The 62,530-nt window shown below is 35.6% G+C and overlaps 2 protein-coding genes and 1 pseudogene across 7 annotated transcripts; all 3 read right to left on the reverse strand.

Annotated features, from left to right (window-relative positions):
* Positions 1-11,211: 11,211 nt before the first annotated feature.
* Positions 11,212-17,789, reverse strand: LOC100373563 (beta-1,3-galactosyltransferase 1-like). 4 transcript variants are annotated; one of them, XM_006815991.2, is made up of 2 exons: positions 17,628-17,789; positions 11,212-12,786 (listed from the first exon to the last, which is right to left on the reverse strand). In XM_006815991.2, exon 2 carries the CDS (start codon positions 12,762-12,764, stop codon positions 11,805-11,807), a length of 960 nt encoding a protein of 319 aa, XP_006816054.1. In that variant the 5' UTR covers positions 12,765-12,786; positions 17,628-17,789; the 3' UTR covers positions 11,212-11,804. The 4 variants fall into 4 exon arrangements, with proteins under 4 accessions (XP_006816054.1, XP_085356126.1, XP_085356008.1 ...); XM_085500000.1 differs by lacking the exon at positions 17,628-17,789 and adding an exon at positions 15,003-15,089; XM_085499882.1 differs by lacking the exon at positions 17,628-17,789 and adding an exon at positions 14,999-15,089.
* A 4,323-nt stretch (positions 17,790-22,112) lies between these two features.
* LOC144350832 (1-aminocyclopropane-1-carboxylate synthase-like protein 1) lies at positions 22,113-25,629 on the reverse strand (annotated as a pseudogene).
* Positions 25,630-37,327: 11,698 nt separating this feature from the next.
* On the reverse strand, positions 37,328-59,216 carry LOC102809616 (uncharacterized). Of its 3 annotated transcripts, XM_085498683.1 has the most exons (3): positions 59,061-59,183; positions 50,734-50,793; positions 37,328-40,037 (listed from the first exon to the last, which is right to left on the reverse strand). In XM_085498683.1, exon 3 carries the CDS (start codon positions 39,956-39,958, stop codon positions 38,822-38,824), a length of 1,137 nt encoding a protein of 378 aa, XP_085354809.1. In that variant the 5' UTR covers positions 39,959-40,037; positions 50,734-50,793; positions 59,061-59,183; the 3' UTR covers positions 37,328-38,821. The 3 variants fall into 3 exon arrangements, with proteins under 3 accessions (XP_085354809.1, XP_085354807.1, XP_085354808.1); XM_085498681.1 differs by lacking the exon at positions 50,734-50,793 and having other exon boundaries at positions 59,132-59,216; XM_085498682.1 differs by lacking the exon at positions 50,734-50,793.
* Positions 59,217-62,530: the final 3,314 nt, after the last annotated feature.

Below are 62,530 nucleotides of genomic sequence, written 5' to 3' on the forward strand. Positions count from 1 at the left end.
TATCACTCCTGTATTAAGTAATGTCAGTGACTAGTAGTACTGATATATAAACCATTACATCATACCAGTATATCACTCCTGTATTGGGTAATGTCAGTGACTAGTAGTACTGATATATAAACCATTACATCATACCAGTATATCACTTCTGTATTGGCTAATGTCAGTGACTAGTAGTACTGATATATAAACCATTACATCATACCAGTATATCACTCCTGTATTGGGTAATGTCAGTGACTAGTAGTACTGATATATAAACCATTACATCATACCAGTATATCACTCCTGTATTGGGTAATGTCAGTGACTAGTAGTACTGATATATAAACCATTACATCATACCAGTATATCACTCCTGTATTGGGTAATGTCAGTGACTAGTAGTACTGATATATAAACCATTACATCATACCAGTATATCACTCATGTATTAAGTAATGTCAGTGACTAATAGTACTGATATATAAACCATTACATCATACCAGTATATCACTCCTGTATTAAGTAATGTCAGTGACTAGTAGTACTGATATATAAACGATTACATCATACCAGTATATCACTCCTGTATTGGGTAATGTCAGTGACTAGTAGTACTGATATATAAACCATTACATCATACCAATATATCACTCCTGTATTGGGTAATGTCAGTGACTAGTAGTACTGATATATAAACCATTACATCATACCAGTATATCACTCCTGTATTAAGTAATGTCAGTGACTAGTAGTACTGATATATAAACCATTACATCATACCAGTATATCACTCCTGTATTGGGTAATGTCAGTGACTAGTAGTACTGATATATAAACCATTACATCATACCAGTATATCACTTCTGTATTGGGTAATGTCAGTGACTAGTAGTACTGATATATAAACCATTACATCATACCAGTATATCACTCCTGTATTGGGTAATGTCAGTGACTAGTAGTACTGATATATAAACCATTACATCATACCAGTATATCACTCCTGTATTGGGTAATGTCAGTGACTAGTAGTACTGATATATAAACCATTACATCATACCAGTATATCACTCCTGTATTGGGTAATGTCAGTGACTAGTAGTACTGATATATAAACCATTACATCATACCAGTATATCACTCCTGTATTAAGTAATGTCAGTGACTAGTAGTACTGATATATAAACCATTACATCATACCAGTATATCACTCCTGTATTGGGTAATATTAGTGACTAGTAGTACTGATATATAAACCATTACATCATATATATCAGTATATCACTCCTGTATTGGGTAATGTCAGTGACTAGTAGTACTGATATATATAAACCATTACATCATACCAGTATATCACTCCTGTATTGGGTAATGTCAATGACTAGTAGTACTGATATATAAACCATTACATCATACCAGTATATCACTCCTGTATTGGGTAATGTCGGTGACTGGTAGTATTGATATATAAACCATTACATCATACCAGTATATCACTCCTGTATTGGGTAATGTCAGTGACTAGTAGTATTGATATATAAACCATTACATCATACCAGTATATCACTCCTGTATTAAGTAATGTCAGTGACTAGTAGTATTGATATATAAACCATTACATCATACCAGTATATCACTCCTGTATTAAGTAATGTCAGTGACTAGTAGTACTGATATATAAACCATTACATCATACCAGTATATCACTCCTGTATTGGGTAATGTCAGTGACTAGTAGTACTGATATATAAACCATTACATCATACCAGTATATCACTTCTGTATTGGGTAATGTCAGTGACTAGTAGTACTGATATATAAACCATTACATCATACCAGTATATCACTCCTGTATTGGGTAATGTCAGTGACTAGTAGTACTGATATATAAACCATTACATCATACCAGTATATCACTCCTGTATTGGGTAATGTCAGTGACTAGTAGTACTGATATATAAACCATTACATCATACCAGTATATCACTCCTGTATTGGGTAATGTCAGTGACTAGTAGTACTGATATATAAACCATTACATCATACCAGTATATCACTCATGTATTAAGTAATGTCAGTGACTAATAGTACTGATATATAAACCATTACATCATACCAGTATATCACTCCTGTATTAAGTAATGTCAGTGACTAGTAGTACTGATATATAAACGATTACATCATACCAGTATATCACTCCTGTATTGGGTAATGTCAGTGACTAGTAGTACTGATATATAAACCATTACATCATACCAATATATCACTCCTGTAATGGGTAATGTCAGTGACTAGTAGTACTGATATATAAACGATTACATCATACCAGTATATCACTCCTGTATTAAGTAATGTCAGTGACTAGTAGTACTGATATATAAACCATTACATCATACCAGTATATCACTCCTGTATTGGGTAATGTCAGTGACTAGTAGTACTGATATATAAACCATTACATCATACCAGTATATCACTTCTGTATTGGGTAATGTCAGTGACTAGTAGTACTGATATATAAACCATTACATCATACCAGTATATCACTCCTGTATTGGGTAATGTCAGTGACTAGTAGTACTGATATATAAACCATTACATCATACCAGTATATCACTCCTGTATTGGGTAATGTCAGTGACTAGTAGTACTGATATATAAACCATTACATCATACCAGTATATCACTCCTGTATTGGGTAATGTCAGTGACTAGTAGTACTGATATATAAACCATTACATCATACCAGTATATCACTCCTGTATTAAGTAATGTCAGTGACTAGTAGTACTGATATATAAACCATTACATCATACCAGTATATCACTCCTGTATTGGGTAATATTAGTGACTAGTAGTACTGATATATAAACCATTACATCATATATATCAGTATATCACTCCTGTATTGGGTAATGTCAGTGACTAGTAGTACTGATATATATAAACCATTACATCATACCAGTATATCACTCCTGTATTGGGTAATGTCAATGACTAGTAGTACTGATATATAAACCATTACATCATACCAGTATATCACTCCTGTATTGGGTAATGTCGGTGACTGGTAGTATTGATATATAAACCATTACATCATACCAGTATATCACTCCTGTATTGGGTAATGTCAGTGACTAGTAGTATTGATATATAAACCATTACATCATACCAGTATATCACTCCTGTATTAAGTAATGTCAGTGACTAGTAGTATTGATATATAAACCATTACATCATACCAGTATATCACTCCTGTATTAAGTAATGTCAGTGACTAGTAGTACTGATATATAAACCATTACATCATACCAGTATATCACTCCTGTATTGGGTAATGTCAGTGACTAGTAGTACTGATATATAAACCATTACATCATACCAGTATATCACTTCTGTATTGGGTAATGTCAGTGACTAGTAGTACTGATATATAAACCATTACATCATACCAGTATATCACTCCTGTATTGGGTAATGTCAGTGACTAGTAGTACTGATATATAAACCATTACATCATACCAGTATATCACTCCTGTATTGGGTAATGTCAGTGACTAGTAGTACTGATATATAAACCATTACATCATACCAGTATATCACTCCTGTATTGGGTAATGTCAGTGACTAGTAGTACTGATATATAAACCATTACATCATACCAGTATATCACTCATGTATTAAGTAATGTCAGTGACTAATAGTACTGATATATAAACCATTACATCATACCAGTATATCACTCCTGTATTAAGTAATGTCAGTGACTAGTAGTACTGATATATAAACGATTACATCATACCAGTATATCACTCCTGTATTGGGTAATGTCAGTGACTAGTAGTACTGATATATAAACCATTACATCATACCAATATATCACTCCTGTAATGGGTAATGTCAGTGACTAGTAGTACTGATATATAAACGATTACATCATACCAGTATATCACTCCTGTATTAAGTAATGTCAGTGACTAGTAGTACTGATATATAAACCATTACATCATACCAGTATATCACTCCTGTATTGGGTAATGTCAGTGACTAGTAGTACTGATATATAAACCATTACATCATACCAGTATATCACTTCTGTATTGGGTAATGTCAGTGACTAGTAGTACTGATATATAAACCATTACATCATACCAGTATATCACTCCTGTATTGGGTAATGTCAGTGACTAGTAGTACTGATATATAAACCATTACATCATACCAGTATATCACTCCTGTATTGGGTAATGTCAGTGACTAGTAGTACTGATATATAAACCATTACATCATACCAGTATATCACTCCTGTATTGGGTAATGTCAGTGACTAGTAGTACTGATATATAAACCATTACATCATACCAGTATATCACTCCTGTATTAAGTAATGTCAGTGACTAATAGTACTGATATATAAACCATTACATCATACCAGTATATCACTCCTGTATTAAGTAATGTCAGTGACTAGTAGTACTGATATATAAACGATTACATCATACCAGTATATCACTCCTGTATTGGGTAATGTCAGTGACTAGTAGTACTGATATATAAACCATTACATCATACCAATATATCACTCCTGTATTGGGTAATGTCAGTGACTAGTAGTACTGATATATAAACCATTACATCATACCAGTATATCACTCCTGTATTGGGTAATGTCAGTGACTAGTAGTACTGATATATAAACCATTACATCATACCAGTATATCACTCCTGTATTGGGTAATGTCAGTGATTAGTAGTACTGATATATAAACCATTACATCATACCAATATATCACTCCTCTATTGGGTAATGTCAGTGACTAGTAGTACTGATATATAAACCATTACATCATACCAGTATATCACTCCTGTATTGGGTAATGTCAGTGACTAGTAGTACTGATATATAAACCATTACATCATACCAATATATCACTCCTGTATTAAGTAATGTCAGCGACTAGTAGTACTGATATATAAACCATTACATCATACCAGTATATCACTCCTGTATTAAGTAATGTCAGTGACTAGTAGTACTGATATATAAACCATTACATCATACCAGTATATCACTCCTGTATTGGGTAATGTCAGTGACTAGTAGTACTGATATATAAACCATTACATCATACCAGTATATCACTCCTGTATTGGGTAATGTCAGTGACTAATAGTACTGATATACAAACCATTACATCATACCAATATATCACTCCTGTATTGGGTAACGTCAGTGACTAGTAGTACTGATATATAAACCATTACATCATACCAGTATATCACTCCTGTATTGGGTAATGTCAGTGACTAGTAGTACTGATATATAAACGATTACATCATACCAGTATATCACTCCTGTATTAAGTAATGTCAGTGACTAGTAGTACTGATATATAAACCATTACATCATACCAGTATATCACTCCTGTATTAAGTAATGTCAGTGACTAGTAGTACTGATATATAAACGATTACATCATACCAGTATATCACTCCTGTATTGGGTAATGTCAGTGACTAGTAGTACTGATATATAAACGATTACATCATACCAGTATATCACTCCTGTATTGGGTAATGTCAGTGACTAATAGTACTGATATACAAACCATTACATCATACCAATATATCACTCCTGTATTGGGTAACGTCAGTGACTAGTAGTACTGATATATAAACCATTACATCATACCAGTATATCACTCCTGTATTGGGTAATGTCAGTGACTAGTAGTACTGATATATAAACGATTACATCATACCAGTATATCACTCCTGTATTAAGTAATGTCAGTGACTAGTAGTACTGATATATAAACCATTACATCATACCAGTATATCACTCCTGTATTAAGTAATGTCAGTGACTAGTAGTACTGATATATAAACGATTACATCATACCAGTATATCACTCCTGTATTGGGTAATGTCAGTGACTAGTAGTACTGATATATAAACCATTACATCATACCAGTATATCACTCCTGTATTGGGTAATGTCAGTGACTAATAGTACTGATATACAAACCATTACATCATACCAATATATCACTCCTGTATTGGGTAACGTCAGTGACTAGTAGTACTGATATATAAACCATTACATCATACCAGTATATCACTCCTGTATTGGGTAATGTCAGTGACTAGTAGTACTGATATATAAACGATTACATCATACCAGTATATCACTCCTGTATTAAGTAATGTCAGTGACTAGTAGTACTGATATATAAACCATTACATCATACCAGTATATCACTCCTGTATTAAGTAATGTCAGTGACTAGTAGTACTGATATATAAACGATTACATCATACCAGTATATCACTCCTGTATTGGGTAATGTCAGTGACTAGTAGTACTGATATATAAACGATTACATCATACCAGTATATCACTCCTGTATTAAGTAATGTCAGTGACTAGTAGTACTGATATATAAACCATTACATCATACCAGTATATCACTCCTGTATTAAGTAATGTCAGTGACTAGTAGTACTGATATATAAACCATTACATCATACCAGTATATTGCTTCTGTATTGGGTAATGTCAGTGATTAGTAGTACTGATATATAAACCATTACATCATATCAGTACATCACTCCTGTATTGGGTAATGTCAGTGACTAGTAGTACTGATATATAAACCATTACATTATACCAGTATATCACTCCTGTATTGGGTAATGTCAGTGATTAGTAGTACTGATATATAAACCATTACATCATACCAGTATATCACTCCTGTATTGGGTAATATCAGTGACTAGTAGTACTGATATATAAACCATTACATCATATCAGTATATTACTCCTGTATTGGGCATTATCAGTGACTAGTAGTACTGATATATAAACCATTACATCATATCAGTATATCACTCCTGTATTGGGTAATGTCAGTGACTAGTAGTACTGATATATAAACCATTACATTATACCAATATATCACTCCTGTATTGGGTAATGTCAGTGACTAGTAGTACTGATATATAAACCATTACATCATATCAGTACATCACTCCTGTATTGGGTAATGTCAGTGGCTAGTAGTACTGATATATAAACCATTACATCATATCAGTATATCACTCCTGTATTGGGTAATGTCAGTGAGTAGTAGTACTGATATATAAACCATTACATCATACCAGTATATCACTCCTGTATTGGGTAATATCAGTGACCAGTAGTACTGATATATAAACCATTACATCATACCAGTATATCACTCCTGTATTGGGTAATGTCAGTGACTAGTAGTACTGATATATAAACCATTACATCATATCAGTATATCACTCCTGTATTGGGTAATATCAGTGATTAGTAGTACTGATATATAAACCATTACATCATACCAGTATATCACTCCTGTATTGGGTAATGTCAGTGATTAGTAGTACTGATATATAAACCATTACATCATACCAGTATATCACTCCTGTATTGGGTAATGTCAGTGACTAGTAGCACTGATATATAAACCATTACATCATACCGGTATATCACTCCTGTATTGGGTAATGTCAGTGACTAATAGTACTGATATATAAACCATTACATCATACCAGTATATCACTTCTGTATTGGGTAATGTCAGTGACTAGTAGTACTGATATATAAACCATTACATCATACCAGTATATCACTCCTGTATTGGGTAATGTCAGTGACTAGTAGTACTGATATATAAACCATTACATCATACCAGTATATCACTCCTGTATTGGGTAATGTCAGTGACTAGTAGTACTGATATATAAACCATTACATCATACCAGTATATCACTCCTGTATTGGGTAATGTCAGTGACTAGTAGTACTGATATATAAACCATTACATCATACCAGTATATCACTCCTGTATTAAGTAATGTCAGTGACTAATAGTACTGATATATAAACCATTACATCATACCAGTATATCACTCCTGTATTAAGTAATGTCAGTGACTAATAGTACTGATATATAAACCATTACATCATACCAGTATATCACTCCTGTATTAAGTAATGTCAGTGACTAGTAGTACTGATATATAAACGATTACATCATACCAGTATATCACTCCTGTATTGGGTAATGTCAGTGACTAGTAGTACTGATATATAAACCATTACATCATACCAATATATCACTCCTGTATTGGGTAATGTCAGTGACTAGTAGTACTGATATATAAACGATTACATCATACCAGTATATCACTCCTGTATTGGGTAATGTCAGTGACTAGTAGTACTGATATATAAACCATTACATCATACCAGTATATCACTCCTGTATTGGGTAATGTCAGTGACTAGTAGTACTGATATATAAACCATTACATCATACCAGTATATCACTCCTGTATTGGGTAATGTCAGTGACTAGTAGTACTGATATATAAACCATTACATCATACCAGTATATCACTCCTGTATTGGGTAATGTCAGTGACTAGTAGTACTGATATATAAACCATTACATCATACCAATATATCACTCCTGTATTAAGTAATGTCAGTGACTAGTAGTACTGATATATAAACCATTACATCATACCAGTATATCACTCCTGTATTAAGTAATGTCAGTGACTAGTAGTACTGATATATAAACCATTACATCATACCAGTATATCACTCCTGTATTGGGTAATGTCAGTGACTAATAGTACTGATATACAAACCATTACATCATACCAATATATCACTCCTGTATTGGGTAATGTCAGTGACTAGTAGTACTGATATATAAACCATTACATCATACCAGTATATCACTCCTGTATTGGGTAATGTCAGTGACTAGTAGTACTGATATATAAACGATTACATCATACCAGTATATCACTCCTGTATTAAGTAATGTCAGTGACTAGTAGTACTGATATATAAACCATTACATCATACCAGTATATCACTCCTGTATTAAGTAATGTCAGTGACTAGTAGTACTGATATATAAACCATTACATCATACCAGTATATCACTCCTGTATTGGGTAATGTCAGTGACTAGTAGTACTGATATATAAACCATTACATCATACCAGTATATCACTCCTGTATTGGGTAATGTCAGTGATTAGTAGTACTGATATATAAACCATTACATCATACCAGTATATCACTCCTGTATTGGGTAATGTCAGTGACTAGTAGTACTGATATATAAACCATTACATTATACCAGTATATCACTCCTGTATTGGGTAATGTCAGTGATTAGTAGTACTGATATATAAACCATTACATCATACCAGTATATCACTCCTGTATTGGGTAATATCAGTGACTAGTAGTACTGATATATAAACCATTACATCATATCAGTATATTACTCCTGTATTGGGTATTATCAGTGACTAGTAGTACTGATATATAAACCATTACATCATATCAGTATATCACTCCTGTATTGGGTAATGTCATTGACTAGTAGTACTGATATATAAACCATTACATTATACCAATATATCACTCCTGTATTGGGTAATGTCAGTGACTAGTAGTACTGATATATAAACCATTACATCATACCAGTATATCACTCCTGTATTAAGTAATGTCAGTGACTAGTAGTACTGATATATAAACCATTACATCATACCAGTATATCACTCCTGTATTGGGTAATGTCAGTGACTAATAGTACTGATATATAAACCATTACATCATACCAGTATATCACTCCTGTATTGGGTAATGTCAGTGACTAGTAGTACTGATATATAAACCATTACATCATACCAGTATATCACTCCTGTATTAAGTAATGTCAGTGACTAGTAGTACTGATATATAAACGATTACATCATACCAGTATATCACTCCTGTATTAAGTAATGTCAGTGACTAGTAGTACTGATATATAAACCATTACATCATACCAGTATATCACTCCTGTATTAAGTAATGTCAGTGACTAGTAGTACTGATATATAAACCATTACATCATACCAGTATATTGCTTCTGTATTGGGTAATGTCAGTGACTAGTAGTACTGATATATAAACCATTACATCATACCAGTATATCACTCCTGTATTGGGTAATGTCAGTGATTAGTAGTACTGATATATAAACCATTACATCATATCAGTACATCACTCCTGTATTGGGTAATGTCAGTGACTAGTAGTACTGATATATAAACCATTACATTATACCAGTATATCACTCCTGTATTGGGTAATGTCAGTGATTAGTAGTACTGATATATAAACCATTACATCATACCAGTATATCACTCCTGTATTGGGTAATATCAGTGACTAGTAGTACTGATATATAAACCATTACATCATATCAGTATATTACTCCTGTATTGGGTATTATCAGTGACTAGTAGTACTGATATATAAACCATTACATCATATCAGTATATCACTCCTGTATTGGGTAATGTCAGTGACTAGTAGTACTGATATATAAACCATTACATTATACCAATATATCACTCCTGTATTGGGTAATGTCAGTGACTAGTAGTACTGATATATAAACCATTACATCATATCAGTACATCACTCCTGTATTGGGTAATGTCAGTGACTAGTAGTACTGATATATAAACCATTACATCATATCAGTATATCACTCCTGTATTGGGTAATGTCAGTGAGTAGTAGTACTGATATATAAACCATTACATCATACCAGTATATCACTCCTGTATTGGGTAATATCAGTGACTAGTAGTACTGATATATAAACCATTACATCATACCAGTATATCACTCCTGTATTGGGTAATGTCAGTGACTAGTAGCACTGATATATAAACCATTACATCATACCGGTATATCACTCCTGTATTGGGTAATGTCAGTGATTAGTAGTACCGATATATAAACCATTACATCATACCAGTATATCACTCCTGTATTGGGCAATGTCAGTGACATAAAATTAGGACACCTAGATTACATTGTTAGAGTCCAAAGATGAATTTTCCGAATCGGCCTAAAATGTATATGTATATATCAGATTATACAAATTCCCACCTCCAAAAAGCGTCCGCCTTTATCGAAGTTTTGAAGTCACTATGACCTTTGCAGGCTAAACCTTTGTATTGTTATGTTCGATTTCTTGCATATTGTGTAATCTCGCAGTGAACGGAAAATGGTCTAGTCATAGGACATGTGTATTCGGGGAGTTTGTTCCTTCATTCAACAACTACCAGTTTGTGTACAGCAAATAACAAGAGTAAAAACAGGTGGGGATGTTGTATTATGTCTTTATTTCATCAGACTTGTTATCAAAAAGCACCAATAATAATGTTTTTTTCCATGTAATTAAACCTGACACGGAAGGCGTTTGTTACTGCTTTTTCGCCGACAGATTCACTCACAAACAGCGTCTATGTGAATCCGTTGGTGCTGCAACTCACATAAAAAAAAATGAAAAGTACATTGCATACGAAGTCATTCACACTAATCAGTGTGGAATTCACCAAAATTATATGAACACGACGACAGAACGTCCATGGTAACACTTTGTAACAATGTTGTTACCCGTATTTATTTTCCAGTCTGTAAAGCGTGGGAGATTTGCCACCCCAGTAAAAATTGTAACGGTTCCACATAACGTATCTAAACGTAAATTGAATAACACCTATAACACGTGAAAAAGTTAACTAAACAAGAAAATCCGGGTTTCAAAATGTTAGTGGATTTGTTTGTTGTAAATTTAAGTTTTTACAATAGAGCATGTAAAGCTTCACACAGTGATTCACGAAATTGGACAAATTAGTACTGACATGTTTTCCTTTACCCTTGGTCGCCCACTCCTATGAGCGATATATACCAATAAGGTCAACACACTTTGTTCACGTCCAACATGTCTTCCCACACTCGGTGAACGTACTCTTGAACCACGTGATGCCCGACAAATAGCTTCTTCATCTCGCAGCCAGTCCGACCAGTCTTCGCAGCAAAGTTTACTTGAAATCTTTCATCATACCTTGGCGTCAAATTTATTTTTCGAAGACAAATGCCGATGTAGACGTCTTCGAATCTATAGAACATGGTGTGTTTTGCAGTCGCGTAAAGTTGTTGCACTACGTCCATTGACAGAAGATACGTACCCAGCATATAGGGTGGGTATTTCGAGTACGGATATTCCTTTCTTGAGACGTGCCATTTTCTTAAACGAAAACGAATCGGGGAAGTGTAGGCGACTTCTCCGGTAACGAAACCTTTTGAGGGCGCTGTTCGGAGAAATTTGGCGACTGCGCGAATGTTCACCATCATGTCGCTGTCCATTTTTAGAAAGTATTTAGATTTGCGACAATATTGAGATGTCCACTGAAGACAAGCGACAGTTTTAAGAGTAAGATTATCATAACTATCTATAAAATCGACCAATATAATGTCACCATATTTTTTATTTTCATTTACCAAGTCATCATTAAGTTGTCTGTCATCATTGCTTCTACCGAGAACGAACAATGTCACTATTTCTTGCCCGTCCACTTGTTTTTCGCTTGCCCAGCTTTCACGAATTTCCGTGCGCATCGCCCTCTCTGTTGGTTTACTGTGAACGAGTATGACGAGAAGCACGTCGCCATTAGCACCCTCACAACGATGCGACTGACTGATTAAAAAGTCGAAGTTGGCATGCTGCGCTGGTTGACTGGTGTTAACATACCAAGATGACGTAGCAATGATGGCTTCCTCGTCAGGAATGATAGAATATAGAGAAATTAAACATAATAGCACGCATGCTGCTGGGAAATACTTAGTCACGGCGACTACAGTGGATTTCCCTACCATTTTATGTTGATCTTCCCATGTACTGTAAAAAAAAAAAAAAAATCAAAAGCATGTCAAATTTCACAGCCATTGTGTATAGTTGATAACGGTAATACAATAACACAAAAATTGTATGACAGCCCCCCCCGTATTATTTAAAAAATAAATATTACACCTTGGGTGTTACAACAACACGCTAACATATTTTGATTAATCCCAATCTCTATTCCCAATCGACCGGACTATGTTAATTACTAATTTAGATGGGTGAGAGCATTGTCAATCAAGACTGTACATTAAGATTGCTCTGTAATGCACATCGTTGTTGTGTACAGCTGTTAGATCCATCCTTCTAAATTTATAAGACGACTATTTAATTTCTGCTGCCACCAAGTGAGACTTCGTTTCGTACATCCTAGGTTAGTTCCGCCTTTCTAGCAACCTCGCTGAAGGCAGTATAAAAGCAGTAATTAAGTAATCCCAGAGGACGCAATGCATAGCGGGATTTAATGTTTTGCAAATATCGACGACTTGCGGGCCTTCGTGTCCACGGGACTTATCAATACACGGAGAAGCTCCCAAAACTAGCGCGAACAAGAATTACGAGAACAAGGGGGGGGGGGGTATCGGCAGTGTTGATTCCGTTATGCGGGGCTGGGAGTGAATCCTCACTGATCAATGAAGTAGGAGTGACCCTAGACTAGCCCAGTCGTTGCAATTTTATTGTTTTATATTATAACTCCTTAAATAACGAGTTTGTAGAATCTCTTGGGTTGAGTCTGACCACGACTCAAGAAAAAAAAAAAAACGATTATAAAATTGCTACGGCTGGGCCACTCAATGTGCTATAGCGATGTCTTCTTGTTCCATATCTACTGACTCATACGTTTGGACACCAACAAGACAAAAGTTGTCGTCCATGTGCATGCATACAAAGAATACATAGTATTTCACAGACAATCCATCCTTCAAGTAACAACTGGCTGTAATTGTGATACAAACATCAGCACGGTTTCTCCTCCGTGCCTCTCAGAATGACATCTAGACATTTTTAAAACCGGATTCGTCGAGTGAAATACACTACACGTGTAAATCGGTGGTTCATGGAGTTGACGTACTTACCAGGGTTAGTTATGAGAGGGCATATAACGTCAATATTTAGAGATAGTGAGCGCTGGTCTGAACCGAACTTCCTTCATAGCAAACAATGCAGTCCCCTTAACGGGCCCCAATAAATTTCCCTTTCATTGCTCGCGGTTATACTATCATGTTTCCAAATCCGAGGCGTACTCGTGGAGCTTGTATACTTAGTACTTACTGTTTAGCACAGTTTATTGTTTACTGTATTGAAGAAAAAACACGTCTTTCACAACTTATATTAAGGAATTTTTCCTTGCACACATTATATGTGGGAAATTAGTTGGTAATGGTGAGTATGAGGACACAATATTGTTACAATGTATTAAATATTAAATACGAAAAAATAAAATAAAAACATAATCTAGTATGGTGATGTGTAAAAAAAACAACTTGTTATTTGTATAGTTATTCAAAAATGAATAAATGTGTAGTCAAATTTATAAACTTCCATAAACAATGATTCAACGGGGATGTATCAGTATAATTTTCAGATTCCTCTGGAATGCAATGCAACGCAACGCAAAAGAGAGAGAATTGGAGAATGACAAAGTTTAGATTTACAACAATATTCTGCATGCTAACAAAAATATCGCGTGTCATTGGTTCTACGCATGCGCACGTAAAGCAAATAATATAAATTGCATGAAAGAATGGTTCATCCCTGGTTCATCTCACGCACAGTACGCGGGGAGCGGTCGGCCCACATCCGAACTCTTTTGAGAGAAGTTAAATGCGTCCACACCGTTGACTATTTGATCTAAGAAAGAGGAGGGTCGTCCGTCGATAGTGTTGATTCCGTGATGCTGGATGTGGATTCTCACTGATCACTGAAGTAGGAGTGACCCTTCTGTGGCGATGTCTTCTTATTCCATATCTACTGACTCATACGTATGGACACCAACAAGACAAAAGTTGTCGTCCATGTGCATGCATACAAAGAATACATAGTATTTCACAGACAATCCATCCTTCAAGTAACAACTGAACTAGCTATAATTGTGATACACAAATCAGCACTGTTTCTCTTTCGTCCAGAATGACATTTAACTAGACATTACATTTTTATAATCGGATTCGTCGAGTCAAATACATGGTGGTGGATGGAGATGACTTACCTACCGGGGTGGTTATAAGAGGGTATACAACGTCAATATTTAGAGATAACGAGCGTTATTCTGATCCGAACGTCCTCCATTGAAAACAACGAAGCCCCTTAACGGGCCTCAATTAATTTCCCTTTTAGTTGTTGCACGCGGTTCATACTATCACGTGTGTAAATCTGTGGCGTATTCGCACAGCTTCTATACTTATTGTTTTCGCATAGATTATTGTTTACTGCATTGAAAAAAAACACGTTCGTGACAACTTATATTAAGGAAATTGTCCTGGCATATATTATATGAGACTATTGGTTAATGATGAGTATGGGAGGGGCACAATATTGTTATAAAATATAGAACAAATAAAAGCATACTTTAATATGATCCAGTAAGAAAATGAAATTGTTATTTGTATTGTATCTGTAATAAATACATTATTATACGCCAGTCTGGGGAACAAGTCAAACGAGTTTTTGTCTTTCGAATTAGATTGGATGAAAATTAAAGCTACCCCATTCTACCGAAATGCCAGGAAAAATCTGTAATATAAAGTGCGTGTTGGCTGCGGTATATGCAATTCGGTGTTACCTGTAATATGTTGAGGGGAGGCAAGGGGGGTAGCTGGTACGGTTTTACGGGAAATAAAAAGGGCTTTTCACAATTTACGAAGAAAAACAAGACGTTTTTACAGTTTACAGTGTTAACAAATGGAACATTGAATGGTCCGAAGAGCTCTCCGACTCAAATTCTTCACCATTGCTGCGCCGTGTGAAGAGACGCATGCGCATATTACCCTCGTAATGCTCTTCATTCGGTTAGAGGGCCTTTTACGTCTTGACATTCAATTGTGTAGTGAATTGAGTGATCTAGTCGTTTTACAGTTTCTAAAATGTAATTTCCCTGGATTATTCTTTACGATTTTCTTTATTTGGATGTGAATTTTTGTACGTACGAGAAAAATGACACATTTTTACAGTGTAGGAAAAAAATATTTGATTGATTACGTTGTACGTCGAGCCTGTGATTACAGAATTACGGAATTTATTTTTTCTATTTACGTTGTACGAACAAAAAAATATTGCAATTACGTTGAACGAAAATAACCCTTGCCCCCCCTCTATGTTCACTCTAACTCTCGTGGTAGGATTTAAAATATTTCCCCGCTGCAAATGTCAACTCAATATGGATATCTATACACTCTGAGAATATATTTATAGTAGCCTGGATTCCAAGCACTGAACCGGCTCTGTGCATCCGTTAAACAAATTATTTGTTCTCGCAATGCTTCAATTTATATAATTTTGAATTTAAAAAAAAAAAAATAGCTACATTTCTGAAATAACGATCACAAAAAAGCGCACCTCGATTTTTTGTAGGCTGGACGCTACCCTTATATTCTCGGGGTGGACATCCGGACATTTTCACCGCATGGCAACCATCACGGGCCGAAAACTCTCAGAAAACGGTACTTCGGGATGGTTGTTAAGACTCCCCCGAACAGCGTAACAAGATTACCCTGCGTGTGTAACGCAGTTGAGTTCCTGTTGTTTTCTCGGATTTTCACCGGCTCTTCCCACGGCGTTCCGCGTTCCTCAGCAGCGCGCACAGAGCCCGTAGAAATACGTGGTACAGTGGTGCGCGTCTAAGCAACGCGGAACGTCTTGTGACGTAGCTCCCCGAGGATACCTACTACTAGCCTAGTCGCTGTCCCGACCGGCAGTTCAGTGCTGAGAACTAAATAAATGACCGTGGCGGACGTGAAACTCAATCTACATGAATTATCAAACAAACAAAATTATTGCTATTTTACTAGAAACAACATTATATGGCGTGTTTGAAATTTCTTGCAGTGCAGATAAATGTCCGCCAGCGCTAAGACACCCCGGTAAGACACGCACATGATTCACTGTCGACTCTAGTTGGCGCTCTTCGCAAAATGTATTGCCAAGTTTCCAATAAAAATAGTTCTTGTCATAGCTTTCAACCTGTCATAGATAATTTACTTTATCTATACGTGTTCGTAATGTAGCGACTCACGTTCGTGACCATTTTTTTTTTCTTTTTTTTAGTTCAGGATATACAATTATTTGAAGGGCCAACATATGGTAGGAGTCGGGTTAGGGTTAGTATTCAGAAGTGGAGTACATTCAAGTTGTAAACTCTTTCTCTTAAATTAAATAAAGAAGAAGTTTACGTTCTAGAATATATGAATAGAAAATAATAGAATACATGTATTTGACTAGAAAACAGAGAACACATTCTGAGTGACGTGTCATAGACAATAGAACACAAGACCGTATTTTTTTTCGCGTAATTAAAACGCAAGGAATATAACCTCACCGCGAACAGGTTTGCCACCACCATCAGGTCTGTAGAATAGAAGTCATGTTATGTGGTGCCTGGTTTGTTCAATAGTCGACGAAATATCAATGCCGATATTCATCATTGAATATATTACGACAACTATGGAGAGTGATTGATCTACTAGACGACTATATCACTGTCCGAATCGTAAGGTCAGCACAAGCGTGGGGATTTTTCAATCAGGAAATCGCTGCATACGAGATATTCTGGAGTTCCCAACTCTGATATAAATTGCAATGAATCTAACAATTTTAATGCACGAATAGGGAATCAAACTTACCTCAAAATACATCGTGTTATGGAGCACCATGTCTCAGAGTAATGTTTACTCCGACGAACACGTGACCATTCTGTTCGCGTTACGCAACACTCATGAGACCACTCGATTGATAGGAACGTGACAGGAAAGCTTTACAGTGGTGATGATGACGACACAACTAGCCAACCAATAAAGATATATATAAATAAATACTTTCGTTACACCACCTGTGAATGAAAACATTCTCCAAACCCAACTTGAAACCTGTTGTTTTCACATCAGAACAGGTGATTAGGTTCGACCACAGTCCTCATGGTGTTTCTAAGACTAATTACTTTTACCTGTCAGGTCAGGTCAGGTCAGGTCAGGTCAGGTCATTTACGAATGAAAGCCTGTATCCCCTTTCTGTATGTTTGCTTATTATCGTCTTTTATAAACATTATATCTGAGTGGTTGATCAATATAAAAGGGACGATGATCCAGAAAAAAACACAGCAACATAGCTATGAATACAATATGACATAAACGCACCTTTATTCAAGTTTGCTATATGACACTATGGGACTGATAATAGTGAAAATAAATCAATAAAATTTGTCAATAATTCATAACACAAGTCAAGCAATATTGCACAATGGAAATGGCGATATCTCAAAATAAAATCTATTATCTTTTATGTGTACAAACTTTTGAAAATCAGAATTTCAATAAATTCTTTTGCGGATGGTAGTTTAGTATCAAACACTTGTAGTTTTTTAAGCACGATGGGACGATCAGAAACGCTAAAAAATTAAAATTTCTGCTTACGACTGATTTTTAGTCCTTGTCACGTTTTCGACACGGATTTTCAGTCGGCTCAAGTGTTAAATCAGGATAAACAGCCAATGACAATAGAGTAGCCAAATGGATTAAGTACTGGCATTCTGCATAGGTATGAATCTAGCCGCGGCCACAGCTAAAAGGGACTGTGGTCTAGCAATATCATATAGTGTTACAGACAGGAAGTCCACGGCATGGGTCAGAGTATATCCAGACCACTCGTTTCGATGAATGGCATGGGCGATAGTCACAGCGTGACTTGTGGGTAAGAAAAGAAAATGAATACCGATGAAATTGTGATTACTGTATTTAGAGTTTTCTCTACGGATTCTTACTATTATACAATTATCACAGTAAGTTGTGTACGTACCGGCGTTCAATGATCTATATAGAAAACCTTACCAGTTGTGTTAAAAAATGTTTGGAAGTTTTCCATTGCTCATCATAACTCTTACAGTCCGTTGCACGTAACCCCGTAGTAAAACTCTTGACCATATGGACCAAAATTAACAGGGAGTAAAACACAGTTTTCGAAAAGCTGTTCATGCATTGACCAATCAGGAGAGCTCATAAGCACTAACGAAATATTTGCCGTTGTACTTAACAAAGGAGCTTAGCGCTAAGCACAAAGGAACGTTTATAGGCTTAAAGTAAGATTTAGATCGTGTTATAATCCAAATCCCCTTTGTAAGCAGAAATTTTCATATGTATAATCACCGTCCCTGAGGGACGGTGGTATAATATTGAAAGCATATGTGTTCAGATTAAATCAGCATTTCTACTGGCAAAGAGATGTTCTATTTGTTTTATATCCAAAAAGCCACTTAGGCAAGTCAACCATTTCATTTCACACGCCCACGCTGATATTTAAAAAAAACAGCTTATATCTTTTTCCTTGTTGTGATAATTTATTCAAAATTTCCAAACTGATTGGTTTCTAGAAGTCATATGAAACTATTGGGTAACGCTGTTAAGATAGATGAAATGACGTTGCAAACGAACACCAAAATAAAGTGGACAATTTTAAAAATAGTAAAATAAGGGAATAAATAAATGCGCATATTAATTATTGTCACAGGGTCATTTCCCGGTAACTTAACTTTAATTGTTGGTGTGTATATTTTTACAGTTTGTTAATTAAGTTTAAGTTAAGTTTATTATTTTGGTCAGAGATGGCGCTGTAATGACACTTTGATGGATGTGACTAACCCATCCGAAAATGAAATCTTCCTGAATAAATTAACTTGTCACATGGCGTGAAACAAAAGCCGAAGGGATCCCCTGCTGCCTGTCATACTAATTAACATCTTGAGAAGTGTGTTGCCAGTTCCTGATACTTAGGGGTTGGAAACCCCATGGCCAACTACATGTGCTTCTACCAGCTATAGTATTCTACATGGTGAAGTCGCCGAGTCTCCATAGCCGCGCTGCAACTTATTTGTCAAACGTGATCGACACAAAATTCCTAGGAGATTATCAAACCACCATCGAGACATTAAATCGTGCGATACAACGAACACTGTGTATGGAACTCAGTCAACTACAAAAGCTAAGAAGTCTTAGACGTTACATTGTTATTTCTACGTTACTCCGTTCGTCGTTATGGTACAGTGACTGATGTTAACAGCCTACAAGTGACAGCGTAAAACGTTATTTACTTGTATTTTCAGATTATGTACGGATTAAGTTGTTTAGGGCATTAACCATGGTTATTTGCGTTTAAATAATAATGTAATTATTGCTTCAATTACTTAAGGTCAAATATTGTGATTTACATTACAAATATTGTTTGAGATTATCCCATATTAAATATTTCGTTAACCACGTATATTTGTTTCTTGAAGTGTGTGCATGTTTTATCTCAAAATTCTACCCTGGCATTACTGTGTATGATCATATATCAACATCAATATCAATATATCTAATGACTATTTATATTGTGTATTTTGGGGTAAAGAACCCAAACACAATGTTGGTAATGGTAGTATATTTTGGCCGTTGTATTTCTGTATTACGTTTGGCGATTCTACCGAACAATAGTACCTCACCGTGTAATTTACCTTGTGACAATTATTGTAATTTCAAAACTGTAATGAATAATGCATTTCATCTTTATATCACATGGACATTACAAATCGTGGTCACCAAAACGGCTGTTTATAACGCCTCGGCCAAAACGAATTGTTAGCTATGAAGGGAAAAACACGAGTCGCACAACGAATGGTCGTCTGGTTCTGATGATTGGTCATTCGTGTGCTTTGAAATTAAAGACGTATCCGTGCGCGTACAACCAAATTCTATTTCACTGGTTATCGTCTAAAATAACGAAACAGGCAACGTACGTTCAGGTATGTATCAACCATTATTACTATCAACAATCCGAGTCGTAGATAGAGCTTTCCAAAAACACGCGCACATAAAAAAAGCTTTAAATTTTATCAGTCATCCACATCTAGAAAAAGTATATTTTCTAATTGTTTAAAAAAAAATTGTTTGTTAAATTCGAATACTGGCAATTGAATAATAAAATAAAGACGAGAAATGATTATCGGAATATTTAGTTCATTGTGTTTATTTGCAAGGTTACTATCTGTCATGTGTTATAGCTTATTGGGATCTTGAGGTTTTACATCATATTGACTAATCCATCAACAGGTTTTACTGACGTGCATAGCATTCAGAGACACAATATATGCAAGGCTCCAAATGTTGCAATATATATATCATCTCTAATTGACATTACTGTAACACTTTCGCTAAAAACTGAGACTCAAAGTCCAGAGAATTTACCAGATTAGAGACAAATGTAGATTCGATCTTCAGGTTGTGATCAGAAGACATCTAAAGTCGAAATTTATGTGGACCATGGGTATTCAGAACAGCCGACTTATTTTAAACGTTAGTCTATAATTTTAAATTTTATTAGAAATAATTGTTTGATGTAACTGTTTTTGTTCATATATATATATGAAATGGTACATAATTCACACATGTAATGATTTTGAAACATTGTGAATGACGAACTCTGGCACGTGATCACATACACCAGCAAAATATTTGTGGATTATTTATCTTCCACAGATGAGCTAAAGTGTACAATAATATCAAGCAGTATACATATGATTTAAGAGTGCATTACACACCGCACATGTGAATTTAGTAGACTGCAAGTGTAATGAGAAAAAATAGTTGATTATGAAGCCATATATCTCATTATTAAATAAGTAACCACACCTCAATGTTAATCCAGTATTTATTGTTGCTAAATCCACAATGACATGTAACGTATATATCAGACACATTTGTCATTTTGTTGTTCAATAATAAAAATACAGAATGTCTAATGGGGATATACTACTAGTACTAGTAATATATTACTTTTATAATTTATGATAAACGGAATATTGTTTACGCTTCTATAGGAACTGTTGGCCTACTCGGCAATGCATTCGTCTGATTCGTTTTCTACCGTGTACGCTACCTGTCGTGGTGATTGCATGGTTATACGGTTAATGTTGGTCCTGCCATTTTATCACACCGCAAACACATGTTCTATGAAGTACACAAGTTAAATTTCAATGAAAAAACAGTTTTGAAGTATGTACCTAATTGCTCTAAGCTGTTAAAACAGCGTGCAAAGTTGTGCAAAGCGATTGCAAAGTTGGTAGATTTGCGTGTTTATTTGACTTAAGTTGTTATATCCAATCCTGCAATTATAAAGTATGAAACATTAATAAAATCCATTCGAAGCCTCCTATGTTAGCAGACAGTTATACGAGCCGGCCGTAAAATAAAAAAAAAAACTGCCTAAAAAATGTGAAAAGCGATTGAAAAGTTGGTGAATTTGCGTGTATATTTTACCAGAGTCATTTCGCATATTGTTACCATAGAATATGCATAAAACGGCCATTATTACCATAGAATGTCCATGAAACAGCCATTATCACCATAGAATATGCATAAAACAGCCATTATCACCATAGAATATGCATAAAACAGCCATTATTACCATAGAATATCCATGAAACGGCCATTATTACCATAGAATATGCACAAAACAGCCATTATTACCATAGAATATGCACAAAACAGCCATTATTACCATAGAATATTCATGAAACGGCCATTATTACCATAGAATATGCACAAAACAGCCATTATTACCATAGAATATGCACAAAACAGCCATTATTACCATAGAATATGCACAAAACAGCCATTATTACCATAGAATATCCATGAAACGGCCATTATTACCATAGAATATGCATACAACAGCCATTATCACCATAGAATATCCATAAAACAGCCATTATTACCATAGAATATCCATGAAACGGCCATTATTAATATAGAATATGCATAAAACAGCCATTATTACCATAGAATATGCATAAAACAGCCATTATTACCATATAATAGCTTGATTTAATTTATTCATATTTTACATTAGAATACAATTTTACATTCACATACACATTTTTCTGATCAACATTCGTGGGGGGGGGGGTACAAAATGAAAAAAAAGATCTGAAAATTTGTTTTCGAAGTTGACCAAGAACAGAAATTGTATGAAACTGTCAGTCAATGATGACATCGATAAAGCTCGTTTCTTCAAGTACGGTCTGTGGGAACTCCACTCTATAGTCCCATCACGCATGCTCGCCAAGCAAATCGGAGGAAATGAATTTGATGCCAGTTTTGGTAGTTCTGGCGTTGGCAAAAAAAGACAAACTATACATGAATTTTCAATCCAAGGTGAAGCTCGGTCTGTGGACATGACCGCTGGGATGATATTAAATGAAAAAAATGTACTATAAAAATTCCATCTGCATATATGCTCTTTATCCATTATCAATGAGGCTCCTCTGTAAGTTGTGACCGAGATAAGTTTAATTTTTTGCTTGGATTCCAACATATATCTAATCCACTGAGCTAAATTGCGCTTGATGGTATTTAACACGTATTTAGCAATTAATGTTTCGGAACATATGTGAACAGCTCCCACACAGCTGGAAAATGAATTTTTGTTTCAAGCAAATATTCATTTTTATTCTAATTACTACATGCTATTACCAGAAATATGCGACATGCACATCATATCTAAGCATGTACTAACACATTTTGTACCAGTATTGCATAAATACAAAAAATAACACAAAATGACAAAACAAAATTCACAGCAAAGAAGTTTGATGTCATAAAATTAGCTTTCTGGATAAACTTTGATAACACTGTAAAACATGTTTAAAAAGCGGCAAGCAATTGTGGTAAAATGACGAAATAGCGAAATGTTGATTTAGCGAATCTTTCTTGTCATTGTTGATTTCTTTGTTTGGCGGCCATGTTGAATTGATAATAAAGTCTTTAGCGACATCTTGAATTAGCGAATCAGCTCTCTCGCTAAATTCGCAAAAAAGACGTGCTTTACAATACTTTGTGGGACAGAACTTACCAACTTGTTTATCTTCATCAATGAATAATATAATCCTAAACCACCCCGGTTGGCAGCAATATAAATCTAGACCAGGAGCTATGTAAACCTTATTGTATAATATCTCATAAAGGAGTTTCATTTCATCAGTAATTGTCAAGGGGTAATATACTATGAAACGAAAATTAATCCATCAAAAATTAATGAAAGGTACATTGTAATTTGATAATATTTCTCTTAACTAACCTTACTAAAATCAGCCCAAATGAACAGACCTGACGGCCTGACAAGATGGGGATGGGGGGGCTCCTATCTTAGTTAATCCGTCGGACATATTTTTATGAGCCTTCCTAAATCTTTGAAGATTTGTTGGCAGATATGTCTTTTCTACCCAATCTGTATACAAAATAAGTAATTGCAAAGCAAGAGAAACGGAGATATATGACCTTGGAAGATAATGGCCACCAGTCGACCATTTTGAATCATATTTCATCGTTCAACACAATGTACTGCCATCATTCCATGTTTGATTGTACATGGTGCAGCTGAGAACCACTTCACAAGTTCAAGTATCAGGACTCGGGTCTATTTTATGCCCAAAATGAGCACTAGTCAGCCGCACATAATTGACATGCATTACACAATAGATTGTCTTTGCAAAAACTTGTAATGCATTCGAATAAATGGCTTACACTTGAATTGAAACTTGAATTAATAGTTCTCGATTTCGGACTTTGTTCTGATAGAGACTATAACAAGTTGTCCCAGTGTTCCAGAGGTCCAAGCAAAAAAATCTAAACATATGATTTGTATTCCATATGTATTTGGGTATAATTAAGCTCAATACTGACAAAGGTAGGTTCCCGGTTATTCAGGTTATAAAGATTTGTAATGCTTTGCAATTTAATTTAATGTGAATCTTATTTATAATCCATTAAATTGTGTTTTTATGGTTGCTAACAAATGCCTCTAAAAATTCACAAATACAGTCAAATGATATATCGTAAACATGGTACACTAACAGTGATACATTATTGATGAAATAAACGCATTTCTAGCCAGTGTGTATATACTTCCATGCATTTCTATCAGTGCAAACCCAGCATGGATTATTTGTATTAAAAAAAGTTTATACCAGGTGACATTGATTTTCGCTGTTGTGCAAGAGATAAGGTACATCTAATATGTACAAAAAGCATATTCAATGCTTGGCTAGATCTGACAAACTGAATCAATTCTGCACTCATCTCAAATTTAAGAAATGTATAATGTTTGAGCATGACAGAAACACGACTCCAGAACTGCTTTCACTAAACATGCTCCAGGCATGTCTGGGATACTGTTCAAAATATATGCCTAGATACACAAAGGTCAAAACATTGGTGGTGAAAAGATTAAAACAAATTTTAAATGTTTATTTTTTACTCTCCCATCTTAAATTTGATCTGAGAAACAAATAATGTTCACCATTTAAGGCACTATTCTATTCAAGTTTTAATAAAATCTGTCGGGGCATGACCGTGATTTACTGGAATAGCAGAAATGCTTGACTTTGATGCATTTTCGCAGGCAATGACCATAATCTTTAATTACAACGACATAACCATGAGGTCAACAAGTATTGGGGGATAGGTGGGATGAATAAAGAAGTCATGGTTGATGGAATACCCTGGAAAATCCCCATATAACGCGAGTTCTTTGTGGATCAGGCAACGTATCCAAACTGAAGACGCTGGTGAACTTGACATCTTCTTGAAATATAGACAACATATAAATTTCATCCATAATAACATGCAAATTATTTCTACAAGATATCAATATTATACAGATATTACATAGATTGAAGTGTTCTTGAAATCGAGGATAATCCATTTAACAGACAATATGCCAGCAATCAACAAATTACACGTATATAAACAGGGAAAATATTTTAAATGTGCTTGTGTATAAAGAATTTGTACGAATAGAAATGCTCATTATAGACCTGTAAGGGACAAATGTTTTGTAAAATGTCATGTCATATATATAAAAACTCATCCAGTTTAACAGTGAAATCTGTTCTCAGTAAAATGTTGTTTTCGTGAATAGTTTTATATTGAGATGTAAACATTTCAAGAGGGCACAGATTTATTGTTACTTTTGCAATTTACTGGCCACTGCCTGCTATCTACCCTCCGCTGCCTAAAATTGTATCTACTTTTCATTTACCACTACCTACTGCCAACTACTCATTGCACACTGCCCACTATCTTCTTGCCACATCTCATTTGTCCAAATTGCTGCTGCCTTGGCTGTTGACAATTTTATCATTGTGTATAACGAAAGTGTTACCATTTTGCAAGTTAAGGACACTGTAGCACTGTTTACTTAGAATATACATCACCCAATGGATTGTGAGGATTAATCAAGAACAAACATCGAACATTGTGCCCTGAAATGAACAAACATGGAAACATACCACGCGATATTGACTTGACATCAGCATGGATGAGAAACACAACAATGAAAAATCACAGAGATCACAAAGACATTTCAAAGACATAGGTGTGTCCGTGCTAAAAGTCTTGGCACGTGCTAAGCATCGAAACAGGGTCGGCACGTTGCTGGAATAGAGAGAAGGTGACATCAGTTTCAAAATGATAGATCAACAAGAAACACCATGTGTGTCAAGCAATGAACAGGAATTTGTTTTTACAAAAACACAAACTTTATAGTTACCCCTAGACTATTGGGTTTTTTTGTCATGAGTGAATGAAGGTAGAGATGCAGATTCGTGGGCACTTGGGAGTGAATTTTTGTTTTTGCTTTTTATTATCCAAACAGTTGTGGCTATAGACTGTTAAAATTTTGTAGAATTGTGAATAGTGGAACATACCCAAAAAACGGTGCAAACATTATCTCTTTTGAATGCTTAGCAAGATTCAGCAAGGCTGTACATAAATAATAAAAAAGAAACATGGTGAAAAAAAGAAATGACGGGATCTCCATATTATGCACTATATTTAACTTTTAACAAAACGATAATACATTTAAATTTGGAACTGTTACAGCCATTTTAATTATGAGCATTAGCAAACTTCTTACTGAGTGAATTGTACAAATTAGCAATTATCTCAGCTTCTTTTTACTGCACATCCCAAAACTTCAAAAAAAATAGCTTCTAGACGCTTTGACTTTTTGTTTTGAAATTTTCAAAAATAATTGACAATGTGTTTATCTTCAAAACGCCGTCGGGGCATTGTTTTTGGTTAAACAGTGTTACATCAATCGTACAGAAACTAGCCTGGGTGTTAAGTAGTGAAATTTGAGCTGCTGCTCTGCAAAATAACTGGTAGACAGTTTTCAAGAATTAAATCACTTTTGACCAAAAAAGAAAATTGTTGTGCATATTTCAAATTACAGTGTTCATAAAAAAATACTAACAAAATTTTAAAATTCATACAATAAGCTTTCTGAAAATATAGTTTTGTGGACAAGGGAGGTGATCTTGGTTTCCTAATTAAAATACCTGTCGGGTAAACTGCATCTCCACCTCAAAAAATGATATTTATTTAACAAAACACAAAGAGGCACATTTATTGTAAAATCCCAATGTAAAACGCTCTCTTATTGTTTAATATCAGGATGTCTGTACACTTTGAATGCCCATCATGTCAAATTCTGCATTGTTAACACAAAATTGCACTTTGTCACCAACATGTCTAGTTGTACAAGCAGACATATACTTACCCTTAAAAAAAGAACGTTTATAGGCCAGACGTCCATAAAAATGGACATGATAAAAAGGCATCATTTTTGTCAGAAAACTGAAAGAAATTCAAAGATGCAATAAACTTGCATTTTAAATGATTGTGAATGAAAAAATAACACGAGACCCATGTGAAAATATGCATATGACATGCCATGTTTAGGTCAATTAACATAACGATGAATGAAGGTGGGTTCCAAGTATGTCCCAATGAACATGAATTCAATGTGTGGCTTAATGGTTAGTGCGTCTGCCCAGCATCTGAGACTGTGGGTATAGTCCACTCAAGAGTTAAATAAAGAGTACATACTGCCCACTTGCTGACCAAGGGCAATTCAGAGTTGGAAATGTGCATCCAGCTGATTTAAAACTGTTAAGACTTGTGTGTTGTAAGTTTCTGTTCTCATTGCACGTACAAATCACATCATTCTGTAGATGTTCATATGAGCTGACTGCAAAGTGTTAGAAAACAGCGTGCAAAGTTAGAACAAACGAACGTAGCTTGTCTATTAAACCTAAGTCATTGTCATGGCAACCCCGCAGTTAAATTTCGAAAACATTTAGTAATTGTGTCGGGAATGCCTCAGAAATACGCAGTTTATCACATCAGCCAGCCGAAAAATCGACCACAAACTGCTTACAAAGTTGTGAAAAGCGATTGTAAAGTTGGTAGTTTCATTCTGAGTTGTTACCTGTGATATAATATTAACAAGTCTCATTGTTAAAACTTCGAAAATGTGAATACATACATTTCGTAAATTGCAGTTAAACTACCGTTACGTAGTGTTATTCAAAATAAGTAGAGGTCATAGGTCAATTTTAGAAGGGACTTGTGCAAGCAGTATCGATTTTAAAACATTAAAAAATATGAAAACGCCGCCTATTCGTCTCAATTTCAAATAATCCATACAGCTGTGTGCTTAGGTGACCCACGAGTGTTTAAAGTAAAGCACAATCGGGCGTGGCTAGTACTTGCATGGGAGATTCACTGAGTAAATGATCTGTTGGACTTTTTTTTTGTTTCAGCACACACATGGATACTATTTTAGAGTATTATTTTACTTTTAATTTTCAGGAATAAGTTGTTGATGCTGTCTGTACGTAGTGGGTTTTAAACTGTTAACACAGCGTGCGTGTTGTTGGCATATAGAAACGCGCAGTTGTAAAGTCGACAAAGTTAATAAAAGCCAGTTGAAATCATGTTCATATGAGCTGACTGGAAAGTGTTAGAAAACAGCGTGCACAGTTGGAAAAAGCGATTGAAATGTTGGCGGAGTTGCTAGTATATTAAACCTGAGTTATTGTCATGACAACCCCGCAGTTAAATTTCGAAAATATTAAGTAAATGTCTCGGGAATGCCTTGTATATACGCAGCTTATCACATCAGCCAGCCGAAAAATCTGCTTACAAACTTGTTAAAAGCGATAGCAAAGTCGGTAGTTTCATTCGGAATTGTAAGCTGTGATATCATATTAACAAGTCCCATTGTCGGATATTTCGTAAATTGCTGTTAAATAACTGTAGTGTTACTCAAAGTATGTAGAGGTCATACGTCAATTCTAGAAAGGACTTGTGCAAGAAACCATGAAATAGCTGCTTATTTCTCTTAATATCAAATAATCTATGTAGCTGCGTGGTTAGGTGACCAACCAGTGTTTAAAGTAAAACACAATCGGACGTGGTTCATGCATGGGCGACTAACATAGTAAACGATCTGTTGGACTTTGCACAAACAAGGGTTAAGACATGAGGTAATGTTCCTGCATTCTTTCTTATGTAATATGAATCATTTATAGTCGAGAAATGTAGAAGTTTTTGTAATTTTTTTTAATTAATGGAAAGTTTGCAAATTACTTTTAAATTTCACGAACAAATATTTGATGATGGCTGTACATAGTGGGTTTTGAACGGTTAACACACCGTGCAAAGTTGTTCAAAGTAATTGCAAAATTGTGCAAAGTGATTGAAAAATGTGTAGATGTATATGACCTAAGTTGTTGGCATATAGAAACGCGCAGTTGTAAAGTCAACAAATTCAATAAAAGCCAGTTGAAAGCAGCCTATTGCTCTTCACATAAGCTGAAATGTTGGAAAACAGCTTTGGTAGTAGTACAAGCTCTAATATAAATGGCTTTTTCAGACTTTTACATGTTCTTTTATTAATATAATATGACTTCGGGGAGATATACACGCAAATCCATTTTTTGATTGGCTTTTCACATTCTTTTCCAGTTCTGGTTCCCAATTCTGAATACTGTATACATTGCATTTGATAGATATCATGATTGTTGCTATAAGACTAACAACATAGGGACATCAATGAAGTTATCACCATTGAATAAGGAATGGTTCAACAAAACGTTTACGTTGAATTTATTTATTGGCATGTGCTTTTTTTGATGTGCACATGGTTCATGTTATGTATGTGGGCGACACGTACTCCAAAATATGAAATAAACATATACTCTTTGATGCGTTGTGACAGTTTCTTGCGTTTTACCCTTAGTTATACATTTTTATTAGTTCAACATCCTGCATCTTTTTTGATCAACTGACGAAGTTTGTAGCAGAAGTTTGTGGTATATTCATCATTTCGTTGATGCAACAGGGTCAAAATGACTTGTACTACAACAATATAAACAAGCCATGCACGACACAGTCCGCGTTAGTTATCGAATTTAAGATGTATAGTTTTGTTTAGTTATATAGCTGGAATATAAACATGTCAGGAATATGATTATGATGATTGTTAAAGATTTAAGGTAGAGATGCAGGTTCGTGGGCATTTTTCTTGCTTTTTTTTTTTGCTTTTTCTCACCCAGACAGTCTTGGCTAGATAGTGTTAAAATTTCGGAGCATTGTCATTGTTGGAACATACTCAAAAATCAATTTTAAAATATAGGAAACCGAGGCACGCGTATGTGATTAAAAGTCTCGAAAGTTTGTTTGCGTTGCTCTTTGATTGACAAGACAAGACTTCCTGTCCTGGCTCTCCGTTTATTTTACCTCAAGCGCGATCAACTAGCAAACTACAAAAAACAGACAAGACGTAGACGCTTCCAGCATGCAAGCGGAATGAAACAAAACAATACACTTGTACCTGATAAGTAAACTTTGTCACCCTTAAATAAATTGGTTTTTCATTTATTTTTATGTAGGAGGTAGCGTCGATAGGGCGATTTAATTTTCGCGCAAAACAAGGCCACAATCATGATTTTTCTTGTTTTCTTGGTGCATAGATTTCAAGCTTTTTCGCATTGTGGGCGAAACTAAAAAAGTGTTTCCACACATTTTTACTCCAACGGCATTTTAAAACTGAAGTAAACATTTTTCGTTTCGATGTAATGATTATCGTGCTGATAGAATTGTGATGCAATTGACAAACAACACTGCTGTTGCTGTCATCGATAACTAACTTTTCAGTGCCAAAATACACAAACATAAAATGCTCGGTTAATTAAAAATAAAAAAAAATACCCTGGAAATTACCGAAAAATCGGCAATGAGATGCTGTTTTTAAACACCGCGGAAAAATCATGCACTCTGCGATGCCATCTTGGTTACCTTAATCGGAAACCCCCTTGTCAGCTAGCATGCACCGGTAGCGATGTCGCAAACTACGTTGTATGGTCGTGATCGGCGACTTCTGGTACTAAGGAACTCTATGAATGAAGTATTTCCAGAGGTCAGAGTTCGTTTAATTTGCATCGACCTGTCTCGTCTGTAGTTGAATGAAACCTGCATCAATTTACAACAGTTCCCTTTCCAATGTGACTTTATTTCGAATTTGTTTCACCGACGTTTGCGAATAGTCGTTGTGTAGTAAAATATTAGGGCTCTTTTCAACCTGGTCGTCTAACTTCGCACGGTCAACGGAAACTGCGTCATACAAAGTATTTCTTAAAGGTTTGAGGAAAGGTAAATTTAGACTCAACCCACCCAATGGCGATCGCTATGTTTATATAACTGTATGAATAAGTCATCGGCTTTACGTAATCCATTGTGGTCCCCCCCCTCAGTGGAATTGATAACACGACGCCATGACAGTTTTCACGCTAGGTTGAGACTTCGCGGACGATTTTTTGTCAATTTCCCTCGAATTGTAAATGTTTTTATTTTTTATTTTTTTACCTGACGATTTAACATCGGCAAATTACGGTGTATGGTGTATTTCTAGGAGTTTCTGTTACACATATGAAGCGAATGATTCGTTTTAAAACTTTTTTTTTTTACAAAATGGCGATTATCTCAGTTTCATTTTTTACTCCAAATTTCAACTTTAAAACTATTTAACTTCTAGACGGTTCATTTGTTTTCGATGAAATTTTCAGGGGTCATTATTCAGGTCTATCCTAAGTAAATGGCTTCACTGTCTTTACTGGAACAGAAACAATAGAGCTGCCAATTAGCGGCTCTGTTAACTGTGGACGATTTATAAAATGTGAATATTTCAAAGAGCACTGTGTAAAAACTTTTCAATGGAAGCACTAATAAATAAGCCATTATGTTCCTAGTAAACAGAAGTTTTAAATAAGTGTTCTTAAATTAAAATCAGGGTATGCATTCAAAAGTTAAATAGTTTTAAGTGCACTTTCACCTAAAATGCATGATTTTAACCCAAAATCAACACCACTTAATATGGTATCATAGTACATTATTGTAAACCATAAAACTCAAAAGTTTAAATAAAACTCTTTCAAATGATATATAACTTGATTGGTAAAAAGTATATTTTACTCATGTAATTACATTAATTAGAGGCAATTAGAAATATAGTCTCCCAACCTGCATCTCTACCTTAAATGATTGACATTTGTATCTTATCGTCAAACGAGTATCGAGAAATATTACTCTGGAACAGCATTAATTGAAACAAAATCAGCCATTTTGAATACATGTATAATGAATATATAACATTTGATTATAGTCGGTCAAAGCATGTCAGAGATATGGCTCTAGAAGACAATTCATTAAAACAAATTGGCCACTAGTCAGCCATTCTAAATCCGATCTAAAAAAAATAAAATAAAGGCGTCAAGAACCCGTAATGTCTAATGTTTGTACCAAGTTTGAACAAAATCCATCCATAAATGCTTGATATTTGATGATTTTTTAGCACAAAAAACAAACAAACCAATATATCTGTATATCTATGACATGACATGATGTATAATGAATATTTAGTCGCCCATTTTGAATTTTATCTGAAAAACAAAATGATGTGCATCAAGGTCCTATAATGTCTAACGTATATACTAAGTTTGAACAAAATCCATCTGTAAACAGCTGAGAAATGCTTGATTTTGATGATTTTTTAGCACAAAAATGGCCACCGTTCGGCCATTTTTAATAGGATCGTCAAACCAATATATCTATGACATGATGTACAAGAGTTGGCAGAGCCATCTCGATGCTGGGATAATAAAAAGTATTTAAAGGTGTGTTTTGGAGCAATGGATTTGGCAGGCAGAAAAGCAATTTCAAAGACTTTGACTTTGTTTTAATGAAAACGTGAAGTATACATGAGGGTACGTATTATTATTTATTTATTTTGGAAACTCAATTTTAACCGAAGGAATTAAACTAAATTAAATAATCATGTTAGAAATGATTACTGTTCAACTCCGGACGTTTGATTGTACTTAGCGTATGTTACTAATAATAATAATAATAATAATAATAATAACTTTATTGCATCCTTAGAATTACAAATGTTCTATTGGTTTACAGCAATAAATATATAAGTGATTAAAAAAATCAAAGTACGATAACGTAAAAAATAGAAAAAAAGAGTCAAAGTATTACATCCAAAAAAAGCTCATTTCTTAAAATAAATGATTTATGTAAAAATTCCCCTAAAAGTTTTATTATATTTCTGTCATTACTTTTCATTAAATATGTGAATTTTTGCAGGTTGGTAATGATTTCTTTGGGGAATAAAATATTGGAAATAAAATCATTTCTATCTGTTTGATATCGTGGGCAAACTAAAAGAAAGTGCAATTCGTCTTCGATCTCCTGTAATGGGCATTGTTTACAAATTCTATTTTCTAATGGGGTTTTTGGATTGGTATGTCTGCCTTTTTCAATGGCTAGATTGTGACTACTTGTCCTGAATCTAGCCATTGATATTCTTTGATTATTATCCAAAACAATAATGTAATTTTCCAGATTGTAATTAATTTTAAATTTAATGTATATTCTCAGTTTTGTTTTTTCATTTGTCATATTCTCTCTCCAGTATGTTATGTATTGTTGTTTAATAGTGCTGCTAATTTCCTTAATATTTTGATGTGATAGTTGTGATGTTTTAGAGAGGTCTACATCTTTCAAGATATTTTTGACTGATGTTTCCCATTGTGCTTTTGACAAAGTCTGATCGCTTAACGCTATCTTTGTATAATTATTTTGTGACTTGTCTGTGACACGGGACCAGAACTTAATCATATTGATTTTCACTTCAGTTATCAATGGAAATGCTCCAATTTCACCCCGACATGCACTATTCGCTGTGTATTTATTAAGCCCAAGTAGTTGTTTAATGAATTTTAGATGCACTTTTTCTGTTTTAGTTTTGTCCCAGTTATTGTTACTCATATTTTCCATTCCCCAAATTTCAGATCCATACAGTAAAATTGGTTTGATACATATATTAAACAGATGGATGTACGTTTTACAGTCTGTTTCTTTTGGTAAAGACTGCTTTAGTGCATACATGGCTTTGATTGCTTTATCTGCTAGGTTGTCTCTAGCTTCTGTAAATTTACCATTTGACTGAAAGATTATTCCAAGATAATTATATGAGTTGACACAGCAAAGTTTTTCATTTTGATAATAGAATTGTTCATTTCTTTGTAGTGTTCCCCTTCTGAATACTAGAATTTTAGTTTTCGCAAGATTTACTTTGATTTTCCATTTTTGGCAATAATCTTGCAGTTTATTTAATGCATTTTGTAGGCCATTTTCTGTTATTGAAATTAGCACCAGATCATCGGCGTAAAGTAGCGAGTTAATTTTTGTGTTATGTAGTGTGACCTGATCAAGGGATCTGTCTTCCAAGTATTTACTCATATCATTAACATATAAATTAAATAGTGTGGGGCTTATAACACAGCCTTGTCTCACACCTTTTGTTGTCTCAAATATATCCGTGATTGTGTTTTCTAAACGAATGCATGCTTTTGTATTACAATACATATTTTTAATAATATTATAGATTTTGCCATTTATTTCATTTTTGAGTAATTTATAAAACAATCCATTACGCCAGACACTATCGAAGGCTTTTTGGAAGTCTATAAAGCATGCATATAATTTTCCATTTAGCTGGAGATATTTTTTAACAATTGTTTTCAGTACAAAAATGTGGTCTGTTGTGCGGTGACCTTTACGGAACCCTGCTTGATTATTGTTAATTATGTTATTTGTTTCAAGGTATTGGGTAATTCTATTATTTATTATAATACAGAATGTTTTTCCCATACAACTTGATACAGCTATTCCCCGGTAGTTTCCTGGGTCGTGTGAATCACCCTTTTTATAGATGTGTGAAATAATACTAATATTCCACGACTTTGGATAAATTCCGGACTCTAAAATAAGGTTAAAAAGTTTTTTCAATGGTTTTATCAACGAATCTGAGCTGCATTTCAAAAGCTCAGAGCAGAAGCCATCATAACCAGGTGCTTTTTTATTTTTAAGTTTTTTAATAGCATTTTTTATCTCTTTTTCTGTTATTTTATTGTTAATAAGTTTATTAGATTCATTTCTGTTTTCCATTTCTGACATATCAGAAATGATATTATTTTGCAAATTGTTGTTCTGATCAGCTTTGTTTAATATTTTATAGTATTCTTCCCACTGTTCTACAGAAATAGGATTAGATTGATTTTTATGAGAATTTTTCAATTCATTAATGATTTTCCAAAATTGATTGGGATTTGCAGTTCTCAAATGTGTTAATTTATTTACAATTAACAGCTCTCCCTTTTTTTGTTTAGTTTTGATCAATTTTTTATATTTCTTTTTCTTCACAAAATATATTTCTCTTAACTTTTTGTCAAAAGGTTGTTTGCTAATCAGTTTAGCACAATAAATCAAATCTTTCTTATGGGTTCTACAATCTTTGTCAAACCACTTTTTTTGTTTATGTTTTTGTTTTGTTTTGATGTTTGATTTCTTCTTTTTAAAGGTTTGATCAGCTACATCACCAATAATTGAGTTGAAATTCAGTACTGCATCATGTATTCCATCGTTATCCAAGTTATATTTGTTGTCTAAGAAAGTTTTAATTAAATTTTGACAATGACAATCAACCGATTCGAGAAAAACAGTCGACAATGACTAAATGCATGGTCACAGCCAAATCGCTGTTTAATTGAAATAAAAAAATCAAAGAAAACAGTGAACTCTAAGACCGGAAGAGAACACGAGCGATGAAGTCGAACAACAGGCATTACGGCAGCCATGTTTGTTTCACCTCGATCAATACAGTAATACCCACGATGCACTATTCCCATAAGAGTGGGTATGTGGAAGTTCATAGCCAAGAATACTGCGGTCAAGAACGAGGTAAGTTATTACGTGACGAGACCATCCCGATTTGCCGTCAATTTCCGGGTTCGGGTGCGTTTCATACAAGAAGATTGATACGAACTGCACCGCCGAGTGTAGTAGACTTAATCCCGATGGTAATAGGAAGTTCGAAAGAAGCTAATACAGCTGATTTATAACAGACGAAGTAAATGAAAATCACTTTTCAGTCCTCGTTGAGGCACAAACGTACATTGGTAAACAAGAGAGATGGCAACTCCACGTTGTGGCAGATTTAATAGACACTACTACAGTTCGACTAAAGTTTACAAACACCACGGTCAGTCACACAAAGTCCTCCAAATTCAAAAGGGATTTTTAAATGAACCGAGGAACACGAGCTATACAGGGTGAAAATGGCAATTTAAACTTTGCTTGCATATTTTCCCAGGCAGATTTACATAATACTACAGTTCGATAAGTTTACACCACAGACAGTCACATAAAATCCATGAAAAGGGAACTGCAAGTCGTATAATGCCAAAACAGTACCATGATTTCACAACTTTCAAAATACGTTCGCTTTTATCGATGTACAATGTACAGTTTAGGGCTCATACCACTAATTGAATTTCCATAGACGACAATGTTAACATATGACGAGATTGCTATACGAAAATGACGAAGAAAGTTGAAAACATGGCTCAAAAATGGGAAGTCAACATGCCAGTAATCAACCATATGAAAAAAACTAACATGTTGGCCAGCTCAAACTCTTACAAATCTCAGGTAAACAAGACACACCTACTGTATTTAGATTGCACCTAGAGAAATCACTGGAAAAACACCAAGATTAGAACATCCAAATCCACACAGAATAAACCCACAGGTGCACAGCCGCTAAGTAGTAAACAAAAGACCACATGTTGGTCTCACCTTTGACCCAGGTGATTACGCCCTCAAACAGGGAGCACCTGACAAAAAAAATATTTAAAACATTTCATTGGTTCTTTCAAGGCTACGAGCAGCCATTGGTTAATTAGTGGCATGAGACCTTAAATGTCTTTCTGTTCGTAAGAACACAAAGCCTAAACTATCAGAAATTCGTAACACATAATTCGAGTGATGGTATAACAAAATAACTCATCATTTGTAAATTCAATCCATCGAAAAATGTATAAAAAACATTTTTATAAACAATGTTTATTATATAAATACACTTTGAAAAGAAACAAGATTCATAAACATAAATCTATTTGAATACATTCTCACTACAAATTACACAATACTTATTTTCTAATGGAGTTTCTTCACATCACAAACTATTGGAATCATGCACACGTGTGAGTACTTCGGTGACACATTTTATAGCTACGCCCAAAATAGTCCATCATTTATTGTGCAACTGTGACCACACGACATCATTCTGTTAACATCCACACATTTTCATAAAATCTCCATGCACTTTTTGACCTTTCATAAGTAAAATACACTACAATTTACTCCAGAAAAACAGTTTTCTTGGTACATTCCTACATTCTTGCATACTAATGAGGGATTCAGACACAGTCCAAGCTGAACAATTCCAGCTGGACTAATAACAAAGCTGGTCAATCCTTTCCCAGCAATAATGAATATTTGAAATTTGAACATAATCAGTCACAGCAAGTCAGAGATATGGCACTAAAACCGCATTTATTAAAACAAAATGGCCGACTGGCGGCCATTTTGAATCTTATCTGAAAACAAAATGATGTGCATCAAGGTTCTATAATGTCCAATGTATATACAAGTTTTAACAAAATCCATCTGTAAACAGGCGAGAAATGCTTGATTTTGGTGATTTTTAGAACAAAAATGGCCGCCATTCGGCCATCTTGAATCAGATCGTGAACCCAATTGATGTGCATATGTATAATATCAAGTATGACGTATGTGTTAAGGTTGATTGTGTGATTGTGATTGGTCGAGGCATTTCTAAGATACAGGTCCGGACGCATGCACACCACACGGACGCATGGAGGTCAAAACATAAGTCCCCGTTTTCGGACTGCGTCTGAACGGGAACTAAAAAACACGTAATAAATGCACACTGGCACATTGTAATGTAATATTTCGTGACCACAAGCGTACAATTCAATTGAAAATCAAAACAACCATATCAAATATAGTAGTTACTTCAGATATACAAGTTTTCAATGCAATGTTGACATAACAAAGCCATAAAAAACACTGACTGCTAAGAATATTACAATGTTCTAAACAAAATTGACGATCGTGTATATCATAGAAAAATGACAAACAACTGTTACATATATATTTTTTAAATATTTATAAGTAACATAATAGGTATTACAATGATGTTTTAATTTTTTTTCCGAATTTGAATAATCCAGAGTAACACGCTAGTTTAAACTGAATGGAATATATTCATTGCTACAACAAATTTTCTTCTAGGAAAACAGGTTTTGCAACACAATTTCAACAATATTATATTATGTATTGTGTATATGACGCATTTGAAATTACCAAAAAAGCTTTTCATGCCACAACATATGCATCTTAGACATGAGCTGTAGAAATAATACAGTATATGTATATATTGTGCTTTTCAGGGAATAAATTAAGATTATAAATAACTTCTCTGTATGAACTGTAATGGGTTATTTCAATGAAATTATTCAGCACTTATCAACCCTGTGGCTGTACAATCTGAATTCTTCTATTTGTTTGTGAATTCTCTTCTCAACAATGAACCCAGTATGCGTAATAAACAATCGTTTCTGTTCTTCCACATCTGAACACTCATCTTGTACGTTGAGTGTGACAGTGAACTGATTTTCACCATTTACAGATTTCCATCTATATGTATATTTCTTCTCTCTGTGAATAATTAATGAGTTTCTTTCATGAGATAATTGACTGTATATACACTCACAATGACGACACTTAAACTGCTCTACTGAATTACCATTATTTATGGAAAAACAATTTTCAGGTTTATTTTCACGTCTTCTCGTGCTTAAGCTATTATGCAAAGTAAATAAATTTGAGATTTCCATGTTATGTGTTCGTATATGGTATTTAAGATGACTTGATTGGGTAAAACTCTTTTCACATTGATCACATTGATATTTCTTCTCATTGGTATGTGTTCGTACATGTTGTTTGAGATTACTTGATGTGGCAAAACTCTTTTCACATTGTTTACAATGATAAGGCCTCTCATTGGTATGTGTTCGTATATGCCGTTTGAGATGAATTGATTGGGTAAAACTCTTTTCACATTGTTCACAACGATAAGGCCTCTCATTGGTATGTGTTCGTATATGATATTTGAGATGACTTGATGTGGTAAAACGTTTTTCACATTGTTCACAATGATAAGGCCGCTCATTGGTATGTGTTCGTATATGATATTTGAGATATTGTGATGTGGTATAACTCTTTTTACATTGTTCACAATGATAAGGCTTCTCATTGGTATGTGTTCGTAAATGTTGTTTGAGGTTACCTAATTGGCTAAAACATTTCTTGCATTGCTCACAATGATAAGGCCTCTCATTGGTATGGGTTCGTATATGACATTTAAGATTACTTGATGTGGTAAAACTCTTTTCACATTGTTCACAATGATAAGACTTCACATTGGTATGTGTTCGCATATGTTGTTTGAGATGACTTGAATAGGTGCAGGTCTTCTTACATTTCGTGCAACGAAAAGGCTTGTCATCGGTGTTTGTTTGCATAATTATTGACTCAGTAACACTCTTCTTACTTTTTTCACAAACCATCATCTTTTTCCTACTATTCAGCATATTTACTACTTGACAGTGTAGCACAGATAAACACTTTGTAATTTTATATTCTGAGCTCACTGTCTTGGTAATACCGCAGCTGTGAAAACCAAAAACACAAAAATACATTTATTAAAGCAAGATGAAGACTTGGTAGAATTGTTAGACCACCGCATATGGTCAATACACTACACTGACTCCTGCATTACAGCTATACTCCGGCTTTGTATTCATAAAATGATTGTGGCTTTTTGATTGGATGAACTATGTAAGCTACATGCTTGAAAAAACTAACTAACTGAAACAGAATACATGAAATCACCTGAGATTTTGTCATGAATATTGGAAATAGCATCAACAAATGAAGAAATCTGGGAGAGTTCCAGAGAAACTACATAACAAGTGTGACCGATGAGAGTGGTAATTAAATAAATTAAAAAAAAATAGGTGACTTCAGTATGATGACTGTAGATGTTCTATTTATTACATCAAGCAAAAAACCCTATTTAATGCTTCAATAAATGACACAAGACACAAGGTTTTGGCAAAAGTGGAAGGGGGAGCGAATTGCAGACGCAGGCGTCGCAGCGAACAGCTCCATGATGCGACTCGCCTGTGAATTGCATCATGACGCCGAGCGCGTGGTACCTGGTTGCAACCTTCCACCAGCAGAGACTGTACAGGCGGGCGTCATGGCTGGCGTCCCCCTGGCGGGAGCCTGCAGATAGACTCACAACCCCAGGGGGATGGACAGCGTGGGTACCCGTGTAAAGTCTGCTTGGTCTGTGGTGGAAACCCCCTTTCCTGTTTATTGCTAAGGTTGTTCATGAGCAGATAAACATGAGTTACACTTGAGTGAGATCGGTAATGGTATAGAAATTGGTATATAGAGACCTTTGCATGAATGGGTGGGTGGGAGGTCTGCTGAGACGATGTGTATCGTACGGTGCGGCAAAATGAACTGATGCTTGAAGAGGATGCGAGCACGGATAAGCGAATGAACAGTCTGGTGTTAATTAATGTAAATCCGACTGAAGGACGAAATGTGAGCAAATATTGCATGAAGTACAATGTGGCATGGGAGGTGTCAAAATATGAAAGGGGGATGTCAGCTTGGTCAATGCATGTCATAATTGAGCATTAACACAGATTATAAATTATATTCATAATCATACTATTAATGCTTCAATAAATGACACAAGACACAAGGTTTTGGCAAAAGTGGAAGGGGGAGCGAATTGCAGACGCAGGCGTCGCAGCGAACAGCTCCATGATGCGACTCGCCTGTGAATTGCATCATGACGCCGAGCGCGTGGTACCTGGTTGCAACCTTCCACCAGCAGAGACTGTACAGGCGGGCGTCATGGCTGGCGTCCCCCTGGCGGGAGCCTGCAGATAGACTCACGACCCCAGGGGGATGGACAGCGTGGGTACCCGTGTAAAGTCTGCTTGGTCTGTGGTGGAAACCCCCAAATTAAAAGGCAGGATGATGTGTTACAAAGTCTATCGCGATAGGATAAAACAAAGCATGGTTAGACTGATAAAACATTAAACTAAATACACTGCAAATACATGTAACGAAAACGAAATGAAATCTCAAGACAAATGTCGAAATTACAGTTAAGGAAGAGCAAGTGACAAGTGACCCGGAACTGAGCGGATGATGCTGGGGGGTGTGCGAATGTACGTCTGGTAGGCGTCGCTGCGCTACCTGCCCAGTGCCTTGATCAACCAGTCCGGAAGATTTGCGTCGGCAGCTGTCGTGGCTGCACCACTGCGGAAACTGTGAGTAGTGTAACGGTTAACATCTGGTACAGATGCGCGAGTGAGAAGGTCTCGAATGTGGTTGCTAACAGCTTGCCGCGTGAGGAAATTACTGTTGGCGAACTGGAATGCGGGTAGGTGAGCGACGGAACTATGTAGTGCTTTGTACGCCTGGTATGCCTGCACAGCGCAGACCGATGACTGTGAGGGTGCGATGATGATGTTACATCCCCGGCGGAATGGGTCTGTCTTAGACGCCTTGAGCGCAATGACGAGGTCTATGTTGCACGTGATGTCTGCCGTCAGTAAAGTGCGTTGTGGATCGAAGGTCATTGACGTGGGTGCGACAAATTCGCTGACTCTCAAGAAGCCGAAGAACGCCAGTGTAAAGGCAGACCACAACATAGCTTTGTCATGGTCGCAAATAGTGGGATGGTTTGCGACGGTGTTCTTAAGCATTCGCATTAGTGCAATGGTGATTGGGAGTTTTACACGATTTGGCACGCCGTGATGTCTTTTAATGCCTTGCATAGTGAAGTGAAGCAGGAGGTCATCGCGTATTGATGAGGTGAAGCCAGCTTCGATGTGTGCACGGATGATAGCTGCGAGGTAAACTTTTAGCGTGCCATAGGTAAGTGACGATGTTGCGAGATGTGTCATAAACAGAATCGTTGAGCGTTGCGTTAGTGGATAAGGATTCATTCCATACATGCGACAGAAGAGAAGATAGCGAGTTTGTCCCGCATGATATGTCCGTCGTGTACCTGGTGCAATGCTCAGGTTGATGTAGTGGCAGGCTTGTTGTGTGAGGTTGACGGGACTACGTCGCACATCGGAGCCGTTAAGAGGGTGCACAGGTCCGGAGTTTTGGTTGGGACCCTGTCTGCCTGAGGTGCCAGTCGTTGAAACCGCAATATCTGTTGGCGAGAGAGAGAGTCAGCGATATCGTTATTAAACCCTGAGATATGTGAGATCATGACGTGAAAGTTATTAGATGCTGCAGTGAAGAACAGCAGTCGGACAAGTTGCATGATCCGTGGACATGATGAGGAGCCTTTTTTCCATATTTGGACAACTGATATGTTATCGCAGTGAAACCGTATTCGAAGACCAAACCACAAGTGGCCCCAAATTAAGGAAGATAGTAGAATTGGTAGAAGTTCCTTGCAGGCAATAGAGTATAAAGGGTCATTTGTAATGAATGTAGGCCAGGTGTTTGTGAACCAATGACCCTTGTAGAATGCCCCGTAGCCAAGTGTTGCTGAGGCGTCTGTAAACAGTTCGAATTCTGGGGACGGTATCCAGTTTGGGTTGAGGAGGGATGCTGTGCCGTTCCAAGATGGCAAGAAGTCACACCACCATTGAACGTCGTGCCAGAATTCGTCAGTGAGTGTTATGACTTGAGAAAGACTGGTGGCTGTCATGCTGATATCAATCATGCGCCTCAGGAAGATGCGGCCGGCTGGTATGCACTTACATGCGAAACTGAGGCATCCAATGAGGGAGAGCAATTCACGTTTCGAGCATGTATGGCGGGTCAACCAGCTTGGCAGCTTGACAAGTAGATCCGCAAGCTTGTCCTTAGGTAGTCTAATAACCATGTTGACAGTGTCAAGCTCCACCCCTAGAAAGGTGATGACAGAGCAGGGACCCTCAACCTTTTCTGTAGCAATGGGTACCCCCAAGTGGTGATAACTTTGCAGCATAACATCCATATTGTGCTGGCAGGCGTTAGTGTTTGCCGGTCCAACTGTCAGGAAATCGTCTAGGTAGTGTAGAAAATCCGTATTCCTTGCGCGATGACTAACGATCCAGTGAATGGCATCAGCAATGCGGTTGAAGAGGTATGGTGCTGAGCGAAGCCCAAATGGCAGCACACGGTCGAAGAAATAGCATCCTTCCCAAAAAAACCCGAGCAGGTGCCAGTCTTCCTTTCGAACTGGGCATAAGCGAAATGCGTGTTTAACATCGATTTTTGCGAGTAAGGAGCCATGGCCATGCTTGTGAATGAAGGCTACAGCATCATCGATGCGTGAGTAGACCAATGAATGATCTTCTTTTGAGATATTGTCATTGACGCTGTCAAGTGTAGGTTGGGAGAGATCCATGATAATGCGAAAACCCCCACTTTTCTTAGGCCGTAGGCCAAGAGAATTACAGACAAAGTTTTTGAGGGGAGGACGTTTAAATGGTCCGATAGTGTGACCAAGTTTGAGTTCTTTTTGGATTGATTCTGTGATGATAGAGGGGTTGATGCGAGCGGACTTGGCGTTGCGTGTAGATCTTGGGTAGTGCTTGCCGCAAAATCCAAGGTTAGCCCCATGAGAAATGTCAAATAAAATGGCTGCTACGAATGATTTGTCCGGGTGATCGTGCAGTTCTTGCGCAAAGGAATCGAGCTTAAGAGGTGTGCTTGGGTGCATATTTTCGACCACGTGAGCTGGCATGATCATTGGCGTGAAAGGGTCGTGGTGTGTAGCCACAAAAAAGCTGGTTTTTCGTCTCGGTATCGCGGTGGCTAGTGGCAGTGTGGCCTGCAGAGTGGCAAGACGAACAAATGTGGAGACGATTATACCGGCATGGAGTTTCGCAGCGATCTTGATTGAAATTACGGCACACTGTATTGTTATAATTGTCAGCAGATTCGTTCACCCATGTATAAGGATTCCTGCTTCGTTGGCATTCCTGTTTGGTATGACCTTTCTGATGACAGTCAGGACATGTTGGAATGAGCAGATGGAGTTTTTGTTGACAGAATTTGAAGTCAAGTTGGTTGTTAGGCAAACTCCAGTTCCGTAGGCCAGGGTAACGTGAGTAATCTAGACGGAATTCTTTGTCATAGGTGACCCATGCTTCTGGCTTGAACTCAAGAGCTCGGCTGGCGATGTGACGCTGGTAATTGAATAAATGTACAGCCTCATGGGGAAAATAATGTGCCCTATAGGCAGCAAATGTTGACCAACATTCCAGCCAGTTTGCTAAATCGCGAATTTCATTCTTTTTTGCATGTTTTGAGAGAACAGCGACTGAGGGATCGTCAGAGTCCAAAGCCACTCGGGTGTTTGAGATCTGGGTGGCATTTGGTTTTCTTGAGTCAGGGTGTAAATCGGACAAATCAACAAACTTACCCCGGTTTGCTAGTTGATTGAGTATTTGCTGGTCGACGTATGGTAAAAACAAGTCTGCAGGTGGGATGATAGGAGGAACTGCAATGCTGGCATTGTTCAACATCGGCATCGCCTGTGTCACAGTGTTGATACCGGAAGCGGAAGTGAGAATGCCCTCACCGGCGAAACGTTGTATGGGAGCGGCCATGTTGGTTGCGTTGAAATGACCCCCGGTAGCAAAACTTTGTTGACTAGGATTAGCGTGAGCTAGCGATGCTTGGCTTGTAGTAGCTGGAAGTTGTTGAAACATCGAATTGTCTTGATGAGCGGTATTATTGTGTACGATCGCATTATGTTGACTAGCTATTGGCAAGGTAATCGGAAGGCTGTTATTTGTGAGAGAGTCAGTTGGCGTTAAACTTGATGGCGTTGTTTGGCTTGGGTCGCGTGATGACACGAGGCTTGCCGACAGTTGTGGAGCAGCCGGCGGTTGCGAAATATTATTCGGCTGCGTTTGACAGTTTCCTTGCTGTTGTAGGCTACGAACGAGATCTGCGAGTTCGCTTCTGCTAACTGTGATGACATCGCTGGGGAAGTTCGTGGACTGTAGTACAGTGGGATCTCCAATGTGTGCTGACGATTCTTGCGGAGGTGAGTCAGTTACGTCTATAGTCGCAACATTTTGGAAGCGAGCTGGAGTACGACGATTTCGTTGAGACTTGCGACCGCCACGGCTGGTGTTAGATCTTCCGCGTCCTCGAGGCATGTTGGAACTGGATGTTGTGAAGAAAAACTGGTATTTGTGACAAAATGAATGGCTGAAATGCTTTAGCAAGGAATTCTGCTGAGACGATGTGTATCGTACGGTGCGGCAAAATGAACTGATGCTTGAAGAGGATGCGAGCACGGATAAGCGAATGAACAGTCTGGTGTTAATTAATGTAAATCCGACTGAAGGACGAAATGTGAGCAAATATTGCATGAAGTACAATGTGGCATGGGAGGTGTCAAAATATGAAAGGGGGATGCCAGCTTGGTCAATGCATGTCATAATTGAGCATTAACACAGATTATAAATTATATTCATAATCATACTATAAACCCCTATTTTAGAGTAGAGTTTTAAGTGTGGTCAAATGTGTGGACTGTTTTTATTATAAGTTACTACAATTACATTTATCATGCATTATTAAACAATTTGTCACATATTTTATGCTGCAAATGTTGACCGTCATTTTTCTAAAATTTTGCAGAATGTCTGGGAGTAATGAATGTTTGGTATAAGTGAGAGTGTACTAATACTAACACATATACATCAATCATAGAAAGCTTAGAAAGATCTCCCATGTGCTGAAAGTATTGGAGGTATGAATTACAACTAATATATTGAAAACACATCTTTAATACACATTGAGCAAACAATGGATTTATTGCATGCAAAATCATTGAAATGTGTTGTTTTTTGACCATAGACTTGTCCAAGTAGCTATGGTTTAACAATTACAAATTTAACAAAATAATGACCATATATGATGAGTTTATATTTTGGTCATATATCTTATCAGGCAACACAATTATAGCACTGGTTGCATGTTCCTATCTGAACAGTACTTAGTACATTACAGTTATGTATATTAAGAAACACACATGAAACTAATAACAGGTTATTAATATGCATGGATTTCAACCCTGAAGTAATCTGATTAGTGGATTATTTAAAATCTCCATTGTAATTAATTCATTAACATTTGATCAGTAGCACTCAAAGTAGCTGTGAACACCTATAAATTGGTTAATTTATGCAAATTAGGTAATTAGTAAGTACACAATTTAACCCTAATCTGAACATGTATATGGCTTATCCCTAACAATCTACATGTGTATGTATCAAGTTTTATTGAAATCTGTTTAATGGAAAAAGTGAAAATGCTAAAAATGGCCAAATTAATATGCAAATTAGATAATTAGTAGTCACAAGATTTTCAACAAAACTAATCAGTACTGCGCACCATACCAGAGCATCTATGCACCAAACAAATTAAAATGCTTAAATTAAATTTGGGTAATTAATATGCAAATTAGCTAATTCATATGCACAAATTTCAACCAAAACCTAATCAGGTTTGCACATTATCCCAGAGTATCTATGTATCAATTTTCATTGAAATCTGTTTAATAGTAGATGAGAAACAAATGAAAATGCTTAAAATACGTTGATTAATAAGCAAATTAGGTAATTAATTAAAATAAGTATAGAAGTTCAACCAAAAACTAATAAGGTCTGAGCATTGTCCCAGCACATCTATACACCAAATTTCAATAAAATCTGATAATTGGTTCTGGAGGTATCAATAGACCAGACACACACACACAGACGTACTAAGCGCAAAGACTCAAAAATATATTCAGAATACTTGTTTTTACTTTAATAATTGTTTAACATACAACCTGTGAGAAACATTAATATTTCATTGAGGGGCATGTTTGTTTAAATACTAGTAGTTAAATGCTGAACTGAGTGGTCAATCCTACTAATACACATACATTCTCCCCCCAAACATAAACAATTCAACACTAACATAAAACACTTTTCACTAAAAAAATACTTGCAAATAATAGAATAAAACACTATATCGCTCTGCAATGACCAAACTGAGGATAAGTATCCATCACTTATAGACTGAATTCGGAAGGTACAATAACGTACCAATCTTTGATAGAAAACTGAAAATGGGCAATACTTTTACAACATTATTCATGACAACAAAAACAATGAATTTGTAAAAACACACCGCTACGCAAGTTGTACGAGATATCAAATATTTTAATACATAACAATAATGCAAATACAAAACTAGCAATTACAGAACCACAAAATCAAGGAAAAGGACAGGGTGGCCTCTTCAATTAAAGTGAAATGCTTAAACCAGCTGCTTCAGAAAATACAATTTTTTTCTATGTTTAGAAATTTGAGCGTCTTGTTTGATATTTTCCCTGTATTGTCAGTATGAGTTATTTTTTTATATATTTTCAGAATGTAGTACTTTATTGTACTTTTCATAAAAACCTCAAATATGGGGTATGATAGCAATAAAGATCTATTTAGGGGCCCAAGCTGAACGGAATAGTCTGAAATTCTGCATACTTTGTAGTTGTGAACTGGTGCATACAACTTTTAGAATTTTGATTGGTCAATTAGGTCGGCAGCCATATTGGATTGAATTTAAACAGGAAGTGGCTATTTGACCACTTTCTGAGGCTCAAAGCGATAAGGTTTTTTTATGGCATATAGTACATTACATGTGTAATAGATATCAGAAACAAAATTCTAAACGTAAACCTTAACTTTTTCCGCCATGTTTTTTCTTGAAAAAAACTGGAAGAAACACTTGAAAATGTTCAAACTCTTTCAGAAATCTAATAAAGATTACAGATCAGTCACGTGGTTTGGCTGCCATCTTGGATTTTTGTCAAAACTGACCAAAAGTTTGGACTTTTGGATTTGTTTCTCAGAGGTACTTCAACCGTTTAACAAGATATGTTGTACATAACATGTCTGGCTATAGCTTCATGCAAAAAATAATATATTTCTGATCAGTCACAAGGTTTGACGGCCATCTTGGATTTTCGACAAAATTGACCAAAAGTTTAGACATTTGTTTTTCAGAGGTGCTTCAACAGATCAACAAGGTATGTTGTATATAACATGTCTGGCTACAGCTTCATGCAAGAAAAATAATATAATTCTGATCAGTCACAAGGTTTGACGGCCATCTTGGATTTTCGACAAAATTGACCAAAAGTTTAGACATTTGTTTTTCAGAGGTGCTTCAACAGATCAACAAGGTATGTTGTATATAACATGTCTGGCTACAGCTTCATGCAAGAAAAATAATATAATTCTGATCAGTCACAAGGTTTGACGGCCATCTTGAATTTTCGACAAAATTGACCAAAAGTTTAGACATTTGTTTTTCAGAGGTGCTTCAACAGATCAACAAGGTATGTTGTATATAACATGTCTGGCTACAGCTTCATGCAAGAAAAATAATATAATTTTGATCTTCTGTGTGCTGAGAGAATTGGAGACACATTAAAATTAATTCGAAATTTAAGATTTGCTTTGCAAACAAGAAGCTTGGCAACTAGATTTTGTCTGCTATTTGAGATGCATAACATGAAAAAATGGGATTCACATTATCAAAATTTATAATACATACAGATATTACATTTGATTGTTCATGCATGGTTTTTATAGATTTTTTATATTATGCAAATTAGGTCATTATTATAGATGTATATAAACCTAAAACTGATTTCATCATAACATTGTGTTAGAATACATATGTACCAAGACTCATTGAATTAAGATAAGTACTGCCACAGACCATCTATGTACTAAGTTTTATTGAAATGTGATTAAAACCAAAAATTATGATTTACAGTATTATGCAAATTAGGTAATTAATATGATCTGAATTTAACCATAAACTGAATGGGTTTGTGCATTGTTCTGGAGCACCAATGTACCAAGTTTCATTGAAATAGAATAATTCAGTGTTCTCCACAATCCAAAATAGCTGGTGGGCGGTCTAATTAGCATAAATTTGCATATTAATTTGCATATCATTTACATGCATTCTTGCATGTATGTTATGAACTGCAATACACACTATTATTTACTATTCTTTTTTTAATTTAATCGAAACATGTTACAATCTTTTGAAATACAAACAGATGGGTCAATATCAATATTTATGCAAAGTTTGAAATCGGTGATTTATACGTTCTCGAATTATTGCGAATTGCGTTCATAAAATGCAATTCAAGTAACGAAGAGCAAGTACAAAACATAATTGAGTTATAATGTAGAAAATATACGAAGCCAAAACAGACGATTTGTAAAAATAAAACCCATAACATTTTTATTTGTGGCATCGGTACTCACCTGTGCCGACGGACGGTACAATACATTTCTGCATGTACGATCACGAGTGACGACACGTTACATTTTCACACATTGTTTTTTAGAATTCAAGAAAAAATGCTAGCAATCGGCAAAATAAAAGAATATGTTATGTTCTCGAAAGATTCGACATAAAAAATCGATAAACTGAAAAAAGTACATGGAAAGAATAACTAAAATATGTATTCAATTACAAATACTCGCGGTAAACGGTCATCAGTTTGCCTTCTCCTTGCTGTTTTCACGATGAAAATCGAACGAACTTTGTAAATACGGCTAGAATTTTAATTTTTGTTAAGTGGCAACAATGTCGGCCGACAATGAATTTAGGCGATTGACACATTGCCATGAATACACTTGTTAACTGCTTGCAGACTTCCAGTGATCATTGTTTATGTCTGAACTCTTGAAACAATAGCAAAATAGAGGGTTGGGCAACTACTCATTTGTTTAGGCTTGGGAAGAACAATGCAAGCTTTTTACAAATAATTTCAGCTGGATGTACGTTGGTGGGCGGGTGGACGTGTGTTGAGAGTAACTAGGTGGCCGTAAAACTTGATGGGCATCAAAACCCACCTAAAACCCCTTGTGGAGAATACTGACAATTAGTACATGTGATATCAGTGTAAAAGCTGAAAATTGGCTAATTATGCAAATTAGGTAATTAATGTGCACTGATTTTAACCCAAAACTAATCAGGTCTTTGCATTGTCCTAGAACATCTATGTACCACGATTCATCGAAATGGGATAGTACTTGTGATATCAGTGTAAAAGCCAAATATTGACTAATTATGCAAATTAGTTGATTATATTAATTTGCATTTTTACATAAAATTAATCAGGTCTTTGGATTGTATCTATGTACCAAGTTGAAAAGTAACGAAGTAATAGTACTTGAGGTATCAAAACCTGAAAATTGATTAAATATGCAAATTAGGTAATTCATACTTCACATACCTGTCTGTGCATCGTTCTATGTATCTATGTAAGTTTCATTTGAAATGTGATGACCAGTACCTGAGATATCAGTGGAAAAGACGAAAATTGACTAATCATTATGCAAATTAGGTTAATTATATGCATGGATTTCTACCCAAAATTAGTCCAGAGCATCTATGTTTAATCCAAATCAAACTAATGGCTCTTTAGATATCAGTGAAACAGACAAGGAACAGCTAATAACAACAAGACATGAATGTCACAGTCCCGTTATTTGATTATAAAGTAGTACAAAGAACATCTGCAAACAGGTGAATGAATATGTAATCTATGTGGGTACAACTCATCATAAAGTGATTTCCCATAATCTAGTTTTGTACTGACAACTAAAAACTTCCACTGACCCATGTTCAGAATCTCAGAGTACACAAGTGCAACAAAACTATTTGTCATACATGTATACTTGCTCAAGAAACTGCATTCATTAATCTGAGTGAACCTTGATGTACACGACTTCTTTGTTAATTCATATTACCAGGACATGGGTTTGTTTCAAAATCACCACTGAGAATCAGAATCATTTTCATGTTGTCAAAAATAAATTTGTTATTAACATAGTTAGGTTTATTATTTGAAATGTATTCATTGTACATAGAACAACATCTGTTATTTCTTAAACAATTGTAGAAGCTATGTTTTCAGAGCAAGTACATGTAATTTGAGGAGCGTGGTCATTACTGTCAGAAGCACATCTACTTATTTCAAGGTGTAATCCTACCACATATAAACTAAATTGGCCCAATGGTTGCTGGGATAAGAGCAAATAACTGCATTGATCTAATTTGCATATTTTTGAGAGGGTGTGGTCATTATTGCCAAAATACATCTACCAGTGCCAAGGTGTTATCATACCAAATATGAATAAAATCAACACGGTGGTGGTAGAGATAGCAGTAAATAACTGCATTGATCTAATTTGCATATTTTTGGGAGAGTGTGGTCATTACTGTCAGAAGCACATCTACCCGTGTCAAGGTGTAATCCTACCAAATATGAACTAAATTGGCCCAATGGTTGCTGGGATAAGAGCAAATAACTGCATTGATCTAATTTGCATATTTTTGTTCTATGTCTATTTCTTACGCCATGTACCAGCCGATATACCACTCGTCCACCGCTCATATGGATTGCATACAGTTGATTATAGTTCCTGGGCTCCCTGGGATAAGAGCAAATGACTGCATTGATTTAATTTGCATATTTTTGGGAGGGCATGGTCATTATTGCCAAAAGCACATCTACTTGTGCCAAATATAAATAAAATCGACACGATGGTGGTAGAGATAGCAACAAATAACTGCATTGATCTAATTTGCATATTTTTGGGAGAGGGTGGTCATTACTGTCAGAAGCACATCTACTCGTGTCAAGGTGTAATCCTACCAAATATTAACTACATTGGCCAAATGATTGCTGGGATAATAGAAATTAACTGCATTGATCTAATTTGCACATTTTTGAGAGGGTGTGGTCATCATTACCAAATGCACATCTACTCGTGCCAAGGTGTAATAATACCAAATATGAATAAAATCGACTCGGTGGAGGTAGAAATAACAGCAAATAACTGCATTAATCTAATTTGCATATTTTTGGGAGAGCGTGGTCATTACTGTCAGAAGCACATCTACTTGTGCCAAGGTGTTATCATACCAAATAAGAATAAAATTGACACAATGGTGATACAGATAGCAGCAAATAACAGCATTGATCTAATTTGCATATTTTTGGGAGGGTGTGGTCAATATGCCAAAAGCACATCTATTCCTGTCAAGGTGTAATTCTACCAAATATAAATAAAATCGACTTGGTGGTGGTAGAGATAGCAGGAAATAACTGCATTTATCTAATTTGCATATTTTTGGGAGGGCGTGGTCATTACTGTCAGAAACACATCTACTCGTGTCAAGGTGTAATCCTACCAAATATGAACGAAATCAGCTCAATGGTTGCTGAGATCAAAGGAAATAACTGGATTTAGCTAATTTGCATATTTGTGGGGTAGGGTAATAATAACCTAGAAGATGACTTCCAATGTTAAGGAAGCTATCGGTATTTTGAAATTGGGTTCTGAGTTCTGAAAAGTATACACTACCGAACGAATACATTTGGTATAACTTGTGAATCTGAAATCAGGAATTCATGAATCTGAATCTGAATTTAACTGAATCAATTATTCTGAGCATGCTCAGTTGCTCTGTCAGTGTAGTCGAGAGAGGTAATTTTGAATGAAAATCTTGAAAAAGACCCACATAGGATTTTCAGATTTGGAAAAAAAAATGACGTGCCTATGTAACACATACTTGTTCATCAACCTGCCAAGTTTTATTGACATCTGCTGCAGAGTCCCTGGGAAAATGTGAGAGATACTAGTAACTTGCAGCAACTTCAAATAGAGTAAATCTAGTACTTCCCTTTCAGGCTTCACCTGAACAGGGACAAATTAGCTAATTATCATGCAAATCAGGTAATTCATATGTATGCGGTTTCAACAGAAATCTAATCAAAATATCAAAGCATCTATACATCAAGTTTCATTAAGGGATTGGTCAGTTACTTCGGCCTAGGGGGGGGGGGGTCGGTGGATCAGTAGGGGGGTTTAACCCTGTTTTTGATTGTGCGAATAGGGGGGTCACCCTTTTTTTGATATCATGTTTTCCAGAATTCACACACGCGCTCATGCATATATTTTTAAAAATTTTATTTCAGAACAAACGATAAAAAAGTTAGTCGTACAAATGTATTCTTAATAATAACTATTACCTATATTGCCTATAAATTTGTTGATGCAAAAAATGTTATAGGCTAAATATTGTGAGGTTAAAGTTGCCAAATAACTAACAGATTATGCAATGCGGCTAGAACCCCAATTATACAGTTAAGTTTTAAACACATCCCAAGTCCATGTGCTGCTGATATCAGATTATTTTTTTAAAGTCTGAAGTCACCATTGTATAAGATATTTACTGGATTTATCCAATTATAACAGGAGATGGAAAGACAACATGTAGCAATTAGTACAATGAGCAGTGACAGTTTTTTTTTTCAGCAAATCAAAAAAGTTAAATTTGTGAAAATGCTGATATATAAATTAAAATAAATGATGAAAAAATAAATAAATAGTTTTTTTTGTTTTTTTAACTTTTAAATATGCATATTTTGCTCTGTAAAACACCAAAATCCAACACAAATTTAAGCAAAAATCAAAGTTTCCTTTGTTTTCATAAGCACATAATAATATAATGTTGGGGGGGGGGGGGGTCACCCACTTTTTTTGAGATTTACAGCTGGCAAAATGGAATCTGCCGACCCCCCTATACCTAGATAAAGTAAATAAAAACATCAGGGTTTAATGTCCGTCCTGACTTTGAGCCCTTGATATTAAATGGTCCAGCCCTTTCACACTCCAACGATTGAAATTTGTTTAGTTGCTATCAAATTATCGATCATAAAAAAATACCACATTTGTGAGACGTGTTTTTGATACAAATCGAAGATCGCAATCAACTCGAGACAAAACTACCGTCATTTTGTCTTCCTTGTCTTTGTTCAGTAAAAACAAAAAAGTCGCATATTTACTAATTATTTAATGAGTGCATATTTTGTGAAAAATATCAAATGAGAATAAACATTGAATACAATAGAAATAAAATGCGTTGTTTTATTTGAGAAAGATGGAAACCATGCAAAACGAATGTGAAAAATTACTGTCTGCTCGAGGAGAAGACAAATAGATGTTTTTAGTTGCTGTATCTGCTCAAATAACATCCATCATGACATATTAAATCATTATTTACTAAACTCACAAATTTTCAGACCTTCCAATGAAATATTTTTGTGACAGAATACGTTATCGCAATATGCAAATAAGGCTACTCACCAAAGTCAAATATTTGTTCAGAAGTTTCAAAGACCACTAAGATATAAATTAATTAATACAATAATTAATGCATGGAATGCACCAAAATCTAATCAGCACATCTACTCATCATATATCAGCTGTGTGCTAAATTTCATTTAAATTGAAATTGTAGATCTTGAGTTATCAGTGGAACAAATTTTAGTTACTGAGTCAGAGTCACAGACACTGGTACCACATAAGCTCTGTTTCACGTGAGCTAAAAATAAACAAATCTGAGAGGTCTACTGGGAGTATGTATATGTATAATATCAAATCCATCAGACTTGCGTTTTCAAGAAGTCAAAAATATCACTTTTTACCAAAAAATGACAAAAATATTCATCAAAATTAGAGAACTGAAGATATCATCATGAAATGAAAAAAAATGAGAGAGGTCCACATCACTTATAACAAAAATATTCACCAAAATTAGAGAATTAAACATGTCATGATTCAATAAACAAATCTAAGGAGAGGTCTGCCAAGGTACACAATAATAATAATAATAATTTTTTTTTGTATCGTCCTTTCTCTATTTCTGAATTATGGGGCACTAATTCTCAATTTTGTTAATGCTGCTCTATGTTTTGCATTTGTTACTATTCTATAATTTTTCTTTAGCAGTCTATATGTACGCAGCTTATTCTTTTGGCTTTTATTTTTATTATCATGCATTTGTTCTTGATTCTTGTTTTCAAATAATTTTTTAAGTTTTATGCAAATTGTGTTGATTAGATTGGTGTTATAATTTGGATCATTATTTGCCCATGACTTATTCATTTCCAGATAGTACAAAATATTTTAGTATGCCTTTACCATCCATCTCTATGCCAAGTCTGTATGCTTCATGGACTAGCATGTTTTCATTCTCTATTTTTAGCCAATATTTTATCATTTGTTTTATACTAGTCAGTAAAATAATTCTAAAATACATGCCAAATTACTGGCTTTACAGCTTACCTGTAAAATGTATTTGCAAAATTTGTTAGGAAATTTTTCCATAGGTAGCCCACTATCAAACGTATCCTTTATTTGTAGCATGCAGGTTTAACCATAGTATCAAATAGTTTTAGGTATGTTTTGACTGGAATATTGTTTTCAGAGTATAACAATTGTTAAATTTTGAAGGAAGCTTTCATCGCTCTATGGCTGAGATCTTCTTGAGCTCTGATAAGTTTACCAGTTGTGTTTAGTTTCAAACCTAGGCAAGTGTAAGAGAATACATTCAGAAGTATCAAAGCAACAAGAATTGTAGTTTTTTCAAGAAGAAGTCGAAAAAGTAAACTGTTGACACAGACTCCAAACGCCGGACAATCACTCATATGATAAGCTCTGCTTGGCAAACTCGACAGCGATGCTAATATGTTTAGGCTAGTAGTGTTCATGCTACACGAAGTGCGGGCTAAGATTTAAGCTGATTTAGGCTTATCTCACATGTTTGCAATTTGGCTAGACCCAATTCAGCCAACTGCGTCCACGCATTGGGAGGGCCAGTCCTTAGCACAGGCTAAACTGAAAGTCGAAGATGCATGCATGTCATTTTGGGGTGTAACGTAAATTTGTATGCATGATATTGTGCTTCTGAGCATACCAATCAACGTCTCAAAAATAAAATTTCCTTCTATCGACTATCAGCAAACTGACATGTTTGTTTTTTCAGCCTTTAAAGCAGTAGTATTTTTGCACCCCAGTCTTGCTACTTCTGGGTAAGTCATCTATAGTGTAATTATATGAACATGGGATAAAGAAACATTCCTCTAAAACTTCAGATTTGTTAAACTAATTAACTTTTTGTTTCTTAGATTTTTAGAATTTTTTTCTTTAAATCATGCGTCTTCTAGGTTGTGTCTTTGTTATGTCTGAGCTCGGTTGCCATTTAGAAATGAGAAAGTTGCATATATTTGATCACGTGCATAATATTCACACCCAAAGGTCGCCCTAGGCTAAGCATTTGCACACACTTCGTTAGTCTGTGCACAGTCCCTCCACAACCGGTCATGAAACGCTATTGTCAAAAGGTGTGAGCGAGCTTAGATCGAGAAACAATGCGTGTTTCAGCCTTCCAGCTGAAGTGATGACGTCATAGTTCACGCTGAAGCGCTCACACTGAGGTCGGTCGTTGGTCGAGTCGGAGAAATCATCGTAGTGTAATAGTTTCTTCAAATAAATTTCGTAATTGACGCTATTATTTGAGTTTATTTAGGTGTCAGGAACATCTTGAGTGAATATTAGGTCGTGTATGTCGTTTTTATCCGAGGTATCAAATGATTTGTGACTGGGAACTTCAGGGGCAGTTTTAGAATCGGTCATTGCATTTGTGTTATGACGATGTTGGTAGTTTTGACCCAAATTGTTGACACTTTATCGAATATATAATGATAATTTTTCGAATTATCTTAAAAGTGAATACGATTTTACCAGGTTAATTCAGTTTATTGCGTTATGGGACAAATATTAAAATTGAAATAGTTTATTTCGCAACTCATCCACTGTTGGCTCGTACTCTAAATCAGACTCCACATCACGGCTTTCCTCCTCTAAATCTGATGGCCAATCGACATTTTCATCGTCAAAATCGTCAAAATCATCATAGGATTTCCACATTACAGTAATATTTTGGAGCGATCAGGGAATTAAAGACTATGTTAAAACGTATGAAAACATTGAAAGTACGCATGCGCACTAAAGAAACGCAATGCTTTGTGGGAGAAATTACATCATCGGATATGCTAATTCTATGTTAATGTTGGGGAAAGATGGCAGTACGTCCGTATTTTACCACTAGCGAAATAAACAACGATTAAACTGTTAAATAAACAACGGATTAACCGAAACACGGAGGGACTGTAGTTAGTCTGTGCTAAGGGTCTGGACCGCGTTATAAAATCAGATCAGATTTTACCCATACTTAGCATTCCATTGCTAAGAAAACGTGCGTGATTTTGACCTCTTAGCCCATACTAAGGAGCCGTGCGTGAACGCAACTGCTATCACTGGTTTTGATGTTTGACATACTAGTATTTGGAATGGAAATACCATAAACAGTTCATTATGTCACATGACGAGATGGAAAAAGTTGTTTTGTGGCAACCACTACATTATCAAACTGTGTCGATTCTATTTGCATTATTTTGAGCGAGCATCGGAGCATATTGGTTAACACCCATAGTCGTCCATGTATTGACTTCAATTCAACAGCTCCCTGAGGGGGACGGTCGATTCGTCCCAAATCACATTCGTCCCAAGTCGATTCGTCCCACAAGTTGATTCGTCCCACAAGTTAATTCGTCCCAAAGTCGATTCGTCCCACAAGTTGATTCGTCCCAAAGTCGATTCGTCCCACAAGTCGATCGATTCGTCAGATTTAAAGTTAGCCCACTACTAACTCGCCAAATAAACACAAAAAATCCAAACAACGAACTGTTCACGTACACGTCAAGCACTGGCATGCGTAATTGTTCATTATGCCATTTTGTTTTTGCCGACGTTATAAACAAATACACCGTACACGCAACGTAGAGTTATTAGTTAATAAATAAATACAAATACACCGTACATGCAACGTACAAGTTATTAGTTAATAAATAAATACAAACACACCTGACATGCAACGTAGAGTTATTAGTTAATAAATACAAATACATCGTACATGCAACGTACAAGTTATTAGTTAATAAATACAAATACATCGTACATGCAACGTACAAGTTATTAGTTAATAAATACAAATACACCGTACACGCAACGTACAAGTTATTAGTTAATAAATACAAATACACCGTACACGCAACGTGGAGTTATTGGTTAATAAATACAAATACACCGTACACGCAACGTGGAGTTATTAGTTAGCGTGTCAGTAACAGTTGGCATAGAAATTGACCCTGCTCAAGATCGTAACGCTGACCAAAAATTAAAAAAAATGGACGAATGTGAATTGGGACGAATGTGAATTGGAACGAATGTGAATTGGGACGAATCGACTTGTGGGACGAATGTGAATTGGGACGAATCGACTTGTGGGACGAATGTGAATTGGGACGAATCGACTTGTGGGACGAATGTGTTGGGACGAATGTGAATTGGGACGAATTGACTGTGAATCCTCCCTGAATTCAAAAACCAACCACATGAATAGATCGTCGGCCTCTGCCCTAGTCTACAAGAGCTGAAAATCCACAGCTATATACCGTCTTACGGCATGTAAACCAAACATATTCATTCTCTAAGACAGACCGGAAACGAGACAAAACAAAAGATTTTTCAAGTTAGCTTAGCAAGCGCTACTTAACGGTGACTGTGCTGAAAAGCCGAGGTCACGACGGAGATCATGCGTCTTACTCATGACCATTTTATCGATTAAAAATATTGACAGTATACTTACGACTGAAAGTCGGCGTTGGTAAAGAATGAACACTTGACAATTAATGACAAAGACAGTTACAATTGACCTACTTGAACGCAAATCGCATGGTTTCGTCAAAATGGAATCACGGACAATATCGCCCTCTACAGACTAATATGATGATAACTTCGTTTTTGTTTGGCCGTCATGATACAAGTACTACGAGCATTGCGTGTAACCTTCTCCCTCCGCCGTGGTTGGGAACACTGATAATATTGCTGAGAATAAGTTCTAACCTGATAATATGAAGTCAGGATCAAATATATAAACCAAAGCTTTCAATTATGTTTTCATTGTATTTTTCAATTTCTGAATATTCACTCCTATCTTTGCGTCTACAAAAGGAATTATTGTTTATGGATACAATTGTTAAATCACCATTTCACGTGAACATGAAATCAACACAAAAGTCTATAATAAAACCTTGAATACTAATACACGCAGTAAAGGGAATGTTATATTTTTGGCCTGATATGTATTCAGGCAGTTATATATTTGATTTGATTTGTATTTTCATAAATTAATTTTTTTTTCATACGTCTTCAGAATATGAAATAAATGGCTTAGCACAACACCATTTACAAAGCCTGCTCCCAGACACACGAGACCATCATATTCATTCACAAATGTATCTGTGTTGATTTTATAAACATAATAACCACCATATGAAAAAGATGAATTAACGAGGGAAATTACGGTTATGTTGACACAATCGTCGAACCATGTTGTGTTCTATATGGGTCCCATGTGGTTAATACATACCGTAGATTTCAAACACTGATTGTTAGACATGTGTAGTAATTCGTTTGCATATACCTAATAATGTAATATACATGTAACTTGAACAGTGCACTATTGTGTACATTTCTGCTGCCTCATACGTCTTACGATCATTGATGGGTAACGTCACATACCCGCTGTCAACTGTGGGCAACTTCCCAGTGTTGTTGACATTGATAAATGATGGCCAAGTCTATGGATCTACACACACTTTCACTGAGCAAGAATCCCTTGAACTCACTACCAAAGTCTGGCATCACCATCCATTTGTTATAACTCCATTCACAATCATCTACCAATTTCTAGTTCTGGTTCTCATAACTCTGGATAAGGTTTTCTGAATACTGTATACATTGCATTTGATATATATCATGATTGTTGCTATAGTTAAACATAGGGACATCAATGAAGTTATTACCATTCCCGTGAATAAGAAATGGTTTCAACAAAACGTTTACGTTGAATTTATTTGTTGGCATGTGCTTTGTTCGATGTGGACATGGTTCATGTTATGTACATACTTGTTGGCGACAACATCCATTGGGTTCATATGCAAAGAGGGTTGGAAAACCTACTCCAAAACTTGAAATAAACATATACTCTTTGACCCGTTGAGACAGTTTCTTGTGTTTTACCCTTAGTTATACATTTTTATTAGTTCAGCATCTTGTAAATTCCACGAGGTCGGAAATGACTTCAGCGATTTGTAATACAACAATATAATGAAATAAATGCACACGCTGCTTCGTCACATTGCTGTCAGTGAAAGGAATACATTGTATTTGCATAAACACAATAAGCTCTATTTAGTGCATTGTCGTGCATATCATGCAACAACGTTGTATTCTTGGAACTTCTATGTTTATACAATTATTCCAACCAAACCCCTATAGAGTAGGGATTATAGGTAATGACTAGAGAGACGAGAGTCATGGTTTAAACTTTAGCACTTGGCCAAGCTCAAAGGTCAGAAATAAATGATGTATTCATATTTCAATAATTAGGAACTCTTATTAACATCCGAATTTCAAAACCATGGCAAAGTTCTGAAATTATTAATGTATTGTTTTAAAGCGAGGAGTTGTCACCTGCGCATGCGTCAGATAGCCATTGCGTGTCATTGTTTACAAACAAGCGTCTACCCATGAGCCTTTGCATTTTTAGCGTGTGTTGTTATCGTCCATTGGGACTCGCGCGTGCACAGGTGACGGACGACCCTCCCGCTTTACATTTCAATGGCAGTTGAATCCAACCAGACAAAGATATGATACAGATTTTTTTTTCTTTTTACCCACATAACTAATGTGTTGAGGGTGAAAGTCAAAGTATGGTTGTACATATGGATGAATATTATGAGACGAGATCGTTCATACTGAAATTCTAACTGTTTACTGCAGTCATGTTCTGAATGATGTTGAAGATGGTGCCAATTGACATTGATTTTGCTGGCAATGTTTTACTGTGAAAACAGTTTTCAATCAGATTCCAGCAAGTAAAATAATACTTAAATAAAATCATTTCGTGATCACAAGCAAACAATTCAATCAAAAATCAAAGACAGCTTAGAAAGAACTCCTGTATGCTGAGAGTATTGGACACGCATTAAACATTTATTCCAAATTACTTGTACTTGAGATATTGATGGAAAAGCTGAAAACTAATTATGCAATTCAGGTAATTAATATGAACAGGTTTGAGTTTAAATCTAATAAGGTCTGCGCAAAGTAACAAAAAATCTATGTACCAAGTTTCATTGAAATGTGAACCAACAAATTATGAATTACCGGTATGATAATTAGGAAGTTAAATTAAACAGATTTTAACCCAAAACTAACCAGGTTTGTCCTAAAACATACATGTACCAAGTTTCATTGAAATGTGATGATTAGTACCCGAGATAACAGTGTGAAAGTTGAAAATAGATTACTGTGCAAATTGAGTGATTAGTATGCATACATATTAATAAAAAACTAAGTGGCTCTCTGCATAGTCCTCAAGGATGTATGTACCAAGTTTCATTGAAATGTGATTTGTACTTGAGGTAACAGTGGAGAGGCTGAAAATTAACTAATCATGCAAAATAGGTTATGGATTTCTGCATAGTCCTAGAGTATCTATGTACAAAGTTTCATTGAAATGCTACGATTACTACTTGAAATATCAAAATCTGAAAATTAATTATACAAACTAGGTAATTATTATGTCCTGATATTAACCTAAAGTCTGTGCAGTGGCTTATGACATTTATGTATCAAGTTTCATTTAAATGTGATGATTAGTACTTGACATATCTGTGGAAAGCCAAAAATGTACTAATTATTATGCAAAATAGGTAATTAATATGCACAGATTTTCACCCAAAACTACTCAAATTTGGGCATTAGTTCAGAGTATCTACGTACTAAGTTTCATCAAAACCCAATGAGTGGCTCTTTAGATATCAGTGAACAGCCATGGAACTAAAAAATTAGCTTATTATCATACAAATTAGGTAATTAATATTCATGGTTTCTACCAAAACCTAATCAAATGTGCATATTGATACAAAGCATCTATGCATCAAATTTCATCAAAAATCGATGTATGGTTCTTGAGATATCGGAGGAACAGTCAGACCCTTACATGTTAATTAGTACAGTAATATTAAAATGGCTTTTTGTCATTGTTTT

Source organism: Saccoglossus kowalevskii, chromosome 1 (genome assembly GCF_978046115.1).
Source record: "Saccoglossus kowalevskii chromosome 1, keSacKowa6.1, whole genome shotgun sequence".
NCBI lineage: Eukaryota > Metazoa > Hemichordata > Enteropneusta > Harrimaniidae > Saccoglossus > Saccoglossus kowalevskii.

What these genes read in the sequence shown, in the direction of transcription:
- LOC100373563 (XM_006815991.2), bottom strand. Translation starts at nt 12,764, where the DNA reads ATGGTAGGGAAATCCACTGTAGTCGCCGTGACTAAGTATTTCCCAGCA.